We start from the raw sequence: 72,089 nt of genomic DNA, 5'->3' as shown, positions 1-72,089 counted from the left end.
CAAGAAAGACGCTACATCCTCCTCCAGCGCCAAGCCAATCGAAGCTGAACAGGATCCAGAGGGATCAACTGCAAGAAAGATTAGCCGCATCGAGATTGACTAGCCATGTTTTGTAAATGTAAATTTTGGGGACAGCAGTATGTTAAAATCTATAGTAGTATAAGTAGCAATAGGAACAGTCCAGCTAAAGTAAGGACCAAGGAAAAATTCCTTTTTGTAATTCCTTGGCCTCAAAATGCTCCTGAAGCATCTTATGTAAGGCTTTAGCCTCCTCCTTTTTTCAGATTAATGCATAGCACCCGACCTTTGTCTAAAAAAAAAATGTATGTAATGTTTTGAGCATGAAATCAACACGGAAATTAGAAAGACTTTTATTGAGCAAATGAATGTAAACCGTGTAAATTAAAAACTTTCTTTTATTACAATCACTGAAGTGGATTCTACTTGGTTTTCTTAATATTGTATAGAGTAAAATGAATAATAGTTTGTGTTTGTTTTTAAATTTGCTGTAGCCTTTCTGAGAGAGTATTTTAAGCATAAGAATAATCTATACTGTGAATTTTTTTCACTGATTGATTGCCATGTTAGTAATAGTGATTGCATTTATTATTCGGCTTTGCAAATTGACGAATGAAGAGTGTTTTTAATCTACGTATTTCAAAAATGGAAACTGTATGTATGATTTTTCATTATAAATGGCTAGGAAAGAAATTATCATCACCTCTCCAAGCTATGAAAACTCTGTCAACTCTTTCATAGGAAGGGATCATAATTGGTTTTCTTGATACTATTGTAGCTTTTTTCACAGAACAACAATGATTGAATAGATAGGTTACTACTTGAGCAAGGACCCACTTTCAACAAACTCATTTTTGTTTTCCATTAACTACAATTTTTTTTTCAAAAATAGAAAACTTTTGTACAATCGTTCAATATAAACTGTGACATGGATGGAAGTTGTCTTCAGCGTTCGAGCTGAAGAACCTTTCCCAATCATTATTATGCTCCAGTAAATGTATAACCTTTCCCATCATTATCATACTCCACTAAATGTATAACAAGGAATGGAATTCCACTAAATGTATAACAAGGAATGGAATAGATGGCAATGAAAATATCGTGAATCTCAATAAAAATAATGATTTCAATACAAACTTTCTAACATAATGGATGCTTGTCTTATTAGAGAAATAGTAGGTTTAGAATCTTTACAGGGGAAAACTTTGAAATGAATATTTGAAATAGAGTCTCATAGTAATATATATTCATATTTTAAATATTAGATTGCAGTGATAATAATATATTTTAATGGAGAAAAAAAAAATGCCATATTGCTTAATCATAGTTTTGAAAATAAATAAATCAAAAGTTAATCCTTAAAATTATCAATTATTTAAATTTTATTAAAATATTATAAAAAAATATAAATGAAATTTCAAATATTTATTTTATTTTGTTTAAGTCAGTGAGATTAATTTTATCCCTTTTTAATTAATAATATAATTTTTAATAAAAATACAATGTTTTATTAAAATGAGCGATGAATTTCAAATCAGGGCTAAGACTTAGCCATAAAGCAGTCTATTGGAAAGCCCTAATAAATGGTTATTTCCACAATTAGTTCTTCATCCTCCTGAGCAATGAACTATGGTGATGGAGAGCCCTAAAAATGGTTATTTCCACTTTCAGTTCTTCATCCTCATGAGCAATGAACTATGGTGATTGTTGCAGCAGATACAAGTTTTCCCTTTTAGTTAAATTTGTGTGGATAGAGTTTAGTTATGTGAGAAAGTGTATATAACAATATTATAAAGAGGTAAGTTATAATCTCTATTAGGGTATGAATGTTTTCATGTAGTATGAGATCGATGAGTGTTTTATTCTTAAGTTGTTATATTTTTTTTGTTTGTAAAAGAGGAGTTGTTATTCTAACTATCTCAATTTTATAGAGTGGTGGTTGTTGAACTTTAATTCCTTCCACGTTAAATTTTACACATATCATTTAGATTTTTTCCTATATATTGTACCTTTTCAACTATCAAAATGCACATTTTCCCAATAATTGATATCTAGCATGTAGAATTTGGCAAAGCCTTTGCTAATATGGGAGCCTTCATGTGTCACACAAATAGGGTTTTAAGAAGGACTCTGAGGGCTGTAGTTTCCCAAAGAGGCTAAGAAAGTGTAGTAAGGTCTACATAATGGATAAGGATTAGCTTCCCTTATCGAATTATTAAGCATCAACTAAATCATAATCTTTTCTTTGTGAGTAAAATATGAATCCAATATTAAGGTGAAGAATAATATCTCCAAATTTATTAATTTACGAAAAATACAAAACACCATTTTTTGAGGGAGATTAATAAAAGTCGATATGCAAAAGTAGCCTAAAAAGAGTTTGTGGATAAAGGCGGTTGACACACAAATTTAGTCTAAAAAGATTTGTGGATAAAGAGAAGTTGACACTTACAAATTTGAGGAGAGCATCAAATTAAAAACATGAAAAATGTAAAAACATTATCAAATTTTCATTATACAGGCCTAAAAAATTTGAAATTCCAAGCCTGCGGGCGAGGATAGATGCCGCTGAACGTTTGGCAGATTCAGGCTTAGCAAGCCCAGTGATGATCGAAATCCCATGAACGGGTATAAGCATTCCGGTGTAAGGGGGGAATATTCTCTCATTGACTATGAAGTGGAATAACGGTTGCCCTGTCACTGGCAGGAGGCCACGGAACCCACCTATTAGTACTTAGAAGAGTGAGTGGCAAGAGGCGAGGACCCACATAATATTTATAATCTCGCCAAAACTTGTGTGAGATTAGACTCCCAATAAAAAGATTGAAATGAGTTTTAAGCGATTAGAAATACGCCATCCGGCCAAAACTTGCGTGATTGGATTCCCACGAAACGGACAAAAACTTTCGATGATTGAACCGCTACATTTTATAAGTTTCGGCTTTTTAAACATATTCGCTAATTAATTTTCTACAAAATCTTCCAAACATACATTGAAATTATAAATTTGATTTAAAAATCTGTGTTCTTAATGATGGAGAGTTTTTTAAAACTTTTAATCATTTATAGAACAAAACACAAAATAAAATTCAATAACCACAATTATATTTTAAAATAAATAAAAAAATATTGCCAACTTCGTACAAAAAAACCGTAAAGAGATAACTACACCCTTTCTGAATTATTACATTTCGAACGTTGACCAGCAGTTCTGAAGTGGCACAGAGAGTCGGTGAATCTGATCATGAAGTTGAAAAATCCACCAGCAGTTATGAAATGGCACTGAGATTCGGTGTATCTGATCATGAAATTGAAGAATCCTACACGTTCGCGTAAGCATTGCTTGAGCCACATGGTCTCAGTGAGTCAAATTTCGAAGGTTCACTTGTATATCTTTATTTTTATTTGAATGGTCCACCTGATCATATTCATGAACTTCAACTTCTTGTAACCTATCAACTTGCAACACGGTTTAGCTAGAACAACCACCAAACAATGTGGACGTTGCAAACTCGAACAACCTTTTTGCATAGAGGGATTAATATTTAGTTTAAAAAAATCATGAGAAAAATAAAATAAAATTTTTACCAAAAATTAAAATTATTTTCAATTTTATTTTATTAAAAAAAGTTATGGGACAAAGAGCTAAATATTTACTCTATAAAGCGTTTCCCTCTTAAATCAACTCCCTTTTTGTCTTCCTGTCACCCTTAGATACCCTCAGATGATATGTTAGACGATTAAGAAACGTTGAACCGTTCGATCACAAAAAAGTAGTTACGAATTCATTGCAGGTAGGTAGGTATTCAATTTGCATAGGTAAAAGAAATATTGTTGCTTTCTCTGTAATGGCAGGCCTGGTCGTTTCACCGTTGGATTCCTGGAAGGATCAGCTGCTTACCCCAATGTTCCTAAAACCCCAACTTCCAAACCATAGCCTTCCATCGGCATGGAGACAAGTCAGAATGATGGGAGGCAGTCCTCGCACGTTTCCTGGCGGAGTGACCAAATGGCAGTGGAAGAGAATGCAAGAGCAGAAATCCAAGCAGCTCCTCAAAGCCCGCCTCCTGAGAGAATGCCAGCTTTACGAAATGCGGAAGCGAGCAGAGCTCAGAGCAGCCATGGCCAATCTTGAAAAGCCCTGGGAAAAGTCCGCCAAAGCCCCTACTTTGTTCGTCGTTACCGCTGACAAGCAGCTCCAAGCCTTGGCCGACAGGTTTCAGAAGCCCGGGGGAATCGATCTCTGGACCGAGAAAGATGGACCGGAAAGCCTTGTGTGGTATAGGTAGATATGTTGCATTGAAATCATTTGGTACGTTTTATGAGGGATAAATCTGGGTGGGAGAGTTCTTGGGAAAAAAATCTTGGTGGCAGAGCATCAATCTGCAAATAAAATATCAATGGAATTCTAGTACTTGTTATCCATAAGATTAAAAATCTGAACTGATCTATCACATTCAGAGCATCAATCTGCAAGTAAATAACAACGAGATTCTAGTACTTCTAAATTCCCAAGGTTGAAATCCAAACTAAGTTATCACCTTCGTTTTGAGATATGCCTCATTATATGGCAATCAGAATCTGTTATGTAAATATCTGAAGTGCAGCCCGTATGATTCTGGTACTCTTTGATGCTTAGTTTTGAAATCAGCACTGATTTATCTCATCTGTTTTTAGACATACCTGAAGGCGTGTTCAGTAGGGTTTGTTAGGTTAAGATTTGAAGTGCATTCAAGGCTGCTAGATAGTCTAGTGGATTTATATTTTATTTGCCTGCCATTTCAGTTTGCACTGCTCAGCCAAGCCTTGTACGTTAAATCTCGACAGCCTTCACGAGTCATTTGTTATTTTTATGATTACAGTTTGTTCTTGGTGTGACAGTTTGTTGGACTGTTTGTGTAGTTTGTGGCTTATGCAACATGTGATATATTTTATTTTTCTATAAATTGTTTATTTTAGGTTTCCCCATAAGTTTTATGGAAAATGTCTGAGCTTATGCAACAAGTAAAAAAGGATATTTGGTCTGGTTATTCATTCAAGTTGGGGTTTGACTTGCATCTATGGCTTGTTTGACAGTTGCAATTTTTGTTATTGGTTATCTGTCCTATTTTAGGTCTGGTGGTCTAGAAATAAATTTAACCGTACATCCATAACGAATCTACTGATTTTAGTGACTCTTGCACAATATGTTACTGTGCATTATCTTGTTTCATTGGTTTTCTAGTGTCCTATCTGTTGAAGCGAGATAGTTTTAGGAGATATATATCGTTATGATTTAGGGATACACTGGATTAACGAGAAATGGTTTATGTACGAGAGGGAACCTTTAGTCTGGTGGTGTTTTACTTTCAACTTATAACACCTGACATTTTTTTTTTCATTTTGATCCTTCTTTCTAATAGGAGCGAACTCATTTTTATTCACCGAGTACCAGTACATGGGCATTTTCATGGTCTGCTTTGCTGCCCTTATATTTCTGTTCCTTGGTTCAGTGGAGAAATTCAGTACAAAAAGTCAGCCTTGCACGTACAACAAAGAAGCGATGTGCAAGCCAGCCCTAGCTAATGCCATTCATTGGTTTAATTGTTGGGGCAATGCTTCCTTATTGGTTCTCTGCAATGACAATGAAAAGTGTTGGTAGTGCAGCACTGAAAATGGTTGAAGAGGTTAGGAGGCAATTCAACACCATCCCTGGTCTGATGGAAGGTCATGCGAAGCCAGATTATGGAACTTGTGTGAAGATATCAACTGATGCCTCGCTAAAAGAGATGATTCCTCCTAGTTGCCTTGTGATGCTTACACCTCTCATTGTTGGTACTTTATTTGGTGTGGAAACTCTATCAGGTGTCCTTGCTGGTGCTCTTGTATCTGGTGTGCAGGTAACTGTTGCTCTAGGTGTTAATACTTTTATTTCTGTCTGTATACACATCTCCCTAACCATGTGTAATCAACTGGATATCAGGTAACTGTTGCTCTATGTGTTAGAATTTTATTTCTGTCTGTATACAGATCTCCCTGATCATGTTTAATTAAATGGGTGTCAGGTTGCTATTTCTGCTTCCAACACTGGTGGTGCTTGGGACAATGCTAAGAAGTATATTGAGGTAATTTTATCTTAATTAGTGTTGATGTTGTCTGTTATCGAAATTTTCCATATAGCACATACTTTCCATATTTGGCATATCTGACACACGCCAAATTGTGTAATTTGTGACAGGCTGGTGCATCAGAGCATGCCAGGACTCTTGGTCCAAAAGGGTCTGATCCGCACAAAGCTGTTGTCATTGGTGACACCATTGGAGACCCATTGAAGGACACCTCTGGACCATCTCTAAATATTTTGATAAAGCTTATGGCTGTTGAGTCACTGGTGTTTGCACCTTTTTTTGCAACCCATGGTGGGTTGCTGTTTAAATTTTTCTAGTTGCAGAAATCCTTTTCAAGCTGTACTAGTCGGCATCATTTTTCTCTTTGAGTATGACGAGCAAAGCCTGTCCAAAACGTTATGATTCTTGGTGGATATTGCCAGTGGCAAGTTCTGTTCAGAATGTTAGTTTTTTTAGGTAAATGCCTAAAGGAGGTCGTGGTTCTGGTTATTGTGTTATTGCAACTATTGGGTCAAATTTTGTATTGCCATTTTTCATGAAATATAAACTATTTGAAATTTCCCATTAATCAGTGCTTGGACATGATGTATGCAATTGTTTTTGAGTTGAAATGTGTTGGATGACGTTTTAGTAGAAAAATTACTTTATTTGTAATCAGTTGGGTTTATATCATGTTTAAATTAAGGTAAAATACCAAGAAGTAGATGTTTTGCTATCTCTTATATACCAGATATACCTTAAATTGTTGTTGTAGACAGATGGCTATCTACGAGAATTTGTTATATAGTTTTGTGTGAAAACAACTGCTGTTGTGCATGATATTGTTTCTTGTTTTGTGTGACAACAACCACTGTTGTGCAGGATATTGTTTCTTGTTTAAATGAATATCATTTTTTTAATATCATTAGTAACCGGATATGTACACTAGCAGTGCATAAGGAACTGATAGTTATGGTTGTATCCTTACTGAATCAGGTTGCTATTTGATAGAAGCATGTATGATTACTTTAATGCCTATAAATTGCAATGGCAGACAGGCAGTTTGTACTTTTCCCCTTTATATCAGTGGCTTCTCTATCAGTGATTCTAGGCTAGATATAGTGGTAGTGCAGAAGGAATATGACAGATACTCTGTTCAGGCGTTCTATATGAGGGGAACATCTATGGTCTTTTAGCTTGGAACTGTAGAAACTGAAAAAAAATTGTTTTATTTGTGAAGCTCAGAGCGGTGCCTAATGTGGAAGAAAAGTGCACAATTTATCTTTTATATATATATTAAACTCCGCCAATATTTGCAGCTCCTATTTTGTTACTACCAGTATTGCTTTTGGCTGTCCATCAAAACACTATTTAGTGACAACATGCTTTGAAAAAAACAGGGTTTGCTAGGGGCACTACTCTTATCACCCACTCATTTTCTAAGTGATTTGAGATATTGGTGAACCATAGAAAAGCCCAAATCTTCATTATACCTTGAAAATAGCTCAGCCCCTATTGGGTACCAATCATGAAAAATGTCCTATACTATTTCCCCTTGAAAACAACAATTTTAATGGTTGTTCGGTCAGATTTGGGATGGTTGTTTGGTCAAGAGGTCAACCCCTATTGGGTACCAATCATTAAAATATCCTATACTATTTTGCTTAAAAACAACAATTTTAATGCTTGTTTGGTAAGGTTGATGTGCAAATAAACCACCATCCTTGTTGGAATTATGGTAACTGACCATGCTGAACTCTGTGCCTATGCTTGCTTTGTTGCCATCTAAAAGAAGAATCAGGTGCTGCATAGTTCCCTACTCAACGGGCATCCTGAAAATGTTTACTGGTTTGAATGCAAGAAGTATGATGCCCTCAAATTCACAATAAGGAAAGAAGTGTTAGCGTTAGTTCTGTATCTTAGAGAACTAAATTTAAGGACTAGCGTTGTGACTTGTCATGTATATTATCTTCAGTGCCTCCTAATCTCAATTATGATTGCAAGGCCATTTGGAAGTTCCAGAAAAATCTTTTTCATGTCTGGCATGTGTTGGGCTTCATTTTAATGTTGCTTTGATGTGAATTTATCTTATTTTTTTTTTCAACAAGTTGACACTTAAAATGCAGAAATGCATGTTTTATGTGGAAAGAAATTTTCACACTATACAACATGTTCTATACCTCTTATTATATTGTGCTGAGAGACAAACTCCATCCCTAGCTAAGCATCGAAGGGAAGTGAGATTGTGCATTTTGTAGAGTACTTTACCCTTGCTTCAGGTATTCTAATTTGACATTCTACCAATGATAGAAATTCTAATTTGACATATTCTACCAGTGATATTTTACTGTCAATAATGTGCACTAAGAGGAAAGTGTGAAGCAGCTTTAGTATAAGTACTATGACAATTTTTTGTGATTCTATTCAAGGTTATATTTGCATCCAAGTATGGTTGTTCTGTTAATGTTGCCTTCCAGATTTTTTCTTCCATTCAAATGGAATTTATTCATATCAAGCATGGATTGAATCTTGAACCACTTATTCTAGAGTCACTAAATTGTTTCATCTAATGCAGGGGTTAGCCAACGACATCTCTTTTGATCCCATTGGACTGATCAAAATGTTTAACTATTAGTGCATATGAGTTTGATCCAAACACCTCAACAGTGTATTTGAAGGTTCGAGGTTGCGGGGATTTTGGAGCATATTGTTCTGTGAGGCCATAAGCTGTCTATGTGGATTCTACCCAGATAGAATTTAGTTATGAAGAGGAATGTGGTATGGCCACTTTCACATTGAGAGTGCAAGAAACAAAATTATATTTATGTGATATCAGAATTGACATATAGATGTTTTAACCAGTTAGTTTAGATTTAGGTGCTGCATAGTTCCCTACTCAACGAGCATCCTGAAAATGTTTAATGGTTTAAATGCAAGAAGTATGATGCCCTCAAATTCACAATTAGGAAAGAAGTGTTAGCGTTAGTTCTGTATCTTAGAGAACTAAATTTAAGGACTAGCATTGTGACTTGCCATGTATATTATCTTCAGTGCCTCCTAATCTCAATTAGGATTGCAAGGCCATTTAGAAGTTCTAGAAAAATCTTTTTCATGTCTAGCATGTGTTGGGTTTCATTTTAATGTTGCTTTGATGTGGTTCTCATATGGATCATTTTGTGATTGAGTTTCCTTTGTCATTTATACAGGTGCATCATACATTCAGACTTTTATGTTATAGGTGCATCTTACATTTAGACTTGTAATTGAGTTTATTGTGTGATTTATATAGGTGCATGTTACATTTAGATTCTTATATTATATTTTTTTACATGGTATCATCCTCACAAGAGGATAATTGACATTTTTTTAAGTATCAAGAGTTTTACATTTGAATTTATATTTTTTTTTTCAACAAGTTGACACTTAAAATGCAGAAATGCATGTTTTATGTGGAAAGAAATTTTCACACTATACAACATGTTCTATACCTCTTATTATATTGTGCTGAGAAACAAACTCCATCCCTAGCTAAGCATCGAAGGGAAGTGATACTCTCACTCTCTTTTATAAGTGACACATAGGGTTCATAAAAATATATATATTGCTTAGATATATGGATCTACACTCTATCTAATTGATAAAAAATGAATTCAGAAAGACGCGAAAAATAAAACAGAACTGCCTGATCTAACTTTAGCATTGTATCTTTAACGTGAAATATAACGATAAACTTATCCTATTCTAAGGAAGTTGTGCATTTCTTTGGTTTGAGTAGATTGTTTGATTGTATTACATTTAACATTTGGATTTATTTTTTCATTCAAATTTGGCTATAGTTAGATCACCTAACATATCATATTTTTTGCATTTATGTTCTTCTTCCATATGAGCTACCAACTTATAGTGTTTCCTTTGCAGCATCTGGTGCAAATGCTAGTATTCTAATAAAAACAAAACAAAGTGTTATCTCTTTTGTGTTTTCTCCTATTGGTTTAACCCATTAAAATATGATGGTTTTTATTAAGCTATTTCTTTAACTTTTACACACCATATTAAAATGTCACTATTAACATTCACATACACACCATATAAAAATGACACTATTAACATCCACACCGAAATATATTAAAATGACACTATTAATATCCACATGAAAATGCATATGACACTATTATAATATGGTTTGCAATCCTATTTCATAAATTTTTTATTTCTATTAGACTTTCTATTAAAAATGTAGCCATTACATTGTTAAAAAAATCATTTTTTTAATTAATTTATTTTTTACTTTTTATTAATGTGCATTAAGACTTTATAATGTTATCTTAAAATCAAATCTATGAAACTAAGAACATAAAATAAATAAATAAATGTGTACTATAAAACTCTATCAACGGTATCATTTAGAAAATCCTTCGAGCAAATTGTTACTCCTCTAATCTCTTTCACCGCCTTTGTCATCCTGTAGCTTGCTACAGTCAACGAACTATTGATGGCTAGACAACGATGTGTGTGATGTGTATCATAACATCAGAGGATGATGATGCAGGTGGAAAATTGTAGTTAAATAGCAGAACAGACGCTAAGGGATCTTCACTATGTTTGATGATCGTGTCAGACCTTGATAATACCGTGGTGGATCGTCATCGTTGCTTCAGTTCGATGCATTATAGGAAGCAGGCTACAGGGACAATTCCCTCTTGGTTTTCTCGAACATTGTACAAAGAGTTGAGATTTGACTAATCATGTAGGGAATTTTTTATAATGGAAAATTAGATTGTGTGTGAGATTATGTGTGGTGTAGTAGTTAAATAATAAGTATTAATTTTGTTTGTAAATTAAGTGATGATGAACTTTATAGTAAAATAAAGAGGTTATTTTGTAAAATTGACTCTAGATACATTTCATAGTTAGATGTATTTCCTAGATAACCTTTGAGTACAACAGTTAGTGCTTATGTATCTCGATGGATGGGAGCTCATCCATAGAATGACTAGTAATTCAGTTATAGCAAATATGTGATTGGTTAGTGCTTATGTATCTCGGTGGATGGGAGCTCATCCATAGAATGACTAGTAGTTCAGTTATTGCAAATATGTGATTGATTGTGTCTAAAGCAATTATTTTAAGAGATCCAGTGGTGTAAAACTCAATATGGATAGTTGTCTCGATAATTGACTTCGGGAGGTATGTGATTCGGGAGGAGTGGAACTCAGGAATCCAACTTGTCGACTACACCTTTATGAGGGTTATGAGACAACTTGATGGAGTTGGCTCTATGAGATTTTGAAGTTGTTTAAAGAAGCTAATGAAGACGTTGCAGACAAGAAGATTAAAACAAGTACTCTATTAACTAATGGACTTCGAGATTTAACTCTTACTTGTCTTGTGCACATTGAATGAGATTCCTCATCATAAATGTAATTGTTGGTTAATTGTTAATTAGTTGGAACTGAGATATTTAGTTCCTAGTTTAGTGTTTGGTTGAGAGATTTACTCAACTAATTGATTGTGTGGTTAAGATAGAATTACTATCTTCAACCAATGTTTGATGTATTTATATATGTGATTAATCTAATGTAAAGTGAGTTTGGTGTGCAATTGGTTTTCTCAAATTTAATATTATTATATTATCATTATTAAGATATACTTTTAAATATATTTAATAAAAATATTATGGGTTGTAAAATTATTGTTATATTATTTTTTAAGAAGTTTAAATTGATTTTTGATAATCCTGTATTGTAAAAAATCTAATGGAAAGAAATATGATAGCATGTAGGTAAGCATACATTCTCTTCTTCAAAATTTTGGTTAATAGATTAATATAAAAGAATAAAACAGCTATAGTTATGGAAAATAAAAAGAATAATAATGGCATATATATAATACACATAATTTTAAGTTAGAAACTCTTAATTGCAAAAATCAACAAATCTTAGCGCCACACCTCCATCTTCTTCATTGTATTAATTTTACTATACATAATACAACATTTAGGTATTATGCAACATCTGCAAAACCCAATATGTTAACTTTGAATTATATTAAAACCCTAATCCCTTAAGTGGGATTAGATCACAATGTAGAAAACCTTTGTCAAAAAAACCATAAAACATATAAAAAATATAACCATGCAAAGAATGTCACAGATTCCAAACATTAATTATTACCTAGTATTAAGATATATGGCCTAGCCTAGATCCATGTTAAAGGATTCTTATCTTTCTAACTTATTTTATTTTAGTGATATTGATATGACCATCATATCCTTAAATTACAATCTTTTAGTTCTCCAATGATTTAGGTTTGCCTATAACATAATTTTGAATCTTATGTTTTATCACTAAAGAAGAAAACAACTACTATTCATATTCTTGTTTGCAGTTTTTTTGGGTAGAATCTGAAGAAAAGAGATCTAGAATATGGTCCACAGTTTAATTTATGCTCCACAGTTTAATTTTTAGGTCGATGTTTCAAGTCCATACTAAGACCCATCATCAAGACAAGATGCTTGAGAGAAGAAGGCAAAGGGATGAAGTATAAATAAAGATGAAGGAAAGGGAAGAAGGATAAAATTTGACTAAACTAACTCTAAAAACCTAAAAAATAGAAATAGACTAATGAGTGAAATATGAGGTTTCATAAAAATTAATGATTTGGTTCAAGAAACACAATAAAATATTGATAATATTTTATGTATAATATATTATTATATAAATAGTAATATAGAATAAGGATTTGTTAAAGAAATATAACCATACTAATAAAATAGAGTCATATTACAAGATTAGTAAATTCTTAAATTATAGTAATTACATAACATATTAATCTAAAAGCATTAATATTAATAAGTAAGTATTTGTCAGACTAGGAGGTAACTCCTCAAAACAAAACATGATATTCATTCAGGTTGGTCATTATTATATACATGAGGGAGAGATTGTTCATTTCATCTCCCAGTGACTCTTCATCTTTTCTATAATTTATTTACATTAATTACAGTTGTTCACCCAATCCCTATGATTAGGTGTCAACATTCCCCCCCTTAATCTGAAGGGATGTTGGTGAGTCCAAGCATCGTTCTGAATCTTTCAAGCTTTTCTCTTCCAAGCGCTTTGGTGAAGATGTCTGCAATTTGCTCATTAGTGGAACAATGATGGAGATGGATTGTTTTGGCCTCAACATGATGTCGAATCAGATGATATTTAGTATTAATGTGCTTCATTCGATCATGGAACTTTGGGTTCTTGGCCAAATTTATTGCCGAGGTATTGTTAATCATGAGTGGAGTCTATTGTACTTGTTTTACCTACAAATCTTCAAGAATTTTCTTGAGCCATACAATTTCTTTTATTGCCTCAGCTGTTGCCACATATTCTGCCTCTGTTGTGGAATCTGCTGGAACTGATTGTTTGCATCATCTCTAGGAGACAGCTCTTGATCCAAGACTCATAGCATAACTTGAGGTAGATACCCCAGTTTCTTTGTCTCCATCGAAGTCTGAATCAGAGTATCCAATCAAGCTGAAGTCGCCTACCTGTGTATACTTGATTCCAAAGTCTTGAGTTCCCTTCAAGTACCTTAGAACTCTTTTTGCAGTAGACCAATGTCCCTCACAAGGCTTTTGCATAAACCTGGAGAGGATTCCAACAACAAAGGAAATGTATGGTCTGGTAGTAGTTAGGTAGTTAAGACTTCCTACAAGCTGTCTATACTTTGTTGCATCCTCAAATTCTTTTCCTTCAATGGATGTGAGCTTTAAGTTTTGTTCCATTGGAGTAGTAAGAGGATTGCATTCTGTCATGCCAAACCTGTTCAACAGATCTCCAATGTAGTTCTTTTGAGAAAGGAATATGGACTTTGGATGTTGAGTTACTTCAGTACCAAGATAGTAATCAACATAGCCCAAATCAGTCATTTCAAAACCTTTCCTCAATTCCTTCTTTATGGATGCAATGCAACTTTCATTGTTCCCTGTCAACAAAAGATCATCTACATATACCACAAGATATACCATTGTTTTTCCAACCTTCTTGACAAACAAAGTTGCATCATCAAGATCATAATGTTTGAAATTGAGTTTCAGAAGATGCTCAGTTAGTTTTTCATACCAATCTCGTGGTGCTTGTTTGAGGCCATACAAGGATTTCACAAGTCTGCATACTTTATGTTCATGTCCTTTCACAGTAAATCCTTCAAGCTAGGACATAAAAACATTCTCTTTTAGATCTCCATTCAAGAAAGCAGTTTTTACATCCATTTGATGGACTTTCCAACTGTTCTAACCTGCTAGGGCAAAAAGTGTCCGGATGGTAGCCCATTTTGTTGTGGGGGAAAAAGTCTCCTCATAATCAACCCCTTCCTTCTGTGAAAAAAATTTTGCCAGAAGCCTGGCTTTGTGCTTGTCAAGTGAGCCATTAGCTTTATACTTGTTCTTGTAGACCCACTTACAGCCAATTGGTTTGGTTCCTAATGGAGGATCAACCAGCATCTAAGTGCCATTCTTTATCAGGGCATCATACTCTTTTTGCATCGCTTCTTTCCATTCATCATGAGAAGCAGCTTCTTTGAAGGAAGTTGGTTCAAAATATATATACAAATTCAATTCACAATCATAAGAAACATTCATATCAACAGGTGAATCAGAGTCATCTACATCACCTCCATTTTGTCGGTTTGAATTTCTAGTTCCTGTCTTTCCAACCTCATTAGGATGAACACTTTCAAGTGTCTTTGTTAGCCACTTTGGGGGACCTTTCTCAAATGGTCCAGGCTGCTCCGTTGATTGAGTTGGGACTAAATCAAGATTGAGTCTCCCAATTTTATCAATCACATCACTTAAAGTATCACTCGTTGTTGGAGTTTCATGTGGGGGAGAGAGTGCTTCAGAAGAAGATTCCACAGGATGATCTAGTATAGGAATCTCCCCTTCAAGATGTGGAATCTGATTATCAAATTCTTGAAATTATTTTGCATCTGCGAATCTATCCAAGCGATCAAGTTGCCGCTCAACAACATTGTCAGTTTTGGATGATTCAAGAAAGATTACATCTCTAGATACAACAAACTTTTTATTGACTTCATCATAGAGATAGTATGCTTTGGAGGTGTTTGAATACCCTAAGAAGATACACTTACGACTTCTTGCACCAAGTTTGTTTCTATGTACCTTTGGTATAAAGGCATATTAGGTGGAACCAAAGACCCTGAGATGCTTTACCAAAGGAATGTGCCCATACCACATTTCATAGGGAGTCTTGTTTCTGATAGCATTAGATGGAGCGAACCATATTTAAGATTGTCCTATTCATTCTTTCAACTACACCATTCTATTGGGGATTATAAGGCACAGTTGTTTGATGTTTGATCCCATGTTGGTGAAGATAGTTTTCAAATTCATTTGAAGTGTATTCTTTTCCATTATCAGTGCGAATAGAGCCAATATGACATTGTGCATCATTTTCAATCCATGTATGAAAGTTCTTGAATGTTTTAAAAGCATCAGATTTGTTCTTCAATAAATAAACCCAACACATTCTGATGTAGTCATCAATAAATGTCATCATATAGTTATTTCCATTTGCAGAAGGAATAGGCATTGGACCACATAAATCTGAATGAATGAGTTCAAGTTTTGTATGTGCTCTGGAGTGTGAATCATTAAAGGATTGTTTGCTATGCTTTCCTAAAATGAAAGCATCACATTGCTTAAGCTTCCTAGGAATTGTAGGCAAACCAATAACACCATTTTTCTTCAACAAGCGGAGGCTGTAATAGTTCAAATGTGAAAATCTAGCATGCCATAATAAATTTGATGGAAGTGTACCTTCTTCATAATGAGAATTGTATGAGAAATGTTGTGCACGAGCAGAGGTACCTTGTAGCTTGAGGAGCCTTTCTTCTTCTATCCCTATCATGACAAGTGAGTGGTCAGATGCTTTTCTCACCTCAAGCTTTCCATCAAACATATGAATGGAGTGACCTTGTTGGCGGATGTGGACTAAGGACAACAAGTTTCTCCTCTGTTGTGGGAGATATAGAACATGATGTAAAGAAAGTCTAGAAGACCAGGCAATTTAAGCCTGATTGTGCCAAGCCCTGATGGCTTGAGTTTTGATTGGTCTGCAAAGTATACTGCTCCATCAACATTGTCAGTAAATTCTTCAAAAAATCTTTTCTATGATTCATGTGGCAAGTTGATCCTAAATCAAGCAACTAATCATTTTTCGAAGAAGCATGTGAAGCATTAAATAAGTCTTCATTTACTCCAATATTACATTGTGCCACAATATAATGAGCAGATTTAGGTGCTTTAGCTTTGTCTGTGTCATTAGTTTTACCTTTGGGTTGGTTTCTTTGCTGCTCAATTTTATCCCAAGGTAGCTTGCATGTGGAGGCATCATGTGATCCATTTCTTTTGCAGCGTATCCAGTGAAAATCTGAATTTTCTCCTTGATGGCGTCTACCCCCCCTGCCTCTGAAATATCTTCCTCTTCCTCTGGAAGAATCTTGGGCAATATTATTTTCTTTATGAGCAAGGCACATAGCCTCTTCAGAAGATTCAAGGGATGTCTTCTTTCCAAAAGCTTTCTCTCTTTCAGCAAATTTTTTCACAAGGGAGTCAAAGGTAATATCTTTGAGATTTCCATTTTCTTGCAATGACTCAAGATAATTAGAGTAAGTAGGATAAAGTGCCTTGAGAAAAGTGATCAGAGGAATATCCAATTCAACCTTAGTGGCTTTGATATCATGCATTATAGATTTTACTTTGGATGCAAGAGAAAGAGGATCATTATTTTGTAATTCAAGAGTGAAGAGTTTAATCATGAGTTGAACAACTTCAAGTGCAGAGTGTGAGTCATAGAGTTCCTTTAGTTTTTATAAGGCTTCGAAAGCATTTGAAAATGGTGAAATATGGCGACTCACCTCTTCACTTACTGATGCTGCAATCAATGCATAGGCCTTGCTGTTCTTATTTTCCCAAATGGCGAACTCCTTGTCTGAGGTAGGCTGTTCTGGCTCTTTGTCTCTATCTCCAACACACACTCCTTTCCACAACTCATTGAAAATGAGGGTGTGTTTTATCTTCCGGGACCACTCAGGATAGTTCTCCTTGCCAGTGAGAACTACTCCCACAATAGATATGGTTGAATGCATTGTAAAATCTATGTAATTTGAAAAAATTCTTCTATTGCCAATATATAAAATTGTACTTCTAATAGTAATATGTATAAAAATTGCACTCTCATATATCAAACAGAGGTACAATTTTAAAATCAAAAGATAGCGTTATGGTGGTCGGCCTTTAACGCACAAAAGTGCAGTGGTATGGAATGGTGTGGAGTTAACGCAGAGCGGTGGAGTGATATGTATGAAACATGAAAACTGTATTGGGCCCACAATATCATGATGGAGCCATGTTTCTGCTAGGCCACGATTATGGTGCACTGAAACCAGGAGTGCTAATAACCATGGTATGATATGACAACATCCAATGGGAGGTCTGCAGAGAGGTGGACTGGTAAAAAACCAGTGAATACTACAACAGATACCACACAGCATATACCACGGGATTGGTAAAAAAAATCATAGTGTATACCACAGGACTATATATATCGTGCGGAGTATGGACCAACATTCAATGTAACAGGAGCATACCACATATAATTCTCCTTTCATGCAGCATGGAGGAGGCTCACCACAGCTTGAAGTTGTGTCTGTGGAATTGCAGAACTGTAGCACTGAATTTTCACCCAATTTGAAAATCGAATCAGTAGGAGCTTCAACGCACCAGACCCGACCTGTCCCTCCTCTTTGATTACATGGTTCTCTGGTGCGAGTCATGGCTTCTTGGAGTCGAAACTAGAAAACGCACCAAAGATTTCAATACCCAGCAAGTATGGTAGTGTATTGTGACCAATACAACAAAGAGGGATTTTAAAAACAATTGTTATTAAAATCGACTATGGAGAGGGGAGCAGAGAGATTTCTGGCAGAACATAGATGTTAGTTCACAGAATATAGGCAGAATAGGTAGAAGGGAGTTACAAAGCAAAGAGGGAAGCCAAAAATGGCGTTGGCTCTGATACCATGTTAGACCAAGAGGTAACTTCTCAAAACAAAACATGATATTCATTCAAGTTGGGCATTATTATATACATGAGGGAGAGACTATTCATTTCATCTCCCGGTGACTCTTCATCTTTTCTATTATTTATTTACATTAATTACAGTTGTTCACCCAATCCCTATGATTAGGTGTCAACAATTTTTATGTAATATAGTATGTATTATATTAATGCAGTGATTTTAATGTATTAATAACAATGTTAAAAAGTATTAATTATGGGAATATATTTATAGATTATTCTATTCAAATTAATATGATATACTTAATAAATAAGCATACTAATATTAATGTAATATAGTAATATTAATATAGTCATGTCATATGGTATAATATTGATGCAACTAAAAAGATATACTTAATAAATGAGCATATTAATATTAATGTAATATAATAATATTAATATAATCATGTCATATGGTATAATATTGATGCAATAAACCCTAAAAATGAAAGGAATGATTATCTTTGGAGATGAGAGATGAGAGGGATTGAGCTTTTACTTACCTCAAGTCCACCATCCCAATTGAGGTTATTAGGATGTTTCATCATTTCGAGCCTTTCTCTAAACTTTATTTCGAGGTAGTGATCTTCTCTTGAGATAATTTTAGTGTCTTCAAGGAAGATATGATGCCTAGAATGGAGGGAATGTTTAGCTAAAGAAAAGGAGTGAGTGCATCAATTCTTAATGTCTATTCCATGCTCCTTAATTCTTATTTTAAATAATATTCTGGTTTCACTAATGTAGCTTCTTCCACAAGAGAAATTGATTTTGTAAACCCCTTTATGTTATTGCTAATCAATTTTGTCCTTTAATGATTTCATCTTGTGCCTTAATGTTTCAAATGGTTTGAATATATAACCAATATTCCTTTTTCTTGAGGATATTAGCAATTTTGTCATTGAAAGTAAAGATGTATGGAAGATGAGCCTTCATATAGGAGGGTTGAACTCTTTCTTCTTGTAGAGTGGGAGTGGAGAAGGTGGGGATCATCTTATTTTTTTATCTCTTGATGGCTTTGAGAATGTCCTTGTTTTCATATTTGATTCCTCTAAAGACATTAGTAAGGTGGTTTAATTCTTGATCAAAGTGTTCTCGATTAGATATTCAAACCGCTCTTAGGGCCAAGGTATTAAGAATCCCAAACTTCTAAGGGGGATAATGTGAGAATATTCATGAATGTAGTTGTCAGTATGAGTCTTCTTTCTAAATACATGATGACCCAAGGTAAAGTAATTGGTGTTGTCACAGACCACCTAGTCTAAATTCATTTTAAATATTTCCTCCCCATCAACTTATTTGATTTTGGTGGGATTGGTAAGAGCTTTGGATATCCTCAAATCATAGTCGTTCATTTCCCTAAGGATTTACACTTATAGGGAACACATTTTTTATTCATCAATGTCTCTACTTTTCCACTTTTCTACTAACTGAATCTGTTAGTATTGTAATCTTTCAATTCATTGTTTCTTGATTTTATTCTCTTAAAACTTCCTTTGAGAGACCTAATAAGTTGCTTTGTCCTCTCTTAGAGATGGAAACTCCATTAAACTTTACTCCACCTTCATTTAACCTATGGTATTTTTAATCTATTATTTCTTGAGAAGAAAAAATAAATAATAATCATAATTGATAAAACCCTTTTATTTTATTCTACTTAACTTAAATGCTTTAATATTTTTTGGCCAGCTTTTCAATAAGGAGTTCTATGAAAGAAAGATTTGCAAACCAATCAAGAAATGGATTCATTTTGTAGCTTCATTTTACTCCATTTTTACATGATTGAGGGGTAGAGCTTCTTGGAGCTTAAAGAGATTTGTGGGGACTCCTAATAGAAGAAAGAAATGGATATTTCTAGGGCATCACTATATCTCTTGTATTCATAAGTAATATTTTGGTCATTTTCACCCAAATTTTTTATTTTATATATTTCAAATAGAATGTGATGTGGGTTTTGAAAATGGAAATTGGATTTTTTAAACTAGTTTTGCAAATGGGTTTTAGGTTTTAGATATGGGTTTTGAGTTTTCCTTTCTCTTCCCACAATTCTCTCCCTCTCCCTCCACTCCTCATTCTTACCCTTCCCATCTTCCACTCCTATTTTTCTACCCCCTCCACTCCTCTCATCCTCTCCCTCTCACTCTCTCCCCTATCCTCTCCTTATTTTTCTTCTACCTAGTCCTTTCCGTCCACTCCTCTTCCCTCTTCCTCTGACCCTTTTATTTTTCTTCCCCCATCATCTTGATCTTCCAATTTTTCTATTGGAAGATTGATCATGTTGAGAGGGGGGTGAATCGGTATTGTGCACTATGATTCAACTTATACTATTTTCTTCTTTCTTACACAATTATCTGAATCATCAATATATCATCAACAACATAATATAAATAATAGATCTAAAGATAAACATGAATTGTGAGCAGTATACAAACCATCACAATGAAATCATGAGAATACCAATGAGAAACACATAAACATCATCATGCACATGGAGACATCGAATGTAAGGTGGAAACACTTCTAGGAGAAAACCTACCATAGTTTTGTCTTCATCTGCTTCTTCTTATTATTATTCAAATATTTCTTTTACATCATATGCACTTTCCACCACTAGTGTGCAAGCCACAACTTGTTATCATGTAAGAAACTACTCACTCCAAGTCACTACCTGATGGTAACCACCACTCCCTTAACTTTGCATACCACCTCTCACGATTATGCAAGGAACCACCTGTTAGATGGCCCAACACCCAATTGTCTTTCCAGCCACCACTAGAAGGAACCCACTACTCCCAAGTTCTCGGGCCACTAACTGAAGAATGTCACTACACCCTGAATTTTCAAGTCACCACTTGCCCCATTGAAGGCCCCAACCTTCAAGCTCCCGTGGACCATGTTTCACAATATTTCAAACTAAGATCCACCTGCAACAAAATCAAACAACATGGGCCATGTTTCATCCCATTGTTCACATTAGACCCACACTGGCACTAAGCTCATCAACTGACTCAAACAAAACTCTAATACAATCTCTCTCTTTGTTACTCAAACAACCTCATAATCAATCCACCCTCTCTCAATAATACACTGCTCTACTCATAATAAATCTACCCTCAACAACAACTCACTTACATGGTAGCATACATCTCTCACTCAACTCACATACACTAGAAACATAAAACCCTTAATACACCAACATAACTGGAAGCATACATAAAACTCCATAACTTAGTACAATACACAATGAACATGCCTTTGACATCATTACATTGGCTCACACTTAGCCATACACACTCTTCATAAGTGTTATATCCATATAGACACTATAACATTACTTCAACATTTCAACTCAAACCAACAACCTTTCTCAATATATGATTAGCATGACACTAGCACAATGATCCCTACAACAACATTGTTAGGAAAAAATAAATACGCAACCAATAGTCTTTGTATCTCTCCATGCACACTGGTGCCTCTCCACACTCAGCCAACACTCTACTTTGCCCACACTCTTCCACTCAAACTATGGTCCAATGCACTATTACATTCTTTGACTTGGATCGATCTCTTGAATATCGACTCTTCAGTCCTCAAGAATTGCTCCATGCGCACCGGTGCACTATGCACATGATACTCAATGTACATGTTAGAAATTTGATCTCTGCATACTAAACCAACCCAAGAACTGACCATGTGCACATCGTCCAATTCTAAATTTTTCTTTTTCTTTAATGCACTACATCATGCTATGCATACAAGCAATATTTTTCATGCTCTATATGCATGATAATGATTCTTTCAATGATCAGATATATGTGTTAGGTTATGTTCATGTGTTCACAATCTTTGCTATAGGTGTGCCAAAATGTTGCATACTATAACCTCGTCATGCTTGCTTCAACACACCTCATTCACTAACCTCTTATGTGTAGGCATGGGGGCTTCACTAGCATAGAAATACCCTACCATGAGTGTTCATATTGAGGGATATATATTGAGGAAAAAATAACATAATATATTCAGCATATAATAGGGGGTAAAGGGTTTTTATATTGGCAGGTATAAAATATGGAGCTCAAAGTTAATGAAAAAATATAAAGGTGTATAAAAAATGTTCATGAAAAAATGGATACCTATAATATCTAGGGATAGGGGTTAAATAATGTGATTTTCCAATATGTAGTCAAATTAGGGGTATTGTTTAGTATGCCATGAATGCACATGATATGTCATAGGTTCATTGGTTGAATCCTTGTTGGGCACAACCCAACTTGGCCAGATTTTGGGCAAGGAATTTGAATTTTGTGGGTAAAGCAAGCAGTAGAAAGGATGTCGCGGAGTGCAAAGTGGACCACGCATCAGAGCTGTAGAAAACAATGAGGACTGCACAAAAAACTCACCGCATAGTATAGGGGCTTCACTACAAAATCCATCCCTTTTTCTAAAGCATATAATATTGTAAAAGTTGAATGGTTTTGGACCATAGTCCCTTGTATTTTGGAAACCATGGTATTGGGTCCATGGTAATTTAGTGATGTAATCCCTCAATGCAATAGTATATATAAGGATAAATAATAAAGGAGGAAGGAGTCAATGATCAATTGGATCCAAATTTATGTTTATGGTTGTATTTTTGTGATCTGTACTTCGGAGAAAGGGGCAAGGCTCCACAGCTAAGTGTGCAGAGGCCTGGGTCTGTAGTTGAGTGTGCGGAGGCATGGGTCTGCAGCTTAGTGTGCACACAACCTGCAGTTGTGTGCGCAGGTGAAGAACTATTTGTCATATTGAATTCTCTATTATAAGCAACAATTCTTGTGGACATAGTCCCACATTAGGATGAACCACAGTAAAATTTGTGTCTTCATGTGTTGATTTGCTTATTATCTGCACTTTATTTCAATACTGTGAAGTTTATGGATGTTTCTAATATGTTTAAGTGATGAATGTAATTCTGCGAAGTAATAAATAAGTGTGGAATAGTTCATGAATGTGAATTAGTTAATAAGTGTTAAAGCATAAGAAAATACCACATTACCACATCGAAATATCCCTCAAGGCTACAGAAACCTGGTTCTGCAACCTCCCATAGTCACTTCGGGTGAGACTGTGCCTTGCTTGCAGGTTGTTACCGAAAGGGCCAATGATTGAGGGTTTTGTTGGTGCACAATAAAGAATCAAACCTGGATCAGCCCAACCTAAGCCAACAAATGGTTTCGTTGCCGGGACCGGGATCTGTTTATGGGATATGTTTATGTGGCATACGTCAAAGAAATAAATTCAAGATTAGGTAGAACATAAGGAACGAGAATTTGCAGAAAAAGAGACTAGAAACCCTCGTCTGTCAACTGAAATGTGTTTGGAGAAATATATTTTTGAAGATCAATATGAAATCTTCTTTGGTGCGTTCCTTTTGGAGATATACGAGTGGATATCAAGGTTGATCGAGAGAAAGGACTATTTTAAAGGAGACAAACCTAAGGAATGGACTTCTGAACTAGTACAATGACTCAAGAACACCGACAGTAGGATCTCAAGAGCGATTGATTTCTGGATTGATAGAATCTTGGGAGGATTCATTACTAAGTTCGCGATAGACTCAATTGTGTCCTATAGCAAAGCAGAACGAAAATTTTTCAAAGGACTGTGAGGTAAGTTCTTGAGATCTCTAAAACTTTGGAATAAGATTCTTTTGTGAAAAAAGAAAATTTTGCAAATGCAGTCAAATTATTAGTTACTTATGTTTGGGAGAATATCCGAAGAAGATACTGGAACAACACGAAGTGGAAATAGATATAGAACAGACACTAGGAAGAGATCTTGTGGCCAAGATCCAAAGACTTTTATAGAAACTGAATACAAAACTCGTTTAAGTGAGCCTGAAAGTGAAGAAAACCGCCCTGAGAACCCTAAAGTAACTCTATAGTATTCACCCTTCCAACCTGAAAGTTCACTGAAGCCAGAATCAAGTAGTAATCAGGGTGCTTTTGGGTTTTCTCGTTCCCCTACCCCCCATCCCCCTCCCCTTACAAATTCACCACCCCCACCCCCTCCCCCTCCCTATCTGAGAAGAACTATGGCCGATGATCCACCACCATCCCCCCAAGAAGAAATATTGTACCATTATTTTCTTCCCATTCAACAAGGTACTCAACTGGAATCCTTCTCAATAACAATTGCAAAGGATATACCATATCTGAAGACCATTCTTTTGGGAATTTCTATTTAGTGGACCATTATTTTCTTCCCTTCAGTGAGGTACTCAACTGGGAATTCTTCTCAATAGTAGATGTAAAGGACACATAAATTTGAAGACCACTCTTTTGGGAATTTCTGAGAGAAGGTAGATATGTCCATGCATTTTAGATTAGTAAAGTTAGAAAGTATTTCTTGTGACACAGGAAGTCTCCTCAAATGTATGACATCTTTAATATGATTTTCCATTTAGTCTGGAAAAAACACTAAATGAAATTGATTTTATAAATTAATTGGCTGAAAGGACCAACCCAAAGAAACATTGACTTGTTGTCCTACTTTGTAGTTTCTCTCTAGCTTGAAGAAATGATGCTCCAAGTTCAAAACCTGGCATGTTTGCTTCTTGTGCTAAGAACCATCCATGGGGTTGAGGTCAGGTACAAATTATGGTTGAATTTAATAGAACAGGTTACATAACTTCTCACATAATTTGTTAGAGGGTGCTAACTCATTGGAAGAGAACTTGTTATACAAAGTTTGGTGGTTCGATTCCATTGTACCCTAACATGAATTAATCAACAATATTATAGTTTGTTTTTAATTAAATAATTGTTGTAATGATTTATTTCACCATTTCAATGGTGAGATATTTTTCTCGATTCATTGTTTTATATTGTTTCTAAGGAGACAAAAATTTAAGTATATTTTTTTATTGTCTCTAAAGAGACAATAGCTAGGATTAAACACATATTGTCTCTATAAAGATAATACATCATTAATCCCAACTATTGTCTTTCGAGAGACAAAAATGAAATTGTCTCATAAGATACAATAATGCTTGTATTATATATTGTATTTATAGAGACAAATTTTTAAGACAATAATTTGAGACACCTTCTTAAAGACAATATTTAAGACAATACACAAGTTTCTTTTTGTCTCAAGTTAAGACAATCAACCCAAAAATTGTCTCAAACACTACCTTAAAACCCCCCTTTGCGTTATAGTGAATGTGGAAGTTGTAAGCTCAAAAAACCTTTTTCATATAAAATTTCATCTCTAGCTTTAAAAATTCATCCAAAGGAAGAGAAATTAAAAAAGATAGTTTTATTTTTAAAAAATCACATTAATTATATTAAAAGTATTTAAAGGAATAAAGAGTTAAATATTATTCTAAATATTATTTTTTATAAAAATGAAAAAGTTGTCTAATTTTTTTTGTGTTATTCCCTTTTTGTTTTGGAATTCCCACTGACCCATTCAAGTATGATAGCTTTTATTAAGCCATTCCATTCACTTTTGGACATCATATTACAATTTAACATCTATGTATATGACACTATTACAATACAATTTGTAATCTTATTTTCAATTTGTTTTATTGATACAGGGTAAGATTTTACAATATTATTTTTATGTCAAATTAATGAAGCTAATAACATAAACAATGGTAATTATGTCCAATCAATGAAACTAAAAACATAAAAGATAATGGTAATAGTTGTATAGTAGAGTATTCCCTGTGTTTTGTGTGGGGTTCACATTTTTGTCTTTAATTGAAAATGCTATGTTTTCACAATCGTTTCTGCAAGCCGCACTTCCATACTACTTATAATGAAAGTTTTTTCATAACTCTACACCCTAATGTTATAGCAGTTGTCTCTAACCCCTAAGGATATAGAAAATCAAACCACTGCATTAAACGGAGGCATGGCAAACACTTAGCAATATTATATATGAAGCAAGTACATACCTAGAAATTTAAGTGGCACAAAATTAATTTATCAATTTCATGTGAAGGTGTAGAAGAAGCTTTCATTGTTTAGAGTGAGGAGGTGCAGAAAAATCTTTCATTGTGTGGAGTGCAGAGGAAGCACAATGAAAACTTCCTTTAAGCACAATGAAAACTTCCTTTGTATTTTTGCACTCTGTGTAATTACATCTCACCCAAAGCAAGTAAACACGAAAAGATGCTGATGTTTTCAAAATAAGTGAAAGATGGCAGTGCATCACACTAGCCACTTAGACTTTGTTATTTGTTTTTTGTTATTTGTTTTAGGCGTGAATCCATAGTGTATCCTTTAGCCACTTAGACTTCGTTATTTGTTTTAGGTGTGAATCCATAGTGTATCCTTTAGAGCTAGCGAAGTGCATCACAGTAGCCACTTAGACTTCGTTATTTGTTTTAGGCGTGAATCCATAGTGTATCCTTTAGCCACTTAGACTACGTTATTTGTTTTAGGCGTGAATCCATAGTGTATGCTTTAGAGCTAGCAAAGTGCATGGCCTAAAAGAATCCATAAGATGACAAATTTTATGTCCTTTAAGAGAAGAATTAATGTGGTTGTTTATCTAATTAACACAATTCCAATGGCTAAACTCAAACATGTTATCCATATCATTTATACACTTCAACAACTAAAAGAGCTCACTATATATATAGGTAAAATCAAGGACTACCTAGAAAAATAAAGATTTTGTTTTTCATAATGAAACATTAGTGTAAATCATTGCAATCAAACCATTAACTGAATATCATATCACTAAATCTTTATATATTTATGTTAATTATAAATTTAAATATTTAATATAACTGAAATTCGATTAATTGAATAAAAAATTATATTTTGTTTGTCTCTAAATTTGAACAATTTTGGATTTATGTACTATATACTATATAGTTATAAATATATTGTGTAGAATGCATAGGAAAAATTTTCTTTACACTACCCACAATATATTAATGTCATGGAAATTAACCATAAAACCCAAATTCGATATAAAAAATATTCTTTTAAATATATCAATACACCCACCTCCATATATGAAATTAATAAATTTATATTAATTATAAATTTGAATATTTACCTCATCATAAATAACTCTGCCACCTCTGCCCCTGACACAGCGGAGCAGTTGCGAATTTGCTTCTCTCAGATCCGGAAGAAAAACACAGTTTTTCGTACATTGTTATCTATCACATGTTTTTCTTGGCGCCTGAAAACCAAAAACGCGTGGGAGAAGTTGATGAAAGGCTTCACATGTTGGTGACACATCTGAAACGGGAAATGAGTCTACTTCACTACACTACACTCTAATGGAAGCGTTGTTCGACAGAGGAGTATCGATAATTTCATTCTTATCATATTTATATTATCATCGTTATTCTTATATGATGGTTTTATCACACATTATTATTATTATTAAGATTTATAATTATTTATTTATTTAGTAATAATAATAAATTGGATAAATCATAATATTATATTTTTGTTATTAATAAAATTGTTATGTTTAAATTTATTTTAAAAGATCAAATTTCTTTATTTATAAATTTTAATAATTTAATTTGATTTGTAAAATTAATAAGTTTAAGTTAAATATAAACTTATATTAATTTAATTTTTTTAAATATTACTTTATATTTATTTTTTTATTTTTTAATATAAATTATAAAAAATATATTAATAATAAATTTTAATTTTAATTTCAGTATGATAAATTTTGACATAGTTTTTTATTTTTTATAATTTTAATTCTAAGAGTTTAAAACATTTATAAATTTTTTGACCTTAAACTTTAAAAGACAGAAAAGTTTGGAATGGAATTTCTATTATCTTCTATATTTACAAACTTTTTTAAAAAGGTTGTATTTTTAGCTTTAACTTTTAAACAAGTATTCTCTTAAATTTTAATGTTGTTTTCAATTGGTTGATCATAATTTTATTGTTTTTGTTTTATAATTATGTTAAGAACATGTTTTTTTTTTCTTATTTTAAATGTTATAATTATGCATAATTTTAATAGTTTTTTTCATGAAATCGTTTTAAAGAAGATTCATACTAACGAGTATAAAATATCTACAACATTTTGTTCAAAATTTTGTCATTCTCAAGACTTTCATCTCTAGTGTTATTAACATCATTACCTCTCAACATTTAAACTAGGAGGAGTCCACCTCACACAATCTAAGGATGAGCTAAGGATAACAACCCAATTTAATCAGATCATATAAAAGGAAAATAATAGTTACAAAATAAAATTAAGATTTTTTTATTTTTTCTATTAATTTATCACTCTCTATATATAAAAGGTTGATGTAAAATTATGTTATTTAATGTGAATATTGAAGAATTTTATTTATTCCTAGCATTATACATTTTTCTATATTTATATAAAATTGTGTAATATATATATATAAGAGAATTACACATATTATTAGATTGGTTGTAATAATAAAAATACATATTATTTTAAATGTAGTGTACCAATAATGAAAAAATACAACTTTTATATAAAAAATAATAATAATTAAAATATATATATATATATATATATTATAATAAAATATATAAGTTTATGTAAAATTATATTATTTCATAAAAACTTATTAAAACTGATTTGTATTTCAGTTTTGGTTTATTCCTAGGATGCCTGGATTTAGATTCATTATTATCTTGGGATTCTAGAGATATTTCTTGCTTTTTGGGTGAGGATGATAGTTAAACTTTGCATGTTTTGATTTTGGAACTTTTATGTATTGATTTTTGGTTAAATCAAATCCAATATTAAAAAAAAAATACCTCTTTATGTTATGTAGTTTAAGTTTCTATTTGTGTTGGTACTTTTAATAATTAATATATATATATATTAAATTGATATGACCTTTTTATATTAATTTGTAAAATTTAAATATTAACAATAATTTTTAAATACTAAATTTATCAATCTATTTATTAAAAAAATATTTTACACAACTGAAATATACAATATGTGAATTGTATGATTCTAAAGTCGTTACATTGCGGGATGTATAAAGTGCATGAAAACAGTTTGGTAGGAAACTATTTCTGCTGTTTATCTATAAAATGCATGAAAATAGTTTGGTAGGAAACTATTGCTGTAATTGTATTTAAAGTTGTTTAACGAGCAGTGAGGGATGTTGACACCGTTGCATTCGAAGCCGATGAAGACGTGCCCGATTTAGAATTGGTAGTCCGCACTGTATATCCTAAAGCAGGCTTCATGGGGGTCGTCTGTAAATTAGTTATCTCCCTCTTGCTTACCAGCATCGCCACTATCTCAGACATGGACGGCCTTTGTGCAACAGAAGCTTGGGTGCATAGCAGACCCAGCTGTATCATTCTCAACACTTCCTCTTTATCGTACTCATCTCCCATGCTTTCGTCCACCATTTTTAAAACCTCGTTCGTTTCGTGTAGTTTCCAGACCTGCAACATTCCTAACCCAAATTCATCAATTTCCCATGTAACACTCATTTCATTGACTTTTATATATATATATATATATATATATAATCTTCAAATTTGCTATTACAAATATATATCCTTATTATATTATTTTAAAACTTTAAATAAATAAATAATAATTAAAAACAAATTGAGACGGCCTAAGTTCCGTTATCCACACCAGTTTGAGAAATATAGCGTGAATGGTCGGAGAAAATACCCATTCCAAAAGATATTGCATATGCGGTAGTTGATTCATGTCAATGCTTTTTCTTCCGCTCACAATCTCAAGAACTACAACACCGTAACTGTAGGTATCCGCTTTCTCGGTCAATTGCCCATGAACGGCATATTCTGGTGCTGTATATCCTCTGACCAAACGAAACTCCATTTTAATTATGTTCGAACACTAACTGCAAATATAATCAATGCAACCTAAATGCAAATATAATCAGGACAGTCGTATAAAGGATTATTTTTCTTACGGGGTTCCCGCAACTCTAGTACTAAGGTGACTCCGATCTTCAGGAAGAAGTCTGGCCAATCCAAAATCTGCTATTTTTGCACAAAAATGTTCATCAAGCAATATATTGCTGGATTTGATATCGCGATGAATGATGCGAACATGGAAATCTTCGTGCAGATATGCAAGGCCGCGAGCAGTGCCCAATATGATGCCAAAACGCGTTTCCCAACTCAAACTCTGTCTGCCTTCTCCTGTTGACACATGCATTACAGTTATATATATCTCAGCTACAACAGAACAATTCTTGGGCGAAAAAAAGAAGAAGATCCAGAGGGATTAAGTATGAGGGGACCAACCGAATAATACTCTGTCGAGGCTACTGTTTGGCATGTACTCGTAAACCAGCAGTCTTTCTGGGCCTTGATTGCAGCATCCTAATAAGCGTACCAGGTTTCGATGGTGAACATTTGATATGAGCTTCACTTCGCCCTCAAATTCGGATATGGCACGGGCAGATTGCACTAAAGATAGTTTCTTTACTGCTATCACCTTCCCATTTCTCATCGTACCCTGCTTCAAATCAAACTTCAGCGGAAGACAGGCAAGTGTGTTGTGTATGAATATTTTCAAATTTAATAGAAGAGAGTGAAGTCAATAGTTTAAATTTCATAATATTCTTAAAATTTACAATCAAATCAACATAAATCACAACAATGATGATAACTCGCCTTGTAAACTTCACCAAACCCTCCTTCTCCAAGCTTATTTGCAATGTCAAATTTATTAGTAGCATCTCTTAATATTTTGAAATCGAAGTCTACAGGTCCTCGGAGTTCCGTTGCAACTAGAGTGTTGACTGTTGTACAATTCCCAACAGTTAGATGTAAAGTTCGCAACCAAACATAAAGCCACAGTCATAAAGAGAAATTCTGAGTGCAATATTCGATAGTCCCTAATATCCTCAAAAAAATACAATATAGTCAGAGCTACAAAATACAGCATACCTTGTCTTTGTTGTGAGGGGATAGTGTATAATCTGAAAAAATAACGTCTGGCTATGAATGTCATAATTAAAATCACAGCTGCGCCTCCGACGACCGCAACAATTATTATCCACGTTGGAGATTTTTTTTTGTATCCTGAAACGAAATTCGATTATATCTATCTTGGTTTCATATAAATTATCCAAAGAACGTCTAAGCTTTAAGTTTTCTACATTTTAAGCTGTTCTGTCCTTATTTGGTCATATTTTTATCAATTTTGTAAGAACTCGACTATAATTTGTAGATTCTAGTTGTTTGTATTTTTATCAAACTTTTCGAGCATTCGATTTGAAGTTGTAGATTGTCGTGGTTTGGAGAGAATTTGTAAATGATGGTTTCCAAATTCAAAATTAAAATAAATTTAGAATGGATACATATGTTTTTATTTTATTCCCATGGGCTTTATATTTTGGGACTAGGGTGGCTAGAATTTTAATTCTTAAAATATTAAAAATCGAAAAATCGTTTGTATAGTTCACATTCGTTAGACTCAGATTATTCTTCCTAGTCAAAATAAAATGGTCTGTAAGTTTAAAAGTTCAATCGCACGGTTTACCGATGGTGTACGCGTGGCCGTTGCCTTCGCCGTTCAAAACATATCAACTGCTACACGTGGATGTCGCCGTAGTTCTTAACAGAAAAAACCCTCCGACGTGGTATGGACGAGGATGCGGAACAGAACCCGAGCTTCGCCTGCCTTATTTGGTAAATGTTTTATTATTATTATTATTATTATTTTTATTAATAAAATAATTATTTAAATATATAAAATTGTTTAAATAAAAAATGAATTTATTCATTTTTTATTTTTTTAAATTATTATATTTAATTTTGCTGTACTATAGAAGAAAATTAATTAAATTTATGAATGGATGTGCATTAACATTTATGAACTATTTAATTATATAAGACTTTGCTAGAGCTACATTTTGTAGAATGGACACAACGCAAATTAGGGTTTTGGCATGGCGTCGCCAAGAGGCTGGGGTTACTTGCTGTGGGTCGCGGGGTTCCAGGTCAAGTAGAGATTGTCCATCGGTGTGATTCCAGTTATGGTTGGCGCCGTCGTTTGCCCCTTCTGGCTGAGTTCCCTCTGGTTCTACCACGACTGGTGCTTAGGGAGCTATATGGTGGCGGGGGTTTTGACCCAGCTGCGGACTTATCAGTAAAGTTTATACCCAGGACTGTTTACTGGAACAACAAAGACGCAGAGGGCTGGGAGCTTTGCATTGTCGGAGCTTTTATGCTGCAGAGCGGGCATCTTGGGGTTGCTGCTTATGCTTCTCATAGGGGAGTGCGATGCTGGTTCCCTCTATCATTGGCTGCTGCGTATGATTGCGGCCGCTGTAGAGCATCCTCCGGGTCGTCATGTATGTATGCAGTCTCAAATGGAGATCGACAATCAGCAATTTGGGGTTTGATGAACAATGTGGCGATTTAGATAACTTTGAGCCCCACGCGACCTCCATTCAGGTTTTTACCAAATAGTGCACATGGAACAACTCAGCCAGGACCAGATCTCGCCCCCTCAGCATTTCCTCAGCGTACCCGAAGGAAATTTCTGGCAATACAAAGATGTGCGGCGAATCTGAGGCAGATGGGCAAATTTACTCTCAGACAAAACCAGAACCTGAATCACACGTAAACCCTCTTCCCTTTCAAGTTTTTATCAAAACCCCTTTTGGGAGGACACATCTGGCTTGGGTACAGATAACCAAATCAGTGACCAAATCAGTACTGCTTTTGAAAATCAGCATCTTCCAACATACTGGTTATCCTACAGGATCACAGGTTTTGATTTTTGGACGCAGAGTACTCCAAGACTACAAATCTCTTATGGACTACAAAATCTTACCTGAGTCTACCATCACTCTCAACCTGTGGCTGAGGGGAGGCGAGGCAGACCATCGCAAAACAAATCCTTCAGGTAGTGGTATAGGAAGCAACACAGCGAAAATCCTAGAAACATATCAAAAGCAAAAAAGTGTAGGGTTATCCTTCAAAGACATTCTTCAAGGAAAAAAACCATCTACAACATCAACAAAACAACCTGGCACAGCATCCGCCCCATACATTGTGGAACAACTAAGTTACACCCCAAAATTAAATATGGATACACCAGAAATAGACCAGTATTGTTCTTCATTTGAAAAACAAGCATTAATTTGCATATTCAACTGTTTTTGGCTCAAATATATGGATCTATTCCTGTGGTTCTTCAGAACCTAGACCAATTTATGTGACATCCATCTCTGTTCCAAAGGGTTCTTCATTGTAAAATTTCGTACAACGGAGGAAAGAGACATTATTATGAGGGAAGGACCATGGTTTATGGGATCCACGGGTCTCTTCATTACTCCATGGTTCCCAGAATTTGATCCAAATACAATGGTTGTATCTCGGATGCCAGTTTGGGTTCGTCTTCACAACCTACCACTACATTTCTGGAGCCCTCAAGTCCTGTCTAATATAGGAAACACCATTGGGCGATTCATTAAAATGGACACAGAAAGAATAGAGGAAGGAATTTACACATTTGCACGCATGTGTGTGGAAGTAGATCTCAGCAAAGGACTGCCAAACCAAATACAACTAAAGTATAAATAGAGATGTTGGACACAGATACTAGATTATGAAAATACTGCATTCAGATGCAGAATTTGTCGCCAAACAGGGCATCTTCAAAATACATGCCCAGAAGCCAAAAAAGATACGCGTAGGAAGAAGAAAGAAGGAAAACAGCCCAAAGGATGGCAATTCCCTCCACCAGACCCTGATGATGTCCCTGTTGAGGAGGAAGCTACGGAAAAAGAACACCCCATTCCCAAAGAGAACAATCAGACACACAAGGAGCCAGAAACTGAGGAATTAGTATCACATGATTTGATGGACTCTTTGCCGGAGAAGATACCAGACACAACGGACACCAGTGGAGCCAAAAGACATCATTCTTCAAACCACTCCGATTCTAACAAGGATAATCCTCGCCCTATGGAGGACACTTCACTAGTGTTGTTTTCGTCCTTGCCTACTCAAGGGGAGTGGCGAAAGGTTGAGAAGAAAAAAGGGAGAAAAGCATAAATTTCTCCCCAAATGTACATTATTTTCTTTCCTGTTATTTTCTTTCTGGTTTATTTCTTTGAACAACAGTCTTTGGCCTGCTAATGGATATGCTCTTCAGCATTTACAAAATGTAATTTTTTTATTATTAATAAAATTACAATTTTTCCCATGAGAAAAGAAGAAGAAGAAGAAAAAGAAGATGATGATAAATATATATCAAAATCATATTTTAATATATATATATATATATATATATATATAAAAAGTAAATTAATTATTTTTATTAATTTTCTTTTTTCAAATAGAAAAAGTATTAAAAAAATTTATAAAATACCTTTCAATTGGTTAAAATATCAACTTTTTTAAATTAAAATATTTTAAACCATAATAAATTTTGATCCCAATACATTTTATATTTTAAATAGTCTAATTTATAGACTAAATAGAATTTTTCATAGAAATTCAGCGAAACAATTTCAAGAAAGAATGTGAATTTTTGTTTTTAGATTGCAATTTTGAATGCATAAATGAATTTAACCCAAAAACTCTTAGAACACTAAAATTCTGTAAATTAAACAACTTAAACTTAAGTTTTTAAGAATATTGATCAAATATTAATTAAAATTAACCAAAAAAATCATTTAATCTATAAATTAAATAACATTTAAAAAATACTACTATTCATAACCCAAGAAATATATATATTTGTTTAAGAAAAGGCACGAGTACATAAAATGATATTTTGAATATACCTATCATCCATAATATAATAGATCCTCTTAATACACAATAAAAAAAAATGGCAGCTTCCTACCCATCCTATTGTAATTTCCATACTTGAAACGGGCAAATATAAAAGTATGGATTAGAAGGAAATTTTCAGAACCTGAAGATAAGAGGGCATTGAGATCCGTGGTGGCGTTGGTCGGGAAAAAGCGATACGTGGCATATCGCAGATAGCAGCCAACCTCCCAAGCCCGTCCCTCCGTTTGAACCGTTTGAAGAAGACAATTTCTGATATTACCGTCTGCTATTCCCAGGCATTCACTGCACCCTGATTCATTAATAGACCGCAGGCACGAAGCAAGAGCATAGATGGTACTATTTGATGGCCCTTCACTCGTATTTCGGAGCTGCGCAGCAAAAAGGCCAGTGGATTTCGGAGCCGCCGTTATCAGATCGCTTATCAAATTTTGGGCCGTTTCCGAAAACAGATTACTGTCGCCGCTGGCCTTAGTGGCACCGCAGAGCAGTGTGTTACCAATCTCAGACGTGGCTTGGGCGTAGAAATTGTCGCTCTCGTACCGCAAGAAACAGCCATCGTAGATGACTCTGCCGCCAGATACAGCGGAGCAGTTGCGAATTTGCTTCTCTGCGACGGTAATACATTTGAGGCAATCGGAGGGGGTTTTATCCTTTCTGCACTGCGCCAGGCCATACACTGGGTCTGTGCCAATTGCTTGCGAACTGGTAGCAAAACCAGAAGAAACAATATTGGCAAGTAGGGCTTCAAGCACCGTATTCAAGTTATCGTTGAAAAGGGTGACGTTCGTACTCTTGACCGTACTACATCCCGAGTTCAGAAGTATAGCCTCTGGATCGGCGGCTGTCAGTACTGCCCATAAGAGAACTAACACGCCGATTAACTGTGAACGAGCCATGGAATATGAAGCTATCAGAATCCCCAAAAAATGAAAAGGGTATTGCCAAGGTTCAACATAACGCCATATAAAACAGCCGAGGGCAGATGCTGCTAAACATTTAGCAGATTCAGTCCTAGCAAGCCCACTGATGGTTGTAATCCTATCAACGGGGATAAGCAAGGGGGGTTTCTCTCACTGACTATTAAGTGGAATAGTTGCCCTGTCACTGGCAGGAGGGGAAGCACACGTGACTCTTTAGCACTTGGAAGAGTCAGTGGCGACGACCCACATAATATTTATAATGTCGCCAAAACTGGTGTGATTGGACTCCCACTAAAAAGACAGAGATGAGTTTTAATCAGTTAAAAATACACAATCCGGCCGTGTTGGGATTCCCTCTAAAAGGACAAAAACTTTTAATGATTACACTGCTACATTGTGTAAGTTTCGGCTTCTAAAGCATATTCGCTAATTAATTTTCTACAAAATATAGTAAAAAAATACATTGAAATTATAAATTTGATGAAACGTTTTTTAAAACTTTTAATTATTTAGAGAACAAAACAAAATAAATTTCAATAACCACAATTACATTTTAAAATAAAATAAAATTTCGACAACTTCATATAAAAACAAAAGTGTTATTCAAGTGGCACAGAGATTCGGTTAATCTGATCTTGAAATTGAAGAATGCTGCTCGTTCACGTAAGAATTGCTCGAGGCAAATGGTGTGAGTGAGTCAAATTTCGAAGGTGCACTTTTATATCTTTATTCTTTTATTTTAATGGTGTACTTAATCATATTCATGAACTTCCAACTTCTTGTATCCCGTCACCTCTGGAACACAGTTTAGCTAGAACAACCACAAACAATGTGGACGTTGCAAACTCGAACAACCTTTTTGCATATAGGGATATACCTTTTTGCATATAGCGATTAATATCTCGTTTAAAAAATTCATCAGAAAAAACATAAAAATAATACTTTTATCAAAAATTAAAAATTAATTTGATTTTTGAATTAATTTTATTAAAAGAAAATGTTATTCAGCTCTTTTGTGTTTTTTTCTTTTTATTTAATTTATTAAGTTAATCAAATTAATTTTATTAAAAAAAAATTATGAGACAATAAACTAATATTATTCTAATAAAAACAAAAGTGTTATTCAACTTTTTTGTGTTTTTTTCCTTTTTATTTAACCCATTAAGTTAATCAAATTAATTTTATTAAAAAAAAGTTATGGGACAACGAATTAATACTATTCTAATAAAAACAAAAACAAAAGTGTTATTCAACTCTTTTGTGTTTTTTCCTCTTTATTTAACCCATTAAGTTAATCAAATTAGTTTTATTGAAAAAAAGTTATGAGACAACTAACTAATATTAATCTAATAAAAACAAAAGTGTTAGTCAACTCTTTTGTGTTTTTTGCTTTTTATTTAACCCATTAAGTTAATCAAATTAATTTTATTAAAAAAAAAATTATGGGACAACGAACTAATATTATTCTAATAAAAACAAAAGTGTTATTCACTCTTTCGTGTTTTTTCCTCTTTATTTAACCCATTAAGTTAATCAAATTAATTTTATTCAAAAAAAAGTTATGGGACAATGAACTTATATTATTCTAATAAAAACAAAAGTGTTATGCAACTCTTTTGTGTTATTCCCTCTTTATTTAACCCATTAAGTTAATAAAATTAATTTTATTAAAAAAAAAGTTATAGGACAATGAACTAATATTATTCTAATAAAAACAAAAGCGTTAGTCAACTCTTTTGTGTTTTTCCCTCTTTACTTAACCCATTAAGTTAATTAAATTAATTTTATTAAAAAAAAAGTTATGGGACAACGAACTAATATTATTCTAATAAAAACAAAAGTGTTAGTCAGCGCTTTTTTGTTTTTTGCTTTTTATTTAACCCATTAAGTTAATCAAATTAATTTTATTAAAAAAAAAGTTATGGGACAACAAACTAATATTATTCTAATAAAAACAAAAGTATTATTCAACTCTTTTGTGTTTTTTCCTCTTTATTTAACCCATTAAATTAATCAAATTAATTTTATTATAAAAAAAAATTATAAGACAACGAACTAATATTATTTTAATAAAAAAAAAAAGTGTTATTCAAATCTTTTGTCTTTCTTCCTCTTTATTTAACCCATTAAGTTAGGATGGTTTTTATAAAGTCATTCGTTAACTTTAGCACACCATATTAAAATGACAATATTGACATTAAGATGAAAATGCATGACACTATTCAATATGTTTTACAATCCTATTTCATAATTATTAATTTTCCAAAAAGAAAATAGATGGACATTATATTAAAAAAACGGTAGCATTTTTCAATTTATTTATTTTAAATTTTTATTTAAGTGTTTAGACTTTACAATGTTATTTTAAAATAAGTCCATGAAATTAAAAACGCAAAATAAATATATATTTAAGTCTTGTAATGTATTTGATTCGGAATATTGTAACTTTTTGCATCCATTTTACGTTAATGAAATTTGTCACATGAGAGGAGTTGTGTTATATCAAAATATATAACATTATACTGATACAAGTATATTTATATGTAGATGTATAATATTTTAATAATGTTATATGATTGTTATTAAAATATATTTTTAAAAAATATTATGGATTATAAAATTGTTGTTATATTAATTTTTTTTTAATTTTAAGTTGAATTTTGATAATTTTGTAAAAATCTAATGGAAAAATTATGATAGCATTTAGATAAACATATATATATATTTTTTTCAAAAATTTTGGTTAATAGATTAATATAAAAGATAAAATAACTATAAGTAAGGAAACTAAAAATAAATATTAATGGTATACACAACATATATATAATTTTATTTTAGAAATCTTAATTATGAAAATCAACAAACCTTAGAGTCAGGCATTTATCTTCTTTATTGTGTTAATTTCACTACACATAACATTTAGGTATTATGCAAAATCTCAAAACCTAATATGTTAACTTTGAATTACATTAAAACTCTAATCCTTAAGTGGGATTAAATCACAATGCAAAAAAGCCCTCGTAAAAAAACCACAAAACATATCAAAAATATACCATGTAAAGAATGTCACATTCAAAACATTAATTGCCTAATATTAGGATATATCACCTAGCATAGATTCATGTTAAAGGATTCTTGCCTAACTTATTTGATTTTGGTGAAATTGATATGGTTGACATATCCTTAAATTACAATATTCTAGTTCCCCAATGAATTAGGTTTGCCTAGAACACAATTTTGAACCATTAGTGTCTCCACTCTTCCACTTCCTACCCAACTTAATCCATTAGTAGTGCAATATTTTAATTTCTTATCGGGTGAATTTAGTGATCTTTTCTTATGTTTTATCACTAAAGAAACAAATAATTACTACTCATATTGTTGTTAAGTAATTGGTGTTGTCACAAACCACCTAGTCTAAATTCATGTTAAATATTTCCTCCCTATCGACTTATTTGATTTTGGTAGCATTGGTAAGAGCTCTAGATATCCTCAACACATATTCATTTATTTCCCTAAGGATTTAGGCCTACATGGAACATATTTTTATTCATCAATGTCTCTACTTTTCCGCTTCCTGGCTAACTTAATATGTTAGTATTGTAATCTTCGAATTCTTTGTTGATTGGTTTTATCCTCTTAAAACTTCCTTTGAGAGACATAATAAGTTGCTTTGTCCTCTCTTAGAGATGGAAACTCCCTTAAAATTTACTCCACTTTCTTTAATCCTATGGTATTTTTAATCTATTATTTCTTGAGAAGAAAAAAGAAATAATAATCACAATTGATGAAACCTTTTTCTTTTATTCTACTTAACTTAAATACTTTAATATTTCACTAACCGTGTTTTCAATAAGGAGTTCTATGAAAGAAGCATTTGCAAACTGATCAGGAAATGGATTCATTCTCAGTAGCTTCATTTTATTTCATTTTCACATGATGGAGGGGTAGAGCTTCTTGTATCTTAAAGAGATTTGTGGGGACTATTAATAGAAGAAAGAAAGGAAGATTTCTAGGGCATCACTAGATCTTTTGGATTCATAAGTAAGATTTTTGTCATTTTTTAAATTTGTATATTTCAAATAGAATGTGATGTGGGTTTTGAAGATGGAAATTAGATTTTTGAAACTAGTTTTGCAAATGGGTTTTAGGTTTTAGATATGGGTTTTGAGTTTTCCTTTCTCTTCCCCAAATCTCTCCCTCTCCTTCCACTCCTCATTCTCACCCTTCCCATCTTCCACTCCTATTTTTATTCCCCCCTCCGCTCCTCTCCTCCTCTTCCTCCCCCTCTCTCCCTTAACCTCTCCATATTTTTCTACCTATTCATTTCCTTCCACTCCTCCTCCCTCTTTCTCTTACCCTTTTCTTTTTCTTCCCCGTCCTCTTGCTCTTCCTATTTTTCTATGGAAGCTTGATAATACTGAGAGGGGGGTGAATCAATATTGTGCACTATGATTCAACTTGTACCAATTTTTTCCTTTTTTACACAATTAATTGAATCATAAATATATCATCAACAACACAATATAAATAGCAGATCTAAAGATAAACATGAACTATGAGCAGTACATAAACCATCACAAGTAAATCATGTGAACACTAATGAGCACCACATAAACATTGTCATGCACATGAAGACACCAAATGTAAGGTGTAAACCTTTCCAGAAGAAAACTACCATTTGTTTGTCTTCATTTGCTTCTTCTTACTATTATCCAAATCTTTATTTTACATCATATGAAATGTCCACCACTAGTGTGAAAGCCAAAAATTTCTATCATGAAAGAAATTACTCGCTCTAGGCCACTACATGGTGGTAGCCATCGCTTTCTGAACTTTGCATACCACTATTCTCACAACTATGCAGGGAACCACATGGTAGATGCCCCAACACCCAAGAGTCTTTCCAACCACCGCTAGAAGGAAGCCACTACTCTGAAGCTCTCAAGCCACTAACTAAATGATGTCACTACACTCTAAATTTTCAAGTCACCCCTTGCCCCATTGAAGGCCCAACCTTCAAGCTCCTGTGGACCATGTTTCACAATATTTAAGACTAAGATCCACTTGCAACAAAATCAAACACCATGGGTCACGTTTCATCCCACTATTCATGTTGGACCCACGCTAACACTAAGCTCATCAACTGACTCAAAAGAAATGCTCATACAATCTCTCTCTCTATTACAAACAACCTCTCATAATCATTCAACCCTCTCTAATCAATACAATACTCTGCTCGTAATCAATCTACCCTCAACAACAACTCGCTTAACATCTCTCACTCAACTCACATACATTAGAAACATTAAACCCTTAATACACCAACATAACTAGAAGCATACATACAACTCTATAAATTAGTACATTACACAATGAACATGGTTTTGGCGTCATTACATTGGCTCACACTTATCCATACACACTCTTCATAAGTGTTATAGCCATATAGACATTATGACATGACTTCAACATTTCAACTCAAACCATTAACCTTTCTCAATACATTAGTAGCATAACACTAGCACAATTAAACCTACAACAACATTGTTAGGACAAAAAAAATACACAACTAATAGTCTTTGTCTCTCTCCATGCACACTCATCCAAAACTAAACTTTGTCCACACTCTGCCACTCAAACTATAGTCCAATGCACTATTACATCCTTTGACTTAGATAGATATCTGGAATACTAACTCTTCAGTCCTCAAGAATTTATCCATGCGCATTGGTGCACAACGCACATGATACTCAATGCACACTTCAACAACCTGATCTCCACATACTAAATTGACCCAAGAACTAACCATGTGCACAACCTCCAATTCCATATATATTTTTTTTCTTTAATGCACTGCATGAAGCTATGCATACAAGACAGATCTTCCATGCTCCATACACATGATAATCATTCTTCCAACAATCAGATACATGTGTTAGGCTATGTTCATGTGTGTATAAGCTCTGGTACATGTGTGCCAAAATTTTGCATAATATAACCTCTCCATGCTTGCTTCAACACACCTTGTTCACTAACCTCTTATGCATAGGAACAGGGGATTCATTGGGGGAGAAATACCCTACCCTGTGTGTTCCTATTGGGGGATATATATTGAGGGGAAAATGACATAATATATTGAGCATATAATATGGGGTAAAGGGTTTTTATATTGGCATGTATAAAAAATGGAGCTCAAAGTTAATGAAAAAATATAAAGGGGTATAAAAAATGTTAATGAAAAAATGGATACATACAATATCTAGTGAAAGTAGGTGTTTTTTTAATTGGGAAGGTGTACAAGGTTTGTATCGATAAGGGGTTAAATAGTGTGGTTTTTAGAGGTATTTTCCAATATGTACTCAAATTATGGATATTGTTTAGTATGCCATGAATGCACGCGATATGTCATAGTTTCATTGAGTAAATCCCCTGTGTGTGTAGGTCACTTGAGCTTTGTCACTTTATCCATATGCATAATACAACATCTAATATCTACATGAATTGCTTTGTCTAAAAATTTTAATGAACACTAAGACATTATCTCATATCATCTCTCCATTGTTCTGTAATGCACATAGTATGGCTCTCTCTCCATTTTCGTAACTTATCCACACACTAACTAAACCCAAGTTGATACTACACTTGGCCATTTAACAATAACGCTCAACACCATATTTGACCATATTGATCACTACAATAACAACACACTCCACATTAACTCATGAAGACCTAATCCAATGATTAACTGCTCGACCAAATACACCACTAATGTCGTAAGAAACCAATCAATGCATTCACATTCCTTTGGTGGCCAATTCAAGCATAGACGTTGCAACTAAGTCAATCAAAACTTCTCAAAAAATACCATGTGCAGTTTCACTTTTTTAAGTGCATGGTATTTCCTGTTCTTCACCTATAGAAGTGGCACTGGCAGAGAATGGCCACCATGTAGAAATATGTGTTGACATAGAGCTAGCATACTGTAGCACTAATGTAGTTTCACTTTGTGACATTAAGAGTCCATGCCACTACTCTAACATAGGGAAAATCACAATTTCTCTTCCCAAAACTTTTCCACTTGCTTCAAGCCTCTTGCTAGACATCTCCAAGACATGTACACACCTCAATACCCTTCAACAAACCTTTGGAATCAATATATCATCATGTAAATAATCCATCAATGGTTGACATCAAATTCAAGCTTACTAACTGGCTCCATGGTTGACGTCAATGCCAACACCATGCTACCAACATTCTTCCCCTTTGGAATTAATGAAAACCTTCAACAACGTCACCCAAATTGATCTTCTTCACTTCTAGTTGGCTAGTCTCTTCTTCACTTATCTTTGTATCACTTTCCCCCTTTAACATCAATGGCAAAGGTTGGTCCATACTCACTAATCACCATGCTAACACCAATGAACTTGGCTGATACCAATTGTTTGTTGATCAAATCAGATCAGTTTCCAACACCTACAAAGTAATCATGAGGAACCAAGAAATATGCTACCTCCATGCAACCAACAAGCCTCTCTGCCAACACCATGCTATTCTCTCACTAAAGATTCCCCCCCAAATAGTTGTTAGGGGTTGCAAATATCTCACCATGTTGTTGTACAATGCCTTTAGTTGTGGCCTTTTCCTCCTTTTCACATGCAAGAGGTTACTCCAAGTCTGACCATTGAATCCACACAACTTTTATCAATGATATACAATGAGATAGTGCAAAGCTAATACATGAGATACAATACTAGAAGCCTATACATGGTTGAAGTATGACTCTCAATACATGCCTAAACTAATAGCTATTCCTTGTATGCAAGCCTAGACAAATGACTCTCATGACTCTTATGCATGGCTCAACCAAAAGCTATCTAACCATCATGTCAATGATATATATGTCCATGTAGACCTTACACCAATGACTCCAAAATTCCCATAAATGAATTACCTCTATAATGCATACTAGTGACAAATGATTCTCTCCCATGCATTATCAATACAATGATTGCACAACCAACTAGACCGAATGATGAAATGCAATAAGGTACAAGGCTATGTCTTGCACATAAATGTGCTTGGATGGAAAAAAATGGATACTGCCCTTGATACAAGCCAAATGAATCTTATTCCCAATTATGACTCATACTAGGGTTACTGACAAATAAAAATCATGACAAGTACAACAAGGTTGATCTACATGTATTTTCACTCATGATTACACTATGGAGCTACTACAAACATAAAGGAGTGAATGTAAGTAAATTAAAAATGTAACCTTGAAGCCCTAGTTACATGCATATCTACCCATGAGCTCAATATACCTCCAACAATCAAGTTGATCCTGTAGACTTGGTCATGCAAGAGGAATCTCATACACACCACACTGTTGTTGCTACAACTCGTTCACATACCATGTGCTCCTCCTAGTTCTGCAGTCTTTTAAAAGTGTATTTGTAAAGTAACAATATACTGTAGAGGAATTTGATCTCTCTCTTGCATGGGTTGCTACTCCTTCTTCTTCACCCACATTATAGTAGGCTACTTCTTTTCATTCTTCTTTATTTTTCTGCTAGGTATACTATGGATTTGTTGCTCTTTTTGTCAGATTTGCTTTGAAGAACTAGACAACTAGAAATTTCTAGCCATGTGACCAACATTGTGACATGCATAGCATCTCACATGACCAATATACAATGAAAGGGGGTCAAATATCGTCCTCATCATGTCAGACCTTTGTCTCCCATAAAATATTCCTTTGCTTTGTCAGTCAGATCTACAATCAACTGCCTTGTGGTCAGACATGTTACAAGAAAAACAAAATTCATTAAATACACTATTATACCTAATGGTTGTAGACCTCCTTGGCTTTCAATATTATTGTATTCTTTACTGGCTCGATCTAAACACTCTCCTTCTGCAACTAGCTACAACATGTCCATATGTGTGGAAGACATAACACTCCACATCATCCATCAAAGGAGTAAAGGGGTTTTTACTCCTTTGAAATCTAACATATATGCCATAATCCTCTCTTGGAGAAAATGGTGCTTTATTCATAAATTCTCCTCTAGGTTCTCTTATTTGTTGTTACTGGATCTATTGCTTGTTACCTCTCTTACTGCTCATGCTAGTGCCATTTTTTTGGTATATGACTTTTAGAATCTGTAATCTTCTTTGCATGTGCAGGTGTTCTAGACTCTCCCTTCTAAAGCCAAGACCAAATTTGTTCAAGGGTGATCTTTGGCTCCTAAGAAGGTTGTCCAAAGCATTGATGCTTTGCTCCTACTTGAGCTGACTTCTCTTCTATTCCAATTTCGTTCTCAATGAGACCACTTCAGCTTCGAGCTTTCCAATTCGTCCTTTACCTTCTTTTAGTTGATCGTCCATCACATCCTCAATTTTTTTCTTCTTCCAACTGATTCTTCAAGTTGATGTTTTCTTCCTTTATCTCAACTTTTTTTTCATCATAAATATGCAAAAGTTTTCCTTGATTTCTACATACATTTGTCAACCTTCTTACTTTAGTAGATAGTTCCTTGATTAAAATCATGGTTGAATTGAGTTCAACCTTAAGAATCAATGCATCATCACCCTAAATTATCAACTCTCAATGGTTATCATCACAACTATTCAATGCATAACTCAGAAATAATTCATCAACATTTTTATCTTCATATCTACTTTGTTGGAACACACTAGGTATTGTTGAGAATGCAACAAGATGATGGAGCTTAGTGGAAAGAAGTCACCTTCACTAAGTGGGCCCGCAGGCTATTTTTGGCTCAAAGTCTATTTTTAGACTATGTCTATTTTTAGACATATGGATCATGGTCTATGAGTTGCAGGATGCTATTTGTGGATGATTGGTCATGCCCGTAAAAATAGATGGACTTCTATTTTTAGACATATGGGCGGTTTCTATTTTTAGACTGCCAGGCTAAAAATAGAACAGTCGAATATTATTGTCTCATAATAATATTTGGACTATAAACATTATCTTATCCTCTTGGAGCACTTCAGTTTGAGCTACAGATGTGGCACATGCAGCTGTCAGAAGGAAATACGCTTTTATTATGGGTCAGTTGAGCTATTGCATGCAGGATTTCAGTTAGAACTCATGTGGTTGAGTTTTAGTGGAGTTGATTGTGGAGTTGATGGAGTTGTGTTCAGTTTGACTTGGTTGAACTAGTTGTATTTTAGTCTAACTAAAGAATACACTAGTTGATCCAGGTGGATGTTGGTGGCCACCCACCTATCCCATTTGGACCCCCACAACTCTCTCTTTCAGTCTTTTCAGTTTCCTAAATTGTAGCATAGTTTACTATTTTTAGTAGTTTTTCGGGTCCTAAACTTTCGGAGTCGTTTGACGCCCTAAACGACGTTTTTTGGGAAATCTACCGCCAGCGATTTTTCTATCAAAAAATCATCTTTTCCGTCGTAGTCCTCGGAGAGATCTTTCCAACGGGCTATCATGCGCGTCAAACGGAGATAATATGACCAATTCGCGACCCCGGAAGTTGATGTACCAACTTACCCAAAAACAGGGCCCACAATTTGGCGTTTCATCTTCTAGGGTTAGGTTTTGGAATGTGAAGGGTTTTCCATTGTTTCTCAACAATAAATAGGCCTTTGAGCCTCATTGTAACACAGTTCAGAGGCATGTAGCTGCCACATCTCTTCTTAGAGATAAGCTACCATCGCCCTAGCTGGTTTTATCCATTTCTGTTTGTAAGCATATTTCAGTATTTTACAGTAATGAAATGAAGTATTATTTCCGCTGCATATCTGTCTTTATGGTTATCTCTATATTTTATTGCATTCCTGTTTAAATCTGGATCAGTGGTATCAGAGCAGTCTGCTTTTTCTCTGTTTTTCTTTGCATGTCCCCAACGAGGTCGAGATATAAGGAGTTACGGCTTGAACTAGTCGAACCTTTGCAAGACCAGCCTCGCAAATCTCGATGACCTCCCATGGCGGATGAGAAGAAAGACGAGGGGGTAGGAGATCCTATCAAAATCTTGCTCGAAGAAGCCCTCGAGCGGCAAAGGAATGCGATGATGGATAGCTTTGCGTAGATCCTTCAGCAGCTACCCAGAGGTGACGCATCGACTTCCAACAGCTACTCTGGAAATGCCACACCATTTAAGGTACAAGTTAATTTTGAAATCCCCATCTTTGAGGGTCAAATAGATGCAGATGCCGTAGATAAATGGTTAAATCTGCTAGATGGGTATTTTTCTATTCATGAATTTTCAAGTTGGGAAAAGATTGTTTTCGCTCTTCTCAAAGTAACCCCCCACGTCAAGGACTGGTGGGAAACCTACTATGAGCAGAAGGATGAAAGTACAGGCTCACTATTTTCAGCCGCACCCACTTGGAATGACTTCCGGGATGCCATCAAGGAGTAGTACTACCCTGTCAAAAGCTATGAGGACAAATACATCAAATGGACCACACTGCGGCAGGGACGAAATCAAGATGTGCTGGAGTTCACAAACATTTTTCATACCCTTCACACACAATTGGGTATCAAAGATTCTGAGCTGCATTTGGTACTCAAATACCGCGGCTGCCTACACAGATACATCCAAGAAGAGATGGAGTTCTTGAACATCTCCTCACTCGGCACAGCATACCGATACGCTGTCAAAATCGAGCAAAAGTTCAAACAGAAGAAGCGAGACTTTGGATCTGCAAATCCGAAGCCCAAAGGACAAAGCCAAGGCAAGGTGACCCAAGACAACCCCTCGAAGCCGCAAGAAAAGAACACGACCACAAAGCCGAAGAAGGACACAGGAAAGTGGTGTGAGTTCCACAAGAGTCCCATTCATAACACAAGTGAGTGTTGGACCAAGCAGTCGCTGGTGGCTGAGTTGAAGGCTTCTGAATCAGATGCATGTTCTAACCCTGAGCCAGAACCCGAAAAGGGGAATGGCAAAGGGAAGCATATCATTGATGCAGAGCCCAGTGCCACTGTTGCCACCGCCAAGATCCAGAAGAATGAGCCTGAAGACCCAGAGGAGGGGGAGCGCCTTTTCCACTCACAAATGTGGGTGAAGGGTTCACCATTGCAATTCATTGTCGATAGTGGTAGCCAAAAGAACCTCATTTCAGCAGAGGTCGTGAAGCGGTTGGGCCTACCAACTACACCACACCCACAGCCGTACATTATCGGGTGGCTTCACGAAGGACGAGATCTCAAAGTTCGCCAGTAGTGCCACCTTCCCTACAGCATCAAGCCCTTCATAGATGAGGTATTGTGTGATGTTACACCTCTGGATGTTTGCGATGTACTATTAAGCTAGCCATACTTGTGGAGGCGACATGTTGTGTATGAGTCAAGGCCTCGCGCTATCATTATTTCTTTGGATAATTCATTATACAGGATACCGGAGGTAGCCCCACCTACTGCCACCTCTTTGATCACTGCCAAGAAAGGCAGCAAGCTCATCTCCTAGACTAGGAAATTCATTTTCTGTCTGATTCACTCCCAAAGTAAGGGGAAGATCGTTGCTACATCCATGACCCCTGCGAAGGGTTCCTCCACGCAGCAGCAGCAAAGGGATACAGTCATGAAAAAACATAGGAACAACTTCTCCTCACCCACAGGGGTACCACACAAGTCTCAGGTGGGCAACAAATTTTGGTTGCATCGACAGAAAGAACGCCTTACCAGAACCCATCAGAAGCTCAGACCACTCTGACATGGTCCTTACACCAGTACCAAGGCTATGGGCAATAATGCTTTGAAGCACAACATTCCTCCATCCCTTCGCTTGCACCAAGTGATCAATGTGGACCGTCGTCGACCATGCTTCCCACCATTTCTGGACACATCAGAGATTGCAGAACAGCTCACTAGAGATCTAGCTCAGCAGAAGCTTCCTCATCTCAGGGAGGAACTCAACGCAATGGGGACCATTACTTCCTGGGGGGGGGGGTGGGGGAATGATCCAGGTGGATGTTGGTGGCCACCCACCTATCCCATTTGGACCCCCACAACTGTCTCTTTTAATCTTTTCAGTTTCCTAAATTGTAGCATAGTTTACTATTTTTAGCAGTTTTTCAGGTCCTAAACTTTCGGAGCCGTTTTGAGGCCCTAAACGACGTTTTTTGGGAAATCTACCGCCAACAATTTTTCTATCAAAAAATCATCTTTTCCATCGTAGTCCTCGGAGAGATCTTTCCAACGGGCTATCATGCGCGTCAAACGGAGATAATATGACCAATTCGCAACCCCGGGAAGTTGATGTACCAACTTACCCAAAAACAGGGCCCATAATTTGGCGTTTCATCTTCTAGGGTTAGGTTTTGGAATGTGAAGGGTTTTCCATTGTTTCTCAACAATAAATAGGCCTTAGAGCCTCATTGTAACACAGTTCAGAGGCATGTAACTGCCACATCTCTTCTCAGAGATAAGCTATCATCGCCCTAGCTGGTTTTAACCATTTCTGTTTGTAAGCATATTTTAGTATTTTACAGTAATGAAATGAAGTATTATTTCCGCTACATATCTGTCTTTATGGTTATCTCTGTATTTTATTGCATTCCTATTTAAATCCGGATCACTAGTGATGAGTTGTGTGAATTAAATATTAATTAATTCACTAATTATTAACTCATAAAGCAACTAAAGAATACATCAGTTAACTCAGTGCATGTATAGTTCGGTGGAGACAGGTGTTAGAGGTTGAGATTGCTATCAGTTGTGACTATAGTTGTGCATGAGATTTGCACATGCATGGATGGAGATTGCCCATGAAGCTTGCGTAGTATAACCAAGGGAATTCAAATTCACAGAGTGATTGATTCTCTTGCAGGATTGCGCAGTGGAGGCAGGCAAACAGTGGAGGAGATTTGAGGCTTCAGATCTGAGCTAGTTTGTGTGTAACAGGTGGAGATAGTACTGAGTACTTGCGAGGAGTATTGTACTATGTATTGTTACATGTTCTTAATCATTATAATATACAGATAGTGTGGGGTTTTCAGCTGTATGCTTTCCCCGGGTTACATACTGTGTTAATGTGCGCATGCGATTGATGTTTCATGGTTTTTAATGCTACTAAATTGATGATCAACGTAGAGGAGATTATGTATTGTGCATGTATTCCGCAATAATCATAATTGGGATAATCTCTATGAATAAGTGTTTATTATTCAAAATTTCTACATGGTATCAGAGCAGAGTTGATCATTAGATCTATTATTCAGAAAGTGATTACATTTTATTTCTTCAGGCAGAGTCTAATCGGGCCAGGTAGCCTCTGGATTCATCCTTCTTTTGGAAGGTGAGATATCCGGTAAAAGCCCATACAGTCAATCTCTGTACGAGAAATACTTTGTTCTCACGAATTTTAGATCAGAGGCAGTTGAGTTTTGAGCTGGTGGAATTCGAATTTGCAGCAGTGTTTTCTTGGTGTCAAAGTTGAAATGTCTTTCAACAGATTGTGATTGGAGTATGCTCTTGAGGGCAGCTCGAATTATATTGCATGGAAAGACAGGATGGAGGCGGTGTTAGATGACAATGGGTTGAAGGATTTCATAGAGGCTGAGGTCCCAAAGCCTACTAATGCTACTAAAGTTGATGCTTGGCAAAAGAAGACAGCAAAGTGTCGAAGGATTCTGTTGGAGGGCGTGAAGGATCACATTGTATCCATCTTGCATGGAAAGGCTTCTCCATATTTGATGTGGAAAGCGTTGATAGATCTATTCCAAAGCAAGAGCGACCAGAGGAAGTTGGTGCTCAAAGATAAACTCAGAAACATTAAGTGTGAGAATGGAGACAGTATGCCCAGATATCTCACGAAGTTCACCAAATGCCTGGATGAGCTGGGAAGTGTGGGGGTGACTGTCGATGATGAGGGCTTGGTGAGCTTGGCTCTCCTTGGTCTTTCGAAGAGTTGGCATTCCTATCAGGACTCTGTCAATGGTCAGGAGAAATTGCCAGGATGGGAGAGACTTTGGTCAGATCTTGTGCAAGAGGAGATCAGGCGGAATACCAGGGACGGATCTTCATCAAAGGCATCTAATGAAGAAAATTGCGCTTTGGCTGTCAAAGCAAAGAAGGGGAAGGAGAAGGGTTCTCTTTCTGAATCTAGTCCTTCCAATGATGGGAAGAAGGGTGACAAATCGAAAGTACGATGCTTTCGTTGTCATGAGGTGGGCCATTATGCTGTAAATTGTCCACGGAGGAAATCCAAGAAGGGATCCGGGGAAGGATCTGAAGGTGAGGCACTTGCTTCACAGTTTGAGTTGGATTTCACACTCTTCACATGCATGGTTTCATCCATGGTGGGAAGTGTTTGGTTTCTTGATAGTGGAGCTTCTTTCCACATGACCGGTGACAAGAGTTTGTTCAGTACTTTGGAGGAGAAAGATCTCCAGATACTCATAGCGATGGGTAATGATGAGAAGTATAGTGTCTCAGGTGTAGGCATGGTTATTTTTCAGAGGGAGCATGGAGCTCGGCTTACCTTGACCGATGTCAAGTATGTACCAGGACTGAAGAGAAACTTGGTGTCGATCGCGATGCTGGAAGACGGAGGCTTTGATGTAGTCTTCAGTAAGGGAAAGGTTTTCCTTGGACACATCATCACTAGACAGGTGAAGCAGATTGGTTCACAGGTCAAGAACCTGTATGCTCTTGAGGTTAAAGATGCATGCAAAGCCTTGAGCAGCAAGGCAACTGATGGAGACTTGGTGGTTGAGAGGGAGCGTATATTACCACTCAACATGTAGAACTAGAAGAAGTCTCAGACGATTGTGGAGGAGCCACGATTGGTGCAGCAGCTTCAGGAGGTTGTGGAGCAGCCACAACAAGGGAAGCTGAGAGGAGATCCAGTAGAGACATCTACTCATGCAGAGACCTCCAGTGGGGGGAAACTTCGAGCCAGGTGGGCTGAGGGATCACATGCAGCCATACCTCCAGGTAGAGGAGTACGACTCTATCATTCATAACAGTGTGTGGGATGTTGTCCCAAGACCTCAGGACAAGTCAGTGGTGGGTTCCCGATGGCTTTACAAGGTAAAGCAGACAACTGATGGTAGTGTTGAGAAACATAAGGCAAGGTTTGTCGCCCGTGGTTTCTCACAGGTCGAGGGGATCGACTACAATGAGATCTTTGCTCCTGTAGCAAGGTACTCATCAATTAGATCAATGTTGGCACTATCAGCTCAAATGGGTTGGAAGATCCATCAGATGGATGTGAAGACTATGTTCCTCAATGGGAAGATTGAGGAAGAGGTGTACATTGAGCAACCGGAAGGTTTTGAGACCTTCGATCATGAGTCGCATGTGTGCCGACTCAAGAGGGCTTTGTACAGGCTGAAGCAAGCACCTCGTGCTTGGTACACCAGGATCGACAACTATTTCACCAGGTTGGGCTTCACCAAGAGTGAAGCAGATGCAAACCTTTACCACATCATGGTAGAAGGTAAGCCATTGATCATTGTTCTTTATGTGGATGATCTGATTTTGATAGGTGATGATCAGTTGATTAATTCTTGTAAGGAGGACCTTGCAAGAGAGTTCAAGTTGAAAGACATGGGTCTTATGCACTACTTTCTAGGTATGAAAGTGTGGCAGAAGGATGGGGAAGTGTTTGTGTCTCAAGACAAGTATGCCAATGAGATACTCAAGCGATTCCACATGGAGAAGTGAAAGCCGATGCAGACTCCTCTAGCTGGTAACTAGAGGAAGGAGGATGCTACTTCAGGTGAGGTAGTAGCTGCTACTATTTATCAGCAGCTTGTGGGTTCAATGATGTATCTAGTGAACACACAACTAGACTTATGCTTTGCGGTGAACCAGCTGAGTCAAGCTATGGTTCAACCTACCAAGCTGTTTTGGAAGGCAGCAAAGCATGTGTTGAGATATCTCAGAGGCACATCTCAGTATGGATTGTGGTACAGATGGACAAAGGGAGTGAAGCTTCAGGGCTTCACAGATGCAGATTAGGAAGGGAGACCATCAAAGCAGAAGAGCACTTCTGGAGGAATCTTCAACCTTAGTTCAGCTGCAGTTTCCTGGTACAGCAAGAAACAGAGGTCAGTTGCACTTAGCTCAATAGAGGTTGAATACATGGCTGCCAGTCAGGCAGCATGTGAGGCCATTTGGATGCGGAAGATTCTAGTGGGATTGTTTGGTCAGAGGATGGATCCAACTATGATCTACTGTGATAATCAGATTTTTATCAAACTCTCTGAGAATCCAGTATTTCATGACAGGTCCAAGCACATTGATATCTGGTATCATCATATTTGAGATTGTTTGGTCAAGAGGAACATGTTGTTGTTGTATGTTTCGACCAAGGAACAGGATGCAGATATTTTGACTAAGGCATTGTCAAAATGCAAGTTCGAGTTCCACAGAGACAGGATTGGGGTGACTGATAATCCCTTTCTTGTTTAGAGGGAGTGTTGAAAATAGCAACAAGAAATGCTAAAAATAGAAGTGCTAAAAATAGCACTACTATAAATAGGATTTCGGGATACATTCCAATTTTAGTTAGTCCCTAAACTAAAATTGAGAATTAAAATTCAAATTTGATCTTAGCAGTTGTTTGTAAAATAATTAATTAATTCATCTTGAGTTAATTAGTTGTATAAAATCAAACATGAAGTCTATGTGAAGACATGCAACAGTTTCCCCTTTGATCGAAGAAGTTATCCCTTAATTAAAGGAGATCAGGATGAGTTGTACTTTGAGTTGTAATTAGTCAGCTTAGTTAACTGAGTTAAGTCCAGTTAGATTAGTTCCAACAGTTTGTGGAACTGATTGTGAGTTCAATTAGTTAATGCATGCATGCATGTAACTGCTGCACTTCAGATAACTGAATATTCTCTCATAAATAACTCATGCATGTCAGTTCAGTCAGAGACCCAGTTGAGATCAGATGATGGGACAGTGTACTATTAATTGCAGGAATATTCCATTGAGGATATCTCTTGCATGCAAAAGGAATTCATTCCTTGGAGATTGCGCAGTTACTTCTGAGTTTGATGAGTGTGTGATGAGGCCAATTCACACAGGTGGCAGCATTGGACCCCAAGAGAAACTGCGCAAGGAAATAGGAGGCTTGGAGGATTGGAGGAAGGCATATCTTGTGTCTATTCAGTCTGTGAGTTGTATTGAGGGATTGTACTGAGAGCTGGATAGCTTGTGAGCTAAAGCTTTGTGTAATCTGGACATATTTCCACTTGTATGATAATACAGAGATCAGGGTTTTTAGCTGAGGCTTTCCCGAGAGTATTCTTTTGTGTTCATGTGTGATTGATTTTTCAGTCTCTATTATATGTGTTCTATTTGATCTTGCTCAAAATCGATTAAGCTTCCGCAAGTTTGTTTGTAGAAGTAGATCAAGTATTTTGCTTTAGTATATTTCATTATTAGGTGATCTACAGTGGGAAATTCTACAGAAGCTAACTTAGAAAAATTTTTGATAAATCTTCGGTATTAACCAGCATGTCCTAGGAAGATTCTTACCTCTGTCTGAGTTTTTGGTGGTGGAATATTCTAGATGATCTAGATTTTTTATGGATCCACTTGGATCCCTTCAGAAGAAATGTGGTGGCCAAGTACCACTCCCTTGCTCAACATCATATGGCATTTTTCCATGCTTAACGAGAGATGAGACTGGACACATCTCTTAAGTACTTTCTCCAGATTCTGCAATGCGTCATCAAAATTAGTACCATAAGGATTAAAATGATCCATAAATGTTTCCATGCAGTCATTAACCATAGTAGAGAAGATACCAAGTACTGCCATCTGGAATGTAGCAGGAGCATTATATAATCCAAACGGGAGAACTCTATAAGAAAATGTCCCCCAAGGACTGGTGAAAGTGGTTTTATCCTAATCTTGCGGGGCTATCTTAATCTTGTTATAACCACTGAAACTGTCCAGGAAAGAGAAAAACTTTTTTCCAGCCAAAGTGTCTAATACTTGGTCAATAAAGGGAAGGGGGAATGATCTTTCAGTGTGGCTTTATTTAGAGCTCTATAGTCAACACATACTCTCCACTTCCTGTTCTTTTTGGGCACGATGACCAGGGGTGAAACCCACTCACTATCGGATATAGGATAAATAAATTTGGCAGTGAGCAATTTCTGAATTTGTTGTTTTACAATTTCACGCAAGTTTGGATTCATCTTTCTTTTGGGTTAGCAGATGGGTCGGAAATCTTCCTTGATATAAATATGGTGTGTGCATAAGTCAAGGGAAATCCCCTTCATGTCTGTGTAATCCCAGGCAAATGCCTCTTTGTGCTTTATTAATAGTTCCATTAATTGTTTGGTTTGAGTAGGAGAGAGATTGGGATTTATATTGAGAATATTTCTAGGTTCTATCTCTACTACCACACTCTGAGAACAAATAGTGGCTGGGATTATTCTTTCTGTATCAGCTTCGGCTGTTTCAGCGTTGGCCGTTAGTTCAGGCAATAATTTTTCCTGGCTATCCAAACTTAAAATTTTCATTAATTCATTATAAGTTTCTGGTGTTACAGCAGAGGGTTCACTGATAAAGCTATTAATTAGATCATCCTCTGTTTCAGTTTTAAAACTAAGAGATTTGCCGATGGTTAAGACAGGTCGGAGAATTTCATTATCGTATTCTACCCATAAATAATTTTCAGTGTCTATAGTAGGTGTAGCTTGCGGGTAGAGAGTTATTTTTTTAGTCTCATATCCATCGGAAATGGTCATAGAGCCGGATCTACAACTAATGAAAGCATCTGCAGTGGCCAGCCAAGGTCTGCCCAAAATTAGAGGATGTCCCCCCAACTGTGTTTTGGGTTGCAACACCACAAAATTGGCTAGATAATCCCAGGACTCGACTGAAATGATCAAATCTTTGATCGCACCCTCAGGTTTGATAGTGGATAGGTTAGCTAATTCCAAAATGGTGGGGTTATCTCGAATTGCATTTTTCAATTGTAGCAATTGAGTTGTTTCAATTGACATAATGTTTATTGCTGCTCCTAGGTCGACCAAAACATTGGGGATTATTTTGTGGCCAATTTTCACCGTAACAATAGGGTGCCCTAGATCACCATATTTAACGGGTTGAGTTTTGCCAGACATAAGTTTAGAAAAATCACCCACAACATGAACTGTAAGAGGATCCTTGGGTTTCCTTCCTAGTTTCTTAAGACATAAATCTCGCATTGTCCTGGCATAAATGGGTACATCCCAAATGGCTTGGGGGGGAATTTTAACATATAGATTTTTCAATTCTCCAAGGAGATTGAAGGCGGGTAATTCCACAGCTTTACTGATTATTAACCGTTTGGGAAAAGGGGGTTCAACAGTTTCTTCTGTGAGATGAGTAGTCAGTTGGGCCTCTTCACGATGAGTTGGAGGTTGAATCAGAAGAGGCAGTATCATCAATAATAGGCTCTACTATTTTCCCCGATTGAAGTTGGATTTCGTCACATTGTAGCGGGGTAATAGAGAGCGCTGGCCTATTTTAGATATCAATTATTTGTACGGCCTTATTATTTGGGTTGGGGTTAGGTTGTACAGGTAGCTAAGGTTGCATAGGGGGATTTGACGGGGCATTGGGAGGCAGTTGTAACTGCTGCTGATACTGCGGCTGGAACTGTGGATTGGGGTACTGATTTTGGAAGGGCAGTTGCTGACCTCTCCAATTAGGATTCCACTGGCCAAAATAAGTCTGTCGCTGAGGCCAAGGGTTCCATGCTATCTGATCTTGAACGAGTGGGTTCATTTGATTAGGGGGTGGGTAATTCATTTGGTTGAAAGGAGGATAATTCATTTGACTGAAATTATTCATACTATTCCAATTATTAAAAGCTGTAACATGAAAGTTAGGATTCATACCTTGCCCTCGTGGCTTCCATTGCCTTCTTTGTGTGATTAAATAGATAGCCTCTACTTCCTCATTGGTTGGTTGCATTGAAGCCTTGATTCCAGGCAAGGAAGGGCATTATTCAGTGTCATGATCTTTGTCACAAATAGTACATACTTGAACTTTGTCCAGAGGGCAATCTCTCAGCGGGTGCTTGTCCTTGCATTTGGGGCAGAAAATGGACAAAGCCAATTCTGCTTCAGCTTGCTTCTTTTTAACCTACAGGGTATCAATCTGTGAGGCAAAAAAACTTAACATTTCTGTTTTAAAGTCCTCAAGCAAATTGCTTATTTCTGTTCTTGTCGCGCCTCCACTAGCTGATTTTTGAACCCTTGAAGAGATAGCATCCCTGGTGTCCCTATTGCGTGAATGGATCCTGGCGGCTCCTCTTGAACATCGTTTACAGAGATTAACAATTTCATCAAACAATTCTTTAGATATATCCCCTTTTCCAAGCATATTCAACATATCTAAACAATCATCTCTTACTCCTTTTAAAACAATTGTTTTGAGGATGTCCTTACTTACATCGGGGTGATTAGACCTTTACCGATTGTATTGCAGACGCTCCATTAAGTCTTCAAGATTTTCGTCTTCTTTCTATGTCATTTTAAACAGATCCTCTCGTCTTTCCCTTGTTCAGTAGTAATCTTGATATTTTTGCAAAAAATTATGCTTCATTTGTTCCCACGTTGTAGTTACATCTCCTCCAAGACACATAAACCATCTCAATGCATTCCCTTTTAGGGTTTCCGGAAACAGTTTCAGCTTTTATGCATTAGTCACGCAATCAGAACTTCTGCAGAGGATGTTAAACTCAAAGAGAAATTCATCAGGGTCTTCATTAGATAAACCATGAAAATTAGGCAAAGCTGACAGTGGTATGTTTTTCATAGGGGTTATACCTCCGGGTAGATTGCCTATAGGAAATCCAAGAGTAGAAAGAGTATTTTCATCCCTTACCTCTTCTTCATGATTTACCTCTTCTTCCTCATTATCTCCTTGGTGTGACATATTTTCTTCCTGTTTTGTACGGTTGTTATCAAATGCGTCCCACTCCTCCTTAGTTACTATCTATCTGTTTATGTTGTACAACATAGGTTCACGTTTTTCTGGTCTCCTTCTGTCTGCTATTGCGCTACCCAGATCTTCCACAGTATCAACATATTCTGGTATTACTACTGGATTTTTGGCTTCTTCGCTTGATGATGGTGATGATTCGATTGAGGTTGATCAGAAGGTTGTAGGATGGGGTGCCTTTGAGATGTTGAATGTTGGAAGATTGATCCTACGGAAGAGTATGCTTTTGCTATAATCTCATCGATGAAGGTTGGTCTTCCTTGTCTAGGATTCCTTCCTCCCCGACCTCTGCCACCTATTGGGTTAGTGTTTCTGGGGGCTCCACGTCCTTGGGTTCGTCTTTTCATACAATTCTTTGCATTTCAAAAGAAATCAAATGCTTCATCAATCTATAATTACCTTCCCCAGCAATGGCGCCAAAATGTTGGTCACTTTAATTGTCTAAATAATTTAAACAATGAAGCGATTACATAAATTGTCAACCCAGGGAAGTCTTTTTATTTCAAAGGTAGTTGTGCAAAATATATGTTAGAAATGAGAAGCACTCCCAATTGTAATTATAGTAAATCAATCAATTGGAAATCACACTTACAAAGGAAATTGTTGACAACACTGGAACTCTGGCTAATTTCTAACAACAGAATTGAAAACTACACTACTATCGCAGAATGGAAACTATACTACTTTGCAGAATGGAAACTATACTACTATTGCAAAATGGAGACTATCTTACTTTTGCATAATTGAAACTACTCCTGCAGGGTTATAATATTGGATGTATAAGAATCATGGATTACTTAAGAGATCTAGATTACTTTTGCACAATGGACAGTCACACTTTTAATCTAGTTGCAAGAAAGGAATTGCAAAAGAGAAATTACTCTAAGTGCAAAAAGAATGGAAATTAATCTAAAAGAATGGAAATTAATCTAACAGAATCTAAGTCTAATGGGTGCTTTGTGCAGATTTTTAGTCAATTTTGAGACAAAATCAAAGGTTTTAATGAGCACTTGGCAGCCAAATTCGTGGAAGAACAAGGGAGAGGATTTGTAGGAAGGTTTCCCCTTCATTTATGGGCCCTTACCTCGAATTGTCCACCATCAGCTCGGAGTTCAAGGGCCACCAAATCAATTATCACAAGGGCAGCCGAGCAAGTGCTAGTAAAAGTGTTGTTAACTACAAGTTTTGGCAGCCGAGTTCCTAAAGTTTAGGAGGGTTGTTGGGGTCCTCAATTTGTATAAATAAGAGGGCTTAGGGCCTCATTTCAGTTAGTCACTTTGTAGGCAGAAGTTAGCTAGCTTATAATTCGATTTTAGTCATTTTTTAGGCAGTAGATTAGCTTTGCATTTCAGCACATTTTCAAGTTTTCCTTGTGGACAATTTTTGGAATGTAACTATTCTTTTGATCAATAAATATGAATCCAGCTTTGCACCAGCTCTAAATCTCTCTTAGTAGGTTGTAGCTCTTGGGGTTGGGCCCATCTCAAGTGCCTAGTACCTCCTTTGTTTACTTTTATGTGTTTTTGCTGCATTCTTAGAATAAAATCTGCTATTTAGATTTAAATCTTGTTTTGTTATTTAGGTTGCTTTTGATGATAAAAAAGGATTTTCATGTTTAGATTTAGTTGATAGGTTAATGACAGGGAAGATATTCAGAAAAAGGGCCATCAAGCACCTCTGATTTCACCTCTCCCTCAGTGGGATCAGGAGCTGGGATCAAGGTGACCTTGCTGCCAACAAAAACACAGTCTTTGCTTTGCCATGCAAGTATTAGTGTTCGATTTTTATTTGCAGAAGTTGGTTACATGTTCAGAGTCTTGATTGCTTCGCTGCATAGTTGGTATACATGGTTTCAATGCAAATAAACTTCTGTTCGATTTCTTTGCTATTATCTAGGTCAGATTAGGTCAAAGTAATTAGCTTCTTGATTTTCCAAGTCTTCATTTGTCTAATTTGAAAGATAATGTGCAGAGCGCCTGTAATACCTCTCCATCCACCTGTAATCCATCAATCCCATCTGCTCCATCCCCTAACTTAGATTCTTGCCTCTCATTTGGTATGTTTTCACACTCTGCCCTAGTTCCTATACTCTCATACAACATTGCTTCTCTTATCTTTGAACCAACCCAATCGCCTTAGCCACTCTTCAGCCTCATTCACCAAGTCCTGGACATCCTCACACCCCTATCTCACCTCCATACCCACTCCTTCATCTTTCTTCCTCCATCCATCCTCAAAAATCCCATTTCTGAACATCCTGTAGAAAAATTACAGACATCCTGTAGAAATTCCAGAACATCTTGTAGAACCCCTGCAGACTTCCTGTAGAAGCTCACGAATGAGGTTTCTTGATAGCCAAACTCTGTGAAACTCTCTGGAAGGGTGTCAGGGACCCTTAGGCCCTCTCTGAACCTTCCCGACCTCCTCCAAGCATTTCCTCTCGCTAATCCACCTCTGCACAGTCAAAAACAGTTAAAGCACATGCACAATAATTCTGCCAACTTACTCAAAAATACAAAAAGATGTTTCTTTTCAGATTTCACTTCAGAAGTAGCTTAGTCACATGCATTTTACCTTTCTAAGAGTCAATGGCATTCCTTTCTGTAGCTTTCATCATTTTTCTTGCACCAGTAGGGCTAGTTGGTAAAACTAGGGTTTGCTAGGGTTTGCATTTCCTTTCCGCTTTCAGTTTCTTTCTGCAAGTAGATTAGCCCCCTTTGAGTTAGCTTTCATCCATCAGTTAAAAAGCTTCTTCTAAGAGCTCATAGAAGTTGGCTTAAGCTCCTAGCGGACTTGTGCCAGCTGATCAAGTGACAGCCGCGGCAAGAGCTAGTACTTGTGCATACAGCACCGTCGCTTCCAAGTTTGTTACGAACTACCGGGTTGATAAAATTAAAGAAGGGAGTTCCAGGAGTTGCAGCATTATTGCTGCAATACTGGGGCTCACCACTCTTTTTGGTGCCGTTGCCGGGGAAGCATCAGAGTATTTGTGATTGCTGCTTTTCTTCTATTTTCCACTACAACCTTCTGCTAAGTAGTTTATTTCATTTCCATTATGCAATTTCGTTTTTGCAAAAGTAGATTAGCATTTCCCACTTTCATAGATTAGCATTTCAATTCCGCAATTTCAATTCTGCAAGCGTAGACTAGCATTTCATTCCTGCAATTTCATTTGAGAAAAATAGATTAGTCATTTCCTTCTTTCCTTTCAATTCCGCATTTTCATTTCAGCAAGATAGTTAGTTGCAGTTCAATCTATTTTAGTTTTGTAGGTACAAGCAGAAAAAAGCAAAAATCAACCAAAAAGATTTCATTTCATGCTTGGTAGGAGTAGAGATAAGTCAAAAAAATGTTTGCACAACACCCCCCACTGCTTCACACAGCCAACCTTCTCTCTTCTTCGATGGTTGTGATTAAGAAGAACCCCTAGGTGGACAACAAGACATATTTGAAGAACCTCTAGGGGAGAAGAAGAAGAAAACATTCCTCTGGAGCAAATGGCTACAAACAGAAATGTTGGGAGCAGTACCTTATCCAAAAACGAATTTGCAAATCAAATGGAAGATTTCAAGAGCGAGATGAGGTAGTTTCTTGCCATGCAACTGGATGCTTTGCAGATCCAAAGGAAGCAAAAGGAAGCCAAGAGGGCTTTGGACATCTTTTGTCCTAGATGCACTAGGAAGCATCCTAGGAACGAATGTCCAATGCACTCCCTAGAAGTGTGTTTCATCTGTGAAGAATACCATCCTACGAATCAGTGACCTTCCTTGCCTGGACTTAAAGCTGCATATCAGGGGGCCAAAGGAGTCACTGAACCACTTTATTTCATGAACCAAAGGAGGTCACATGGACCTAGAACTTACCAGGAGGAAATGCAAGAGACATTCCAGACCTATTATAACCCCTATCAAGCCACTTCCATGCCTTCTTGAGGTCCCCCTACTCGTCCTTCCTGGTCTACACCTCCTCCTTGGTCATATCCTCCTCAATATTATGCCCAACCAGCGGCTCATTCATTTCACTCTTATGCTCAGCCACAGCCTCAGTGGAATGCACCTCATCAGGAGTGGAGGCCCCAGTACAACTCTCCTCCCACTCCTTTGCCTCCACCACCTGCTCAACCGCAACCATCACCTCCCCCTCCACCAAGGCAGCCCCAAATGCCTGCCCAACCACAACCCCATCCACATCCATCTCAAAAATACACCCCAACTCAACTACCCATACCACCATTTCCAAACCCGCACATTGGAATAGCTCAACCCAATTGCAAAGCTGAGGCACAACATGTCCAAATGACTCCTCTTGAGCTCGATGATCTTCACCAAAGCTCAGGAAGAGTATTGCAAAACAGAGATTATGTTGACAACATTGAAGGACCAAAGGCAAAAGAAGATTCAAAAGAAAAGATCAAATAACCATGGGCTGCACTTGATGAAGAGAAGGCATCAAAATCAGAGATCGAGAGAATTCCCTCATGGTTACCATCAAATCTTCCATGTATTCAAGAGAAAGATCAGCAAAAAGAGGAAGATGAGAAAGTCATGGTAGAAGGTGACATGAAACATGATCTAGATCAGCAAAAGGACCAAGGATATCAGAGCTATATTGAGATATGGTTTCAGACGGTCACTAAGTTGCAGCAGTACTCTCTTCTTCAGCTATGTTTGATCCCTTCAAAGTCAAATCATTTGGTCTCTGAAATCCGGATAGTTGTCAAAGCATGCATTTCAAGCCTCCACATCATCTTGTCTCTAATCTCGATGTGCACATGGCTCCATTGGAAGTATTCTTATACTTGAAAAGAATTTTGTTTTTCAAGTAGGGTAGGGTAGAAAAAAGAGAAAAAAATGAAAATAAAAAATGGAAATAAGAGGAAAAATATAAGGTGAAAACCTCCTCGGAGGCACCTTAGATTGGCTCATTGATTCAAAACCTCCATGAAGCGGTCAATGGGTTGAAAGAAAAAGAAGAAAAAAAGAAAAGAAAAAGAGAATAAGATCCCTGGGTGAAAACCTCCCTTGGAGGCACCCAAGGCAGGCAATTAGGGTGAAAACCTCCATGAGGCGCCCTAGTTGTTTTCAAAAAAAAAAAAAAAAAGCAGGACTAATCTCTGTGAAAAATTACAGGTTGCAGTGAATACTTTGCAAGAAAAGGGGGCACGCAAAACGAGGACAGGAGTCCGTACCAGGCTCCAGGACATCCCTTCAGACACTCCCTCCATGGCCACTCACCTCTCCTTGGATTTGGTCACATTCAGGTCAAGATTTGGCTTTCTACAGGAAGTTCCAGGCTTTTCTACAGGAAGTTCCAGGCATTTCTACAGGAAGTTCTGAAACATCCTGTAAAACCTTCAGACGAACCAAATTCAATGTTAAAAGGGAATCTGATGGTTGGAATCTATTGGGTAGGCCTGCAAGCACCCCTGTTTCCATCCCTCACCTTTCTCCATCATTTTTTCCACCTCATTGTGCTTCTACAGGAAGTTCCTGTAGAAATTAAAGGAAGCTAGAAATGGATTTCAAAAAGGTAGTTTGGCGAACATGATAGCTTCCTCAAGGGTTCAGAAGTCCTCCTGCTATCTTCAAACTCCTCCTCCATCATCTCCATGCCTGCATCACAGCCCAAGCTCATTTTTTCTACCATGCAAAAACTTGCAGAATGCTTTGAAGAAAAAATACATAGAACAGAATTTGTTTTTTCCCTAGCTTGAAAACTGTGCATCCATTTGTAAAATTGTTACAGGGGGAGTTGTATAGGGACAATGGCAACGTGCCCAAGCAATTTCAGCCCATTCTGGTGCACGGTTTCCAAGAAACCAGCCTCCATCACCTTCAGCTATTTTTGCATTTTCTCCATATCCGTGCATCCGTTTCAAAACCTGTTTCATGGGGAGATGCACATGGGTGGTAGTAGCCTACCCAAGCAGTTTTAGCCGATTCCAATGGACGGTTTCCGAGAAATTAATCTCTGTAATCTTCAGCCATTTTCCATTTTTCTCGAAATCTGTGCATCCATTGATCGCAATTTTGCTATGGGACGTGCATAATGATGATAGGAACATGCTCAACAAGTTTCAGATCGATCCAATCTATCGTTCGGGAGCAATGGCGAAAACAAGTTTCTGTCCTGTGAAAATTCAACATCAGCAGCTTGAGGGTACAGATCTGAACGTGGAAGCCAGCTCCTGCAGTGTGGATCCAACCAGAGGATACTTGCACAAGAAAACAACCATGAATCAGCAGCCAAGCCATCATGCAACCACCGAAACAAATGCATGCAGCAGCAAACAACACCTCACAGCAATCATTCGACTTCCAGGTATGTGACTAAAACTCGTTCCTCTATTGCATAAATCTAATTTAAAAACTGCATGAACGAATGGAATGGTGGGATTAAGCCATGAATCTAGCAAGGTTAACCTGACATTTCCTTCTCTAGTGCTCAGCCGGAAGTCATGCAGTACACGTGGACAGTCGACTCACGTGAAAATTAAAACAACCGGGAGTGTTGGCCGTTTAAACCTTGGTGCAATTGATGGCAGTGATTACAGGGGGAAAACATACAGTTCATGAACAACACTACCGTCTGCATGTGGCCACGTACACCTGGCCACTTCACTCCCTCACCACAAATCACACAGCAATTACAAAAATGCTCGGTTGACTCTCACCACCCTCTGTTCAACTGCGGTCACAACTGGAGCACGCGTCCACCATGTCCAGATCAGTTAACCAGTGGTCCTCTGCAAGATTCCTACCTGATTTCTCGAGATTTCTGCCGTTTTTTTTTAAATTCCCACCTATCGGGCTCTACAGGAAGCGCAGTTTCGTTCTACAGGAAGTCTTCTACAGGAAATGCAGAAAACAACCATACAGAAAGAAAACCTGGGATTTTCGGCAAATTTCAAGCTCCAAACGAGGTAGGATCGGGGAAACTTCATTGTGCATGATTTGTTGGTGCAAAATGGTGAATTGAACACGGAATTAAATTAAAAAAATGAGAGGAAAAGTCTGCCTGCACATTGAAAAAAGGCGAAAAGTCCGCTTGCATATTTTCTGAGTTCTACACAGTTCTTTTTTCCCTCTGCATTCGAAGTCTGGCTTCTTCTTTCTCACATTCTTCTAGAAAGAGAGACGCAACCATAGGAACTAAGCCTATGTGAAAGAATGAATTTGCAAGACTGTCCACTTTCTAGAAGAAAAAAACTATGTTATTTGTTCTCTGATCTGTCAAAAAAATTGATTTCTTTTCAAAAACTAAGAAGCAAATTTAGGTTGGAAAAGTTTGAAGAGAGGAAAAATTGGAAGTTGTTGTTTTGAAAAACACGAAAATTCCAGGAGCAATAACAAGTTTACAAGAGGGGCAATGAGCTATCTTTTTAGAAGAAAACACGGGTTTTTGCAAAATTTCTAGCTTCAAGAGAAGAAGAAAACAAACAGTTTTATTTGTTGCATGTTTATGCAAAGGAAGCGATGAAATTCTAGGAAAGAATTAGGCTTGAAGAATGAAAAAAACCAATGATGAAGGAGCACAAATCATTCAAGCAGAGGGCAAAACAAAGGAAGAATAGAAAAGAAAAAGACTACAGTAGAGAAGGCAGAAGCTAAACAAGATGAGAAGAAATCCAAAACAGAGCGTGAAGAAGCAAGCTAACAGAGGCAAAGAAGACAAAGGAAGAGGAAAAAAGGAGGAAGAGCCACATCCAGCCAAGCAGACCAAAACAGTTAAAACCGTTTCTACAGGAAGCCAGAAAACAATCAGCACAGGACTTTCTACAGGAAGTCTAGAAATAGAGGAACAAAAAGGGAAAATCGCCTAAGATTTTAGCCAGGGAGGCAACAACTGTGCTGGCCACCCTAAGCACATCTCCCAAGCAGAAGGGGAAGCGAAAGAGGGAGCCTTCCCTGTAGATTAAGGCAAGAAGGAGCGTGAGGATAAAGATTGGCAGACCCCAGCCACCGTCAAAAGAACCAATCACGATTTTAGCCACCCCAACTACACAAAAGGAGAGGTCTCCCTCAAAGGCATCCATCACCTATTAACGGGGAAGCCCGAAGACATCCACCTGCAGAGAAAGAATGAAAATGTTGGACACAAAGGCCTCTCTACAGGATGCTGAGACAGTTCTACAGGAAGCTGAGAATTCTCTAGGAAAAGGAGCACAGGCAGTGGGAAGAAGCAAAGAGAAAAGCATGGTTTCATGACCGAGAAGAGGACATCACTTCAGAAGCTTGGCATAACCGGGAGGCCATCAGGGCCATAAAAGATGAGGAGATAGATTGGTTGCTCAGAGGATGAGCAACACTTTCAGTAGGGGGTGATGATGAGCCCCAAAAATGGATAATTATATGGGCTCATTCAACCTCCTAATTTGACTTAATCCACCATTCTCATTAGTTTATTGCATGTTTTTTATTATATTTATGTTAATAGAGTGAATTGGGTTAGTCATTATGCCAACAAGTCTAATGGGTGCTTTGTGCAGATTTTTAGTCAATTTTGAGACAAAATCAAAGGTTTTAATGAGCACTTGGCAGCCAAATTCGTGGAAGAATAAGGGAGAGGATTTGTAGGAAGGTGTCCCCTTCATTTATGGGCCCTTACCTCGAATTGTCCACCATTAGCTCGGAGTTCAAGGGCCACCAAATCAATTATCACAAGGGCAGCCGAGCAAGTGCTAGTAAAAGTGTTGTCAACTACAAGTTTTGGCAGCCGAGTTCCTAAAGTTTAGGAGGGCTGTTGGGGTCCTCAATTTGTATAAATAAGAGGGATTAGGGCCTCATTTCAGTTAATCACTTTGTAGGCAAAAGTTAGCTAGCTTATAGTTCGATTTTAGTCATTTTTTAGGCAGTAGATTAGCTTTGCATTTCAGCACATTTTCAAGTTTTCCTTGTGGACAATTTTTGGAATGTAACTATTCTTTTGATCAATAAATATGAATCCAGCTTTGCACCAGCTCTAAATCTCTCTTAGGAGGTTGTAGCTCTTGGGGTTGGGCCCATCTCAAGTGCCCAGTACCTCCTTTGTTTACTTTTATGTGTTTTTGCTGCATTCTTAGAATAAAATCTGCTATTTAGATTTAAATCTTGTTTTGTTATTTAGGTTGCTTTTGATGATAAAAAAGGATTTTCATGTTTAGATTTAGTTGATAGGTTAATAACAGGGAAGATATTCAGAAAAAGGGCCATCAAGCACCTCTGATTTCACCTCTCCCTCAGTGGGATCAGGAGCTGGGATCAAGGTGACCTTGCTGCCAACAAAAACGCAGTCTTTGCTTCGCCATGCAAGTATTAGTGTTCGATTTTTATTTGTAGAAGTTGGTTACATGTTCAAAGTCTTGATTGCTTCACTGCATAGTTGGTATACATGGTTTCAATGCAAATAAACTTCTGTTCCATTTCTTTGTTGTTATCTAGGTCAGATTAGGTCAAAGTAATTAGCTTCTTGATTTTCCAAGTCTTCATTTGTCTAATTCGAAAGATAACGTGCAGAGCGCCTGTAATACCTCTCCATCCACCTGTACTCCATCAATCCCATCTGCTCCATCCCCTAACTTAGATTCTTGCCTCTCATTTGGTATGTTTTCACACTCTGCCCTAGTTCCTATACTCTCACACAACATTGCTTCTCTTATCTTTGAACCAACCCAATCGCCTTAGCCACTCTTCAGCCTCATTCACCAAGTCCTGGACATCCTCACACCCCTATCTCACCTCCATACCCACTCCTTCATCTTTCTTCCTCCATCCATCCTCCAAAATCCCATTTCTGAACATCCTGTAGAAAAATTACAGACATCCTGTAGAAATTCCAGAACATCTTGTAGAACCCCTGCAGACTTCCTGTAGAAGCTCACGAATGAGGTTTCTTGATAGCCAAACTCTGTGAAACTCTCTGGAAGGGTGTTAGGGACCCCTTAGGCCCTCTCTGAACCTTCCCGACCTCCTCCAAGCATTTCCTCTCGCCAATCCACCTCTGCACAGTCAAAAACAGTTAAAGCACATGCACAATAATTCTGCCAACTTACTCAAAAATACAAAAAGATGTTTCTTTTTAGATTTCACTTCAGAAGTAGCTTAGTCACATGCATTTTACCTTTCTAAGAGTCAATGGCATTCCTTTCTGTAGCTTTCATCATTTTTCTTGCACCAGTAGGGTTAGTCGGTAAAACTAGGGTTTGCTAGGGTTTGCATTTCCTTTCAGCTTTCAGTTTCTTTCTGCAAGTAGATTAGCCCCCTTTGAATTAGCTTTCATCCATCAGTTAAAAAACTTCTTCTAAGAGCTCATAGAAGTTGGCTTAAGCTCCTAGCGGACTTGTGCCCGCTGATCAAGTGATAACCGCGGCAAGAGCTAGTACTTGTGCATACATCACCGTCGCTTCCAAGTTTGTTACGAAGTACCGGGTTGATAAAATTAAAGAAGGGAGTTCTAGGAGTTGCAGCATTATTGCTGCAATACTGGGGCTCACCAGCAGCAATGTCTATGTTCTTCCAAGTGTCACGGCCATGGACTGCGGACTACTAGTGTTGCGACTATGCTGTGGACTGTTGCAACAGCTACACATTCTTGGTAAAAATAGATTAGCATGAGGAAAAAGTATGAGAACATTGGAAATCTTATAAGCTAACCAATAAAGAATATAGACACAAAAATAAATGATGTATACCTTGGGATAAGACATATTTGAGGCAAAAAGGTATAGTGAAAGGTAGGAAGGTACAGGTAAAAAATGGACAATTCTATGTCCTAACAAAATCTCGTGTTGATCCCAGGGCGAGAAAATGAAACCACAGAGGCCAAATAAAACCCTAAAACTTGCATGAAATGACAAAAGAATGACCTGAAAAGAAAGAGGAGGGGTAGATCTCCTAGCTGGTTTGGACAACATGAGAAATGGTCCACAGAATCTCTCGCAATCAGTTGATGAAGTTCGAGGTTAAAAACTAGCCCAGAGTACAAAACTGAATGGTAAGTTTCAAATGGTAAAAATGTCATGGTAAAACTTGTTTTATGTTTATTTCATGTTCATTAATCGAGTAAACATTAGTATTTGCTTATTTTTATCTATGAAACAGGTATTTTTAATCCATTTGGTGATGTTTTGAGCAGGTTTTACAGCTGACTTACAGAATTTTACATGCTCGATTGTTAATTTTACCTTTGACCATAGAGAATACTTTTATCTCTTTTTCGAGCTTTGTTAAAAATGAAAAAGGAACCCCCTTGTTGTCCTCTTTAAGCTCTTTTCATACTCTCTAAACATGAAAATATTGTCAAGTGCTTGTCCTTTTCAACTCGTTAACGGATTGAAAACGACATCTACTCAGTATAAGTTTAATCATTTTTCTGGCTGAGATAGATTAACTACAAAAAAGGAATACATTGACTGAACATGGTCAATATGTTCTCTCTCATATTGTTCTACGCTTTTTTGGGCTTAAGAAACAAATCTACGAAAAAGAACTTGTGGAGTTTTCTTTCTGTCCCTTTCCAAACTCTCTAAACATGAAAAGGATCGAATTATCTTTGTCATTAAACTTGTTAAAACATCAAATAGCGACAAACTTGTCCATCTAGACAAGACCAAGTTTCACCTTCGCTAGACTCGTTAAAACATCAAATATTGATGGATTCACCCAAAGGGTGGAATTATACAACAAGCATATGTTATCCTCCTCAAGTTTGATAAAAATAAAGAGGTACTGGTCATCAATGACTCGGGAAAATGGGAAAAAGGGGAAAACCACTTTATGGTAGCAGGTCGCTCTTGAACCTGACACTTTCACACCATCACCATGACTATTTGGGTTGGGTTATCAGCTTGTTGATTATCATACCGTTGGTCTATCATACCATCCATCACTTTGTTTTGGGTCAATGCTACCAATTCATTTCAGTGTCATCGACATGTTCAAGAGAAGTCATCCAATCAAAATTCATCCTTTGCAATACCATAAACCTTCATTTTCATGACCGCCATTCTTGAACCTTGTGTCGTCAGCCAAATTTCGTTTCCAAAATCACTACACTTGTTTCGTGTCGTTGGTGTGGGATACATCAAGGCCCTCTTGAGACGAGTCGCTTCTTGTCAACATCAGCACATTATCTAATAAGTTGACTTAGAAACACCCTTCCAGTACCTTGACGCTTGCATGCATCAATGGCAGGTTTCTCGCTTCCAGTGATAGGTTGACATCAATGGCCTTCAACTGAAAGACTTTGTATGGTGTTCGACATCAAATCATCCATTCACATCATGCAAAATGTACTACAGTACCTTAAGGATCATTATCATTATCGGTGATTCCTCTCGCATATGTTAACAGCTTACTTCATTGGCTGGTAATCAGATGGTGTCTTCCCATGTTCGACATCAGATCACATATTCGCATGGTTAGACTCATACTTGAGCTAACGATTGGACGAGATAGAAGACCCCAGATCTAGTTTCATCCATCCGGGTTGCGATTTCAGGAGTACTAAATCATGTGTACAATGGCTTTACATTGATGGTCATTCTGATCATGGGTCTATATCTGTAGACGACTGTTTATGTACATGTAATGAAAGTTTATAAGCTGAGCATGGGCATTCCTTCCCTCAGCAAGTTCATGTAAAAATTAAAATATCATGATATATGTATTGTAATTGATGTAGGTCACCTTCCACTTCGAAACCTCCTCATCACATTGTAAAGCATTTCATTCGACATTTGCATTTTTCAACTTCATGCTTTAGGGGGCAGCTGTTACATAGCCATTTGGGCACATCACTCCCATCATCTAGATCATTGTTTTAGGTCTCATCAAACCCTAATTTCAGCTGCTACATGCCCTAAACAAGTCACCCTTTTGAATTCCTCCTTCCCAGACAGTTTCATGACTTGAAGACATCCTGAAATGACCTCTATAGGGACCAGCGCAGGTAGGCCCATGTAAGGGTGTGCTGCAAAGCAATTGAGTCCATGCCAGGGTGCTCTGCAGAGCACTTAGGCCTTCATTAACTTGTACTGGGCGAGATTGAGAGAAATTCACATAGGGTTTGGGGAATATTCTTATCTTTTGGAGTCATCTAGAAGGTTCCCTCACTTATCAACTCCTATGAGCTCGAAAATGGATGAGGAATGAGTTAAGATGCATCCTATCCTCTCATCCCTTCCTCCATGGAACTAATTCTAAGTATGGAAGGCCATTCAATTTCACCATTTATGACATAACCTCCTTCATCTCCCTATAAATTGACCACTCATCTAAGTGATCAGGGGATAGACTATGTTGAATTGTAAGGAGATAATGTTGCTATGAGAATTGGCTTTGAAGCAAGTATTGTAATGCTACAATTTTGTTATGCTTTTGATGTGACGTGGATGGGATCCAAGTTGGAGGAATGACTTTGAATCAGACACGATGGTTGTAATTCCTTCTTCTATTCAATAAAGTATTTGAACCTTTTTCCCATATGATTGTATTGTTATATGATGCTTATATGTGTGAAATGTATCTGATTCCATTCACTTGTATTCAATAGATCTTTTGCTTTGATCGGTTCTTTATCTTCTGTTTGTGTTTACAGGTACTTCTCAAGCGTGTTAAGTACGGGAAGGAGCGACAAGATCGATACAAAGGAGATAAGAGGAAAGCAAAACTACAAGTAGGTCTTCTCATCTTCGTTGCCTTATCTATTGCTTATAGGAAAAGGCTAAAGTGCTTTAAACTGTTGTTCTAGATATGGCTACTTATCTAGGGAATTAGTATTTATCCGTAGATACCAAATTCTCCAAAACACGGACCATTATTCTCTTCCCTTCGGCGAGGTACTCAACTAGGAATTCTTCTCAATAGTAGATGCAAAGGAAACATAAATTTGAAGACCATTCTTTTGGGAATTTTAGAGAGAAGGTAGATATGTCCATGCATTTTAGACTTAGTAAAGTTAGAAAGTATCTCTTGTGGCATAGGAAGTCTCCTCAAATATATGACATCTTTCATATGATTTTCCATTTAGTTTGGAAAAAACACTAAATAAAATTGATTTTATAAATTAATTGGCTGAAAGGACCAACCCAAAGAAACACTGACTTGTTTTCCTACTCTGTAGTTTCTCTCTAGCTTGAAGAAATGATGCTCGAGGTTCAAAACCTGGCATGTTTGCTTCTTGTGCTAAGAACTGTCCATGGGGTTGAGGCCAGGTAC

The 72,089-nt window shown here is 36.6% G+C and overlaps 3 protein-coding genes across 3 annotated transcripts; 2 read left to right on the top strand and 1 right to left on the bottom strand.

Moving 5' to 3' along the window:
• The first annotated feature begins 3,866 nt into the window (after positions 1 to 3,866).
• On the top strand, positions 3,867 to 4,307 carry LOC149232177 (putative DEAD-box ATP-dependent RNA helicase 48). The gene has a single exon (XM_089381853.1). It carries the CDS (start codon positions 3,867 to 3,869, stop codon positions 4,305 to 4,307), a length of 441 nt encoding a protein of 146 aa, XP_089237979.1.
• A 1,260-nt stretch (positions 4,308 to 5,567) lies between these two features.
• LOC149232176 (pyrophosphate-energized vacuolar membrane proton pump-like) lies at positions 5,568 to 6,693 on the top strand. Its single transcript, XM_089376442.1, has 3 exons — positions 5,568 to 5,897; positions 6,063 to 6,122; positions 6,236 to 6,693. Exons 1-3 carry the CDS (start codon positions 5,583 to 5,585, stop codon positions 6,440 to 6,442), a joined length of 582 nt encoding a protein of 193 aa, XP_089232568.1. The 5' UTR covers positions 5,568 to 5,582; the 3' UTR covers positions 6,443 to 6,693.
• Positions 6,694 to 29,217: 22,524 nt separating this feature from the next.
• Positions 29,218 to 35,912, bottom strand: LOC149232175 (cysteine-rich receptor-like protein kinase 2). The gene is made up of 7 exons (XM_089381852.1): positions 35,138 to 35,912; positions 31,150 to 31,284; positions 30,874 to 31,001; positions 30,502 to 30,715; positions 30,165 to 30,396; positions 29,900 to 30,050; positions 29,218 to 29,661 (listed from the first exon to the last, which is right to left on the bottom strand). Exons 1-7 carry the CDS (start codon positions 35,910 to 35,912, stop codon positions 29,353 to 29,355), a joined length of 1,944 nt encoding a protein of 647 aa, XP_089237978.1. The 3' UTR covers positions 29,218 to 29,352.
• Positions 35,913 to 72,089: the final 36,177 nt, after the last annotated feature.

This window comes from Pinus tabuliformis, chromosome J (genome assembly GCF_031772625.1).
Source record: "Pinus tabuliformis cultivar Carrire ecotype Pingquan chromosome J, CPIR1, whole genome shotgun sequence".
Taxonomy (NCBI): Eukaryota; Viridiplantae; Streptophyta; class Pinopsida; order Pinales; family Pinaceae; genus Pinus; species Pinus tabuliformis.
This window is presented reverse-complemented; position numbering and strand designations above follow the sequence as displayed.

Bases quoted from the DNA above. Each gene is read 5' to 3' on its own strand.
- LOC149232177 (XM_089381853.1), top strand. From the start codon at position 3,867: ATGGCAGGCCTGGTCGTTTCACCGTTGGATTCCTGGAAGGATCAGCTG.
- LOC149232176 (XM_089376442.1), top strand. From the start codon at position 5,583: ATGCCATTCATTGGTTTAATTGTTGGGGCAATGCTTCCTTATTGGTTC. The intron at 5,898-6,062 runs GTAACTGTTGCT...AATGGGTGTCAG, and splicing joins CTCTTGTATCTGGTGTGCAG to GTTGCTATTTCTGCTTCCAA. The intron at 6,123-6,235 runs GTAATTTTATCT...AATTTGTGACAG, and splicing joins ATGCTAAGAAGTATATTGAG to GCTGGTGCATCAGAGCATGC.
- LOC149232175 (XM_089381852.1), bottom strand. From the start codon at position 35,912: ATGGCTCGTTCACAGTTAATCGGCGTGTTAGTTCTCTTATGGGCAGTA. The intron at 30,051-30,164 runs GTAAGAAAAATA...TCGTTTGGTCAG, and splicing joins ACTAGAGTTGCGGGAACCCC to AGGATATACAGCACCAGAAT. The intron at 29,662-29,899 runs GTATTTTCTCCG...GGAATGTTGCAG, and splicing joins TGCAATATCTTTTGGAATGG to GTCTGGAAACTACACGAAAC.